The sequence below is a fragment of the Lepisma saccharinum genome, chromosome 9 (genome assembly GCF_977018435.1).
Source record: "Lepisma saccharinum chromosome 9, izLepSacc3.1, whole genome shotgun sequence".
Classification (NCBI taxonomy): Eukaryota; Metazoa; Arthropoda; class Insecta; order Zygentoma; family Lepismatidae; genus Lepisma; species Lepisma saccharinum.
The window spans coordinates 85,963,123-86,035,211 of NC_139237.1; the positions used below are offsets into that span (position 1 = coordinate 85,963,123).

Below are 72,089 nucleotides of genomic sequence, written 5' to 3' on the forward strand. Positions count from 1 at the left end.
TACCTTCCGCCTCCACCGAATAACATAAATGTATGAAGACTTATATTATGTACACCAACCAGAAGCATAAATAAAACACATTTACGTCTTCATATGTTTATTTAATTCCAATTAATGATCACCAGTTGCATGTAAATGTTTGCAAGAAAATTTCCGGAATAAAGTAAATTGTAAAATTAATTAAAAGTTACTTTTCAAGCACCAGTAACTCTAACTCATAGGCGTGCGCATACCCTTTGATTAGAGGAGGGGGGGTGCAAAAGCCTTGGTGAAAGTTCAGCCGGGAAAGAAAAAAACTCATTTTATCTCACTGTTTTATTTTCATTGCATTGACGGGTGTGTATACGTGGTGTATATACAGGGTGTCGCAAAACTCTTTCAACAACGCTTGGGTGCTGGTAGATATCATAAAAACAAGTAACTTTTCCCTATAAAGTTTACCTCGAAAGCGCTTAGTTTCTGCGCTATAAGCGCTTAAAATCTATCCTGTATGTATGCAACCCAACACAACAAACGCTTGCTCTGACATAACTACTACGGGCGCTTGGCAGGGTTGCCACTAGCGTTCCTCGTTAAGAGAAACGACTTGAAAACAACAACTTGGGAGTCTTGCCTGAGCAAAATCCAAAACATTAATGATCCTTGCGATGTTGTAAGACGCATGGGCAGTATTTATAAACTGACCAAGACAAATAATGGGCAGACTGAAATTCAATATTACTCATTCCAAAATATCTCCATAATTGATTGATTGATTTGGTTTATTTTAATTCACTTTTCTGCCATCTTTGGCTAATTGCGAAGATGAGGATGATATGATGAAATAACAAATGACGCCAATGTCTAGGCCAGGATTTAAACCCGAGACACCTGGCGCCTTAGCGAGCTGTGCTAACCACATCACCACGGAGTGTTTCGTGTATCATGCAATATCAACAATGGCAAGGGACGCGTGAGATAGGGGAAATCCACGAACGAACAAATGTAAACATATGTTTGCTCCCTCGTTTCGAACACGCAGACTGTAATGTTATTACAATTTACTTGAAAATTATTCCTATCTGTGCTAGCGTTATTGCTAATCGTGTTCGTCTCATAATGAAATAATTGCAAGGCTCTTTTAATTTAATGATTGATTGATTCATTGATTGATTGATTTGCTTTATTTTACTTCTCTTTTTGTGCCACTTTTGGCTACTTTGAGAAGATGAGGATGAGTGATGATATGCTGGAATTGATGAATGGACACTCACAAACAGCCATGCAGAAGCCGGGATTCGAACCCAAGACCCCTGGCATCGTAGCGCGATGTTCTAACCACTCCGTCACGGGGGCAGGCTTTTAATTTAATGAAAAACGTCGTTTAGACATGTATAAATTCATACATTAAAAGTAGTTCTTATTAAAAACCAAAGCCATTCTTATATCAAGCGATGAACTGTAAAGAACACCTGTATTGTACTGTAACATTTTCGGAGGGCACCAAAATGTCAACTTTTAGTTCACCCTGGAAACAACGTTTTGTAGCAAATGAGCGAGATTTTGACACCTAGATGAACTTCCGGGATAATTCTTGTGAATTTCTATTCTTCTCATTGTACGTCATTTTTCTGCACATTCAGGCAAATAATAAAGAAGAGGACGAAGTATTCAATGACATCTTTATCCAGGTCGGAACTCGTATCCAGAACATTCGGTAGAGAGATAATGTGTTGATCACTAAACGTACTCGGTCACCGAAATGGCTCAAAAATATTCATCTGTCGGAAATTTTTGTTTCTTTTCAGTATAGAGGTTTTCCTGCTTTTTATAACGATCAGATTCGCAATAGCGCTAGTTCACAACTTTCTAATATATAAATTGTAATAACATTACAGTCCTGTGTGTTCGAAACGAGGCAGCAAACACATCATGTTTACATTTGTTCGTTCGTGGATTTCCCCTATCTCACGAGTCCCTTGCAATTGTTGATATTGCATGATACACGAAACACTCCGTGGTGATGTGGTTAGCACAGCTCGCTACAGCGCCAGGTGTCTCGGGTTTAAATCCTGGTGTCATTTGTTATTTCCAGGGTGGTATTTGTAGGGGGGATGTGGGGAATTTCTTCCCCTCTGGGTACTTGTGTCCCCCCTCTGCTTGATAAATTTTATCCATGAGGGGAAATGTTATATGGCATAAAGACATTATTTCATGCTGTCCCTAGACAGTCAGCAGAATTTCCTCACCACTTGAAATTTCTTAAATACCACACTGGTTATTTCATCATATCATCCTCATCTTCGCGATTAGCCAAAGATGGCAGAAAAGTAAAATAAAATAAACCAAATCAATCAATCAATCAATTATGGAGATATTTTAGAATGAGTAATGATGAATTTCAGTCTGCCTATTATTTGTCTTGGTCAGTTTATAAATACTGCCAATGCTTCTTACAACATCGCAAGGATCATTAATGTTTTGGATTTTGCTCAGGCAAGACTCACAAGTTGTTGTTTTCTAGTCGTTTCTCTTAACGATTAACGCTAGTGGCAACCCTGCCACGCGCCCGTGGTAGTTATGTCAGAGCAAGCGTTTGCTGTGTTGGGTTGCATACGTACATGATAGATTTTAAGCGCTTATAGCGCAGAAACTAAGCGCTTTCGAGGTAAACTTTATAGGGAAAAGTTACTTGTTTTTATGATATCTACCAGCACCCAAGCGTTGTTGAAAGAGTTTTGCGACACCCTGTATAATGCGGCAACATAGAGGCACCATAACGAATAAATAAATTGCCTCTGAAATGTACCGCGCTCCTTTTCCTCCAAACAATTGTGTTCATACTGTTTGGTAGCAAGAGTCTGAAGTACTTAATAGTTATAACTTGTCTCTCCGTTAATTTACAAATGCATTTCAGAAAAGAATGAATTGCGAGCGAAGCGAGCGAGAAAATTTTTAGATACAGAGTTTTGCAAACTGAAAACAATATTGATTTAATATGGCCCAAAAAATTTTACAATTTTCTTCATTTAGATCTTAAGGCGCCTAGGGCCAAAACTCCCGCCGCCCTCTAGCTACAGTTCTGAACTTAACAAGACTATAAGTAAAGCAGACAATGCGAGCGAAGCGAGGAAGAAAATTTTACGAAATGTATTTTTATTTGTATAAAATTTAATATCGAGGGGGCCAATTTCCCTTCGTGCCACCCTGCAGGTGCTCTTGGCCGTCTGGAAGAAATAATGCAAGAAAGACGTGTAAAATAATTCCATGTTGAGTATCCTTTTGTCCTGCTACTCTTATATTCTACTAGTCTTGCTTTCTTCTCCCTCAATGTTTTCCTCCCCCCGCCCCCTAGAATAGATTTCAGTCCAAGGTTAGGCATTACCCTCCCCTGTGGTTGAGCCACTGCACCTCCTTCCCCCGTAGTTGATTTGAACTTTAATCGACTTGAAAATACTTTATTTTCTTTAAGAGTATAATATCGTTTAATAACAGCGATGAGATTCCTCTTCACTAAATTTATAGAAGAAAGTATAATGTAGGGACATGGATGTCTGGAAGGGGGAGCAAGGATGGCTACACCTCCCCCTTAGAAATGGAATGTCAAGCTAGAAATATATACTTCACACGTATAATTTGATTTCAGTCATAGTAATTTACATTAATGCGATAATTTCAAATGCAAGTGTTGTTTTTTGAGGAAAAATACCTTGCTTGTCCATCCGTTGAAGAAATCTGAGGACGTCCATGGGGGCACGCCTATGCTGTAACTGAGTTACTTTTTAGAATGAGTAACTGTAACTCTGTAACGCTGTTACTTTTCGAAGCAAGTGTAACTAGTTACTATTTAAAAAGTAAAGCCCCTATCACACGGAACTGGATTTCTAGTAGGAATGCCCTAGTTGGCGCTGAACTAACTTTCTAGGTAACAATCATGGCCGCCTGGCTGACTGCTTGACTGGTTTGGAGGAATAGGACATGTTCTAATTGCTACTTGCTTTCCTCGACTGGATTTTGTGGAACAGCCAATGAGAGCAAAGTTTCGCCATGTGAAGATAAGCTGTGAATGTGCAAAGGAGCGTTTTTGTCTGTGGTTTCCGAGTGTTACTCCAGCAATGTATAACGTATACAGCATGAAAGGCGCGTTGAGTTACACCATCTATGCTGAGTGCACGGTGTTTACATTTGAAACAACTAAAATATTCTTCCATACGTGTACAGTAAACGTTGGTTGTAAAGTATGTATTTAACCAGCGCCATTGTTTTGTACCTAATAACGTTATATACGAAACGTTTTTGCTCTCGGTTGAATAGTTATCGGCTTTTAGAAATGTGAAGTGATACATTGTTTACATCTCAAGCGGCCGCCATTACAACTTTCCTCGTATGGGAACAAAAGTCTAGCGACAAGTACGCTGATAAGTATCGAGTGAGGCGAAAACTAGCAAATTGGTAGCCAGTCCAGTGCCAACTAGGGCATACCTACTGGATATCCAGTTCTGTGTGATGCGGGCTTAACTTTCCAAACACTGAATTTCTCCGATTGTTGGGTGCCTTCGGAAAAGGGTTACTCCTTACAGCCAAGATTATGATTTATAGTTCAAATCACAAACCCCGAGACCTTCTGTAAACAAAACCTACACTCGTCTATTACAATATGCAGATGATATTGTTATATACACTAGTAGTAAAAATATTCAAGAAGGGGCTCAAAAAATTCAAAAATCTCTGGATGAATTATCATCATATCAATGGAATTGAAGTAAATCCAGATAAGTCTTCGGTGGTAGTTTTTAATAAGAAGAGATCTCATTCATGTATATCAATAAATATAAACGGAAAAACTATCAGTCAACAAAGTAGTCATAAATTTTTGGGACTTATATTAGATGAAAAACTTAAATGGAAATCACAAGTAGAACTGGCACAATGTAAGGGATCTCAAGTGTTTAACATAATAAAAATGTTGACAGTTAAGAAAAAGTGGGGTGCTGATCCTAAATTATTACATCAGATCCATAAACAGATGCTAAACTCAAGACTAGAGTATGGTTCCTTTATGTACAATGATGATCTAAGTTGGGCTTTTAACACGCTATCTTCTATCCAATATAGCAGTTTATCCAGGATTTATGGCCTTTGGAAAGGAACTCCAAAACAAGCAACTTTCGTAGAAGTGGGAGATCCACCATACAAACTTAGAGTTAAATATCTTGCGAGCAAATTTTTACTTAAGAAAATTGCCAACACGACATCTCCGATCATACCAAAACTTCAATTGTTAGACTCTTTGATGCTCAACAGACGTACAGCAAAATTTAAATCCAGATTACCTATACTATATTATGCTTATAAGGACATTAATAAATTTCAAGCTAATATTATTCGTTTACCTAATGCACCATGTTTCATGACAGACTACTTCAATATGATATCTCCCATGAGGATTCATTTTCCTGCCTACCCAAGTAGAGTTTTCAGAAAGACAATCCCTACAATTTCAAATAATATATATCAAGACTACATACATTCAAAATTACAATGTGAATTTCACTTATATACAGATGCTTCAAAATCAACGTCTGGAAAAACAGGAGCAGCATTTTATTGTGATAATTCTGCAGAGTTCAAAATTTTTCCTTTGCCATCGTATCTGTCCATTTACACTGCAGAAGCTTTTGCAATACGACAGGCATTGCTTTATATACAAAAGAAGAAGTTAAATTCAGTTCTAATTGCAACCGATTCAGCCTCTGTGCTAAATTCTTTACAGTTTGCATCATGGTCATGTCATACGGAATGGTACATTGTTAACATAAGAATACTCACACTGAAATTAACGAGATTGGGATATGATATCAACTTTATTTGGACACCTGGACATTCTTTAATAGAAGGGAAGAATATAGCAGATACTTTGGCAAAATATGCAGCGAATCAAACAATCCAACGGCCGCTTTCAATAAAGATTCCGTCCGTAGTTTTGGAATCACACACAAGAAAAATACTATTTACTGACTGGCAAAACTTGTGGACAAATACTGGCACTCAATGCGGTAAGGCCTACTATTCTATACAAGAAAGAATTCCAAAGGAATGTTGGTTTAAACAGATTCAACTCTCCCGGAGTTCCCTCACAACTATAATGCGCTGCAGGTTAAATCACACTATCGCCGCAGCTCACCTTTACAAGAAGAATTTAGTGACTTCACCAGTTTGTTTGTGCAATGAATATACTGCAACTCCAAACCACATTATATTTCAATGCAAACTTTATGAAACTTACAGAGAACCATTTTTACAGGAATTGTACAGGAGTGGACATCAAGCGCCACTGACACTGCCTTGTTTACTGACTTCACCTTCGTCCTCGGTAATCCATATTCTTACAAAATATCTTAATAAGTTTAATATAATTCTGTAAAAGTGTAATGAAATTTGGAAACTATTTATTATGAAACGAATAATTGTGAGTAAATATTAAGTGCATACATGTATATAATACCAATTGATAAATTGTTAACTGGTGCATGGATTTTGTCCACAACCAATAAATATTTTATGAAAAAAAAAAAGTAAAATAATCCACACGAAAATCCAGCGTTGTTACAGGATTCATTACGTAAGGTAAAACAATGGCCAATTTGTAGTATGGGACACGCTGCCGCAAATGACGTCTCACTTTAAACCCAATGCTCTTTCTTTTTTTACTTATTGCTTCACCTTTATGGTTAACTCTTTGCACCAGTAATCATTTCCCATAAATTTGGCTTCTTTCTTGCATGTGAATTGAATATATTTTACTTGCACTTTTTTAGACAAAATGATATAACATGGTAATGTATATTTCTAAGGATGATATAGATAGGAGTGTATTTGAAATTTGTTTGTTGATTTTTATGTAAATTGTATCTTATGTAAATAAAATATATAATGGGCATAAACAGCCATATGCATTGCTGTAAGTTGATGATGATGATCAAAACAAGACAAAGAAAGTTCGTAAATTTATTGCGGTTGGAAACTTTGACAAGGATCCTAATAACGATTTTTGTTCCGCCAAATATAGTGCACTTCGTAAAATAACTTGGTGACATGGCAAGGCAAGATAAGTGTGAACATTTTGTAGTAATATGCATTGTAACTTTCAATGAGCTTAGAGATTTGTGTACATAATGATATTTTATAACATTGGTTAATTTCTAAAAATAATCATGTGAACAGCAAGGAAGTAGTGCAACTTAGTAATATTGCCTGACTTATCCTTAGAAAAATAACATGTCGAGTTCTATGCGTGCGGGAAAGTCTCCGTGTTCCCCGAGCTTGTTTTCAAAACACCAGCAAGGACAGCCTTTGAAAAGGGGTGAGAAACAGATTCTACTCAATATTTATGTAACGTTCTGTCAGTGGTATCCTGAGAAACCAGTAAATGAAATGGTTAAGTTCGTGTCCCAGTGCAGTGGTGTGTCAGTGTCTGCAGTTTTAAGGGTTATGAAAGAGAGAATGACCGGGAGAGTAACAATGTATGCGGCTGCATATTCGTCTGATGTTTTTGCGGTCATGAATCAGCTGATGCGGAGTGATCCATCAAATCGCTGAGACCGTTTGTTTCTCTAGGAATTTATCCAGGCTATTTTTTTTTTTTTTTGGCTTTTTTGAAAGCTTTTTTAGCAAGAGCCTGACTTCTCTTCCAGGCAATCTTGTGGGTAATTGTGGGTCTGCTAGCAAATGTTTTCTCATCACGTTTACGATTCTGTAATGCGAGACTGCTAAACAGAATCGTAAACGTGATGAGAAAACATTTGCTAGCAGACCCACAATTACCCACAAGATTGCCTGGAAGAGAAGTCAGGCTCTTGCTAAAAAAGCTTTCAAAAAAGCCAAAAAAATAGCCTGGATAAATTATTGTAACTCTCTAGGAAATGCTGAACCTATAAAACTCGTCTGGAGAAAATTTAATTCTTTAAGATACCCGAAACTAAGCAGGAAACAGACAATTGATGTAACCTGGCAAGATGAATTTCTCTCCATGATTGCGCCTCATTCAGTAAATATAGAATATCAACCTCCTCTGGTTCCACAACAAATTTTTACAAGAGAGTTTCCAGCTGTGACTGTCACAGAATTACATAATATACTACATAGAGTTAAAAATTCAGCACCAGGAATGGATGGAATTCCATACCAAGCTATAAAGAGCTTACCTAAAAGGGGATTTGATATTTTAGTCGCTATATACAATAAAACATATACCGGGGGTAGTATACCTTCAGAATGGAAAACACATGTAGTAATTCCTATATTAAAGTCGAATAAACCACCATCAAATGCCCGTTCCTACAGACCAATAGTTCTAATTTCAGTATTGGAAAAATTATTCGAACGCACGCTACAAAAATGTCTTATGTGGACTTTAGAAAAACAACGATTCTTTACCCCTACGCAAATTGGTTTCAGATTACAACATAGTAGTCAAGATGCCATTGCAATTCTCAACGCTGTAATTCAAAATAACATTGTTATGAATTCCTATTGTTATAGTTTATTTATCGATGTGGAAAAAGCCTATGACACTGTACCACTGATGCAACTTTGTCAATTACTAGAAAGAATAGATATATCTCCTATGATTCCCAGATTAATTTGGAATTTATATGCTGATCGAAAAATTTTTGTCTGGTTTCAAAATTATATCCAGGGGCCTAGATTCACAACTACAGGAATTCCACAAGGAGCTCCACTCAGTCCTATACTATTTAATATATATACACAGTCTCTACACAATGAACAATTGGAGGATTTTGAACTTATTCAGTATGCAGATGATTTCTGTTTTTACAGAATTACTCCACAAACAACACAGGGATTGATAGACATGACACGTTTAATACATAAACTTCAAGCATGGTTTTATGAAGTAGGTTTATCTTTCAACCTTAATAAATCTCAAATTATGATTTTTAATTCTCGTAACCAAAATGTATTTCCTAATAATATTAATCATATTTCTGACATCCCAGTGGTATCTACATGTAAATATTTAGGAATTCATTTCGATCGTAAAAATAATTGGAAACTGCACATAGATTATTTAATAAATAGAGGTAAATCTGTCCTAAACATTCTTCGTGGATTGGCAACTACTAAGTGGGGTAGTCAACCCACAATTATGTTACTATTTTACAGAAACTGCTTTCGCTCCTTATTTGAGTATGCGGTTTTCAGTTACGGTGGTGCGTCCTCAAAACAGTTACAAAAAATTGATGTACTACAACGCAAAGCATTACGAATTTGCTCTGGATTGATGAATTCTAGTCCAAACGTAAGTGTTTATATGGAAAATAGAGAGATGGCTCTATCCCATCGCCGCAAACAATTAACAAATAAATTTCTTTTTCAAACCTGGGAGAATCATAATCACCCATTTAATTTGCTATTTGAAACACAAAAACAGTGGGCATTTATGAATGTTATAGATCCGATCAACCCGAAATTTTATTTTCTTCATTGTTATTGTATGGATCCTGACGCGTACCAAAATTCTTTCACATATCATTCACCTCCAGTATATAAATTAGATTTGCCTCTTTATGCTCAGGCTAACGTCCAATTTTTAGATCATGGTCAGCACGCTCGGTATAGAGAAATATGGCCAGATTTAATTTTCATATATACTGATGGCTCCAAAAAATTTCAGGATGTAGGTTGTGCGTTTTATATTCCTGAAATGAATCAACACGAAATATTTAGGTTACCAGCAGACACTACAATTTTTACAGCAGAATGCTATGCTATTTACCGTGCATTAAATTATTCCATACAAAATAACTATAAAAAAATACTCATTCTAACAGATGCGTTAAGTGTCTTACAGGCACTAACATCATCATATCCTCAACTATGTCGTCAATCTATTTTCATTATATTGATTATACAATTAACTCAACAAGCACAATCCAAAAATATTACTGTTCAGTTTACATATGTCAAGGCACATCACATTAACCAGAGTAATATTATGGCAGATATGTACGCTAAGAGAGCAAGGGATTTACCTCAAATATCTTTCATCAGACTCCCATATACAGATCTATTACCTAGAGTTAAAATTAAAGTAAAAAATCACTGGAAAATTTGGTGCAAGGAACAATTGACGATGGTAGGTCATACATATAGATGGCTAGCGGAATTTGATGCAAGCCAACCATGGTTCCACAGATGTCCTCTTCCAAGACAGGTTATAGTTTTTATTAATAGATTGCGAACTGGTCACGTACGTACACCAGCACATTTAGCCAAAATAGGTATTATACATCAACAAAATTGTACATGTGGTAAAGATAATCCAGATGCCCAACATTTATTTTTGGAGTGAGATCAATTCTCTCAACAACGAAATATATTATATAAAAATCTGATAAGATTAAAAATTCCATTCCCTATATCTTTACTTTCTCTTTTATCTGATTTATCAATACCAATTATTTGGATTTTATATGGATACGCTCGAAAATGTCCCATAGTACAAATACAGAAACATTGGCCACAGTGTTTTGTCTGACAGGGTCAGAAGAAGAAGAAGAAGAAGAAGAAGACCGTTTGTTTACAGAAGATCTCAGGGTTGGTGATTTACACTTTAGTTCGACATTTTTCATGTATACAAATATATGACAACGCAAAATCACCACTAGGGGTGTGCGGGATCCCGAGAAGTTGGGACCGGGATCGGGAAGAAAATTCTGCATTGTAAATGTCTGGAACTTATCGGAAATTGTTAGTTTTTGTACCAGAAACGCAAAATCAATCACTTAAGATGAAAATGACGTGTAAAATTCGAGATTCCCAGAGCTTCGTGAAATTTCGAACATTTCCCGTCCTGAATGTAAGGGATTTAAAAAATTTCCCGTCTCGACCCAAAAAATTCTGTCCCCCACACCCCTAACCACCACCACTACTACACAACTTATTATTTTAATTCCTTCAAGAGAAGGTACAAATTAGGCAGAAAAGGAGGAATTTTGCCTCTTAAAACTGGAAATTGAGGGCTTGTGGCTTAGGTATTGGCAACACTGGTGAAAGTAATATGGCGGGAACATGAAGTAAGGGAAGAATTTACGGTATTCGTAAGTTTTAAGATTTTATAAATAAATTAATGAAGTAAAATAAGATATTATTGCTTGGTAGGAAGTTATTATCTGTTTGATTGGATGTGCTTGATTAACTTTTGACAATTCATAAAGAATTGCGAGACGGTACTATGTAGTTCGTCAACAAGTCCAATCCGAGATTTCTATGTGAACCTATTTCAAATATCAAAAACATCTTGAATGTGTAAATTGTTAATAACTGTAAACCAGCTTCACAGTACATTATTATGTGAAAATTCCGAAGTTGTCTATTTTAAAACGTAACATGGAAACATGTTACGTAACCTGACGTTTCATTTCGTCTCAGCAAATTTATTAACAGGCCCTAGACAGAAGTGAGTGGCGAGATAGGGAGAGTGCAGTCACGTTTAATATACTAACAAATACTCCACACAAGCTAATAGAGAAGTTATTTTGTCTACTTTTACTTTTTTGTGGTGGACGTCGGCCCAAGTTCGAATTGTTTAATTCCGAATTTATCACGGTTCACAGACATTTTTTTCGTGACTCGATTTCTAATTATGTCTGTTAACGCAGAATCTGTTTTCTAACTTGTCCATTCCATATACTCCTATGTGACTCTTTGTTTGCGAGCAACCATGTTGTCTTTGATATATACTGCGGCCCAAGTTCCTTTTGTTCTATTGAGATTTAATCATGTTACGAATGCAATTTTATCATGGATTGATTTAGATTTACTTCTGTTAACACATACTGCGGAGTTTTAGCGATTACTTAAGATTTTGTTCAATATGGCTCTCTTAGCATTAAAATAAAGTCACTAAATGCATTCTACTAAGGTTCCGATTTACTTCTACATTAATTCCCACTAATATACGATATTTACAGTCACTTGTCAATGGAAAATACATTGTCCATGGGAAGTGTGCATGCTTGCGTAAGGTAATTGCTGCCATCAACTTCACACGCGTGGAGTGCAAAGGTGCCATTCGTTGCTAAATGCTTTCACTGTTAGGCAGGTCAAGTTATTAGCATTAATAAAATATCCTTAATCTGTTTGTTGTTAGGTGGCTCAGGTTTAGGGCTCTTAGCACTAAAATTATGCCCCTAAGCACTTTAAATACCTGATCATGTAATATCTGGTCTTGAGCATTAAATACCCTTCAATCCTTGTATGAAAATTTGCGAAACTTGTGTCTGAGTTAACCAGAAACCAAGAGCTTCAGCTCACGCAAGCTGCATTTGAAATCATAATTTCTCTGATAAATAATACCTAGTGAAGATTTTTACACTCCCATGACCGTTTTCACTATTCTAAAATGCTTCCTAGTACTCCTATAAAAGTTGCAAAAAATCATGAATACATTCAAAAACATTTTCGGATGTTAATGCGACTTGCATGCTCAGTGTAGATATGTGGGTATGGTAACAGTTCGTTATATCCGAGACACATTAAAATCAGATATTTTGTGTTTTGCATGGTTTGTACTTACCAATTGTGTATTGCGGAACATAGTTCAAGGTGCCATTATGCTTTTTACACAAAAACAAACATAATTCTTCACCTAGAGAGTAGTTTTTGTTATTCCTTTTTTCGCTTCCGTAACACACAATATGGAGGGCAGAGTTTGACTAGCGTTGTAGGTATGCAGTTTTTCCAACCTTCTTCACCGAAAAATACCTACTATTGTGTTCGTCACGTGTGCAAGTTGTACATTATGCTCGGGTAGCTGACTGATAGTCCCACAAACCATTCACGGTTAGCTCCACGAACCATTTCCAATAAGGTTAGGTTTGGTTAGGTTAGGCAACAAAGGGGGGAGGGGTTGGGAACACTGACAGGGAGTTACATCATGAAACGTATGCAGCATCCGGTTCATGTAGCGAAAGCAATGGCACTTGTGCGTCGGTGAGATATTTCTGTTGAAAAATACATGATTTCCCGGTCAAATAGATTCCACGATGAAAGAAAATACCTTGACGAACGTTGGAAACCTTAGAGAAACTCATTTCCGTCAGTAGTTTCTTCTGTAAAAATGAAGAAATGTGTCTCTGATATAATGAACTGTTACCAATATGCGTACACTTTGACAAGGATATATTGCTTACAGTGTACACCACCTTCCTTTGTCATTGATTTTTTCCAAGACCTTGCATTTTTTGGGGGGGCGGGATGAATTTACATCACCATTAAGCCTCGTTTCCATGATATGAAAAACTCAATATGCTGACCAAGGCAGAAATTTATTTTATTATAAAACAAACTAAACGTAATGTTTCAACCTTCAACATTTGTACTTGGTACATAGTCCGAAGAAGACCTTGCTAGAAGGTTGAAGCGTTACATTTAGTTTATGTTTTATAATAAAATAAATTTCTGCCTTGGTCAGCATATTGAGTTTTTCATGAATTTACAGTGTGTGGAATTACGTATTTGCATTGCTAGTTGCATTTTAATATGTACTGTAACAGATAATAAGGTATACTTCATTTCCAAGGATATTGTGGTGTATGGACCAACTATTGCTGTATGCCTATCTTGTTATGGTACATGTGCTTTTTTTGCTATAGCATGTGAATTCACCAAATGCACTGTAATGAAAATAGACGGCTGGACAGAATTACGCTGTCAGTTTGTATCACATGAATTACAAAGACCAATTCTACAACGAGAACTTTCATTCTCTTAAACACCTACACCCTGTGATCCGTCCTCTGCAATTAGATCTAAATCAGGTTTAATTCATGCTTAGTTCATTGAGTTCACTTTAAGCTTGAACTGAGAAATCCAATAAAGAAAAATACAGGGTCCCCAGTCGCGATGGTGTCTGAATTTTGAAATTCAGTTTTATTTGATTTATTTAACCTTCATGCGGGCGCGCCTTTTTTTAAACACTAGTGGTCGCGGGGCGGTAATCTACCGCCACCTCGTTTTCACGTATTTTACCGGTTATATCTCACCATAAACCTTTGTAATCGGGGATATTTTTAATAGAATCGTGAACACACATATTTAACCATGAGAACATTTATTAAAACTTGATCAATATATAAAATAAAGTGCAATATTCATTGAGGTTTTTAAACTCTCTCACAGCACACAATTTATTTTATCTTACAGCAGGAACTAAAAATATCACTCAGTCTTTTAAGTATTTAGGTAACAAAAGTATTCAACATTGAAAGAAAGTAGTTATTCGTCTCACTAATTTAATCAAGTAACATAATGTTGTACTAGGTATATCAAAATAGGAAGGCATTCATTACACAATCAATAACACTGGGGAACAAAAAAAAGATTTTATTTTGCGGCATAAAGTTTAATAACAGTTTCAGCACACAAAACAGCTGTGATTGCCAATTGTATGATTGGTTCAGTTGAATTGACTCCAGTTATAAAAATAAACGCACAATGGAAAATGTAGGAGGTAAAATTACTCTACGCTTTTCTCGGTAATATCAAAATTTGATAATGGGCTGAAATTCCCATAAGAAGCTTATTTATTTATTTGTAAATTGTTGCTAGGCAACTTATGAAGCATTGCTAGGTAATATATCGGACACTGAACAAACCTTAAGGAAGAATACCAAAACATAAAAATGGTTTTAGGAAAAAATTGAATATGCTGAACATAAGTGGCTCGTGTGTGTGGATTTGAAGATAGTGATTTTTTTTACTAGGACAGCAAAGTGGGTACACAAAGTATGCGTGTTTCCTATGTTTGTGGGATAGTCGTGCTAGAGAAAAGCATTGGGCGATAAAAGTTTGGCCCCCAAGGGAAAATATTAGTGGGGAAAGCTAATATCATTCATGAACCGCTGATAGATAGGGACAAAATCATCCCTCCGCCACTGCATATTAAACTTGGGTTGATAAAACAGTTTGTGAAGGCCTTAGATACAAGTGGTGATTGTTTCAAATATATATGCCACACTTTTCCAGGACTAAGTATTGAAAAATTGAAGGCAGGAATCTTTGACGAACCACCACAAATTCGTACACTTATAAATGATGCCAATTTTATAACTTACACGTCTTACATCGAATCTGAGGCCTGGCTGAGCTTTGTGTCCGTCGTCAAAAACTTTTTGGGGAATCACAGAGCAGAAAAGTACCCCGATATAGTTGGAAATACGTTGAAAAATTTTGATAAATTGGGAGCTGATATGAGTGTGAAGATACATTTTCTACATAGCCACATTGACAGATTCTTTAAGAACCTTGGTGATTTTTTAGTGAAGAACAGGGAGAAATGTTCCATCAAGATATAAGGATAATGGAAGAAAGGTACCAGGGACAGTGGGATCGCCACATGATGGCCGACTACTGTTGGAGCTTACAGAGGGATTGTCCTAAAAAGCAATATAGCAGGAAATCGTATAGAAAACGTTTCACATAGTTTGTTACTTCATGGTGTACATATTTTCTTAATGGTTATGATCATAGGCCTATATAAATTTATTTTTATAATAATGATTGTAATCACAAAAAGAAATATTAAATTGTTGTTGGAAGATAATTTATATGTATGTCTTATATTTCCGCCATTTTGGTTTAGTTGCATTTATTTCATAAATTAGAGCCAATTCAGGAAATATATTATTATATCATTATTCAGCAGCATGAAATTGCCCTAAATTAGCTCTCAAACACTGTGCCGCAAGTTCACTGTTCCCCAGTGTAATAGATGCATATCTCCATAAATTATAAAAAAGGAACAAAAAACAGTCACATGAAAGTAGCGTTATTATAATTTTGTGCTAAGTACATCAAAATAAGTAAAATATTGCACTATTCATCATCTGATTTGGATGAATCATTACTGAGGCAATTAACACATGTTGGTACTGAATGTGATTTACATACACTTTTGTTACAATTACTACAACGTAATTTAGTTATGTTGTTCTTTTTTGAACCGCAAATGTAACAGAAACTTCGTCTGTTTGGATTCACAACCTCATTGCTGGTAGTTCCTTGTTCTCGATACTGGGTTAGAAAAATTTCCAGATCTTTGGGAAGTGTATTCACATTTACTCGTTGCCTCAGGTTTTCTTCCATCAGTTCCAGTGCCAACTCAAAAATATACTGCCGCCGTCTAAAGGATTTCAATGGATTATTCACTAAATATATCCTCATGGAATTTATCCCAGCAATATCGAAGCCTCGGAAGAAAATTACCATTGGCCACCTTTGTGTTCTTTTGGATGTCGTAATCCGCGAACACATCAGATCAACGGTGTCGACCCCTCCTTTTGTGGCGTTATAATCCATTATCTGCACTGGCTTGCCTGTTTCCTCATCTATTTCGTGTCCATCGTGCAATGTTGACAAAACCAAAACTAACTTCTTTTTGGTAGCATACGAGATCAAAGTTGCGACGTCGTTACACCCAAATAAATGATGGCCAGGGACGAGGTTGGGATTTTGTTTCACAAATTCGGGCGGAAGTTCAGCTTTATTGCTTCTCAAAGTCCAAAGGAAAGTCAAGCCAACCGATAACAGATGTTCAGCCAAGGGGTAACTACTAAACCAGTTATCTGTTGTAACGTTACGACTACTTTTTTTCAATGGATCACACAAATTGGTCACTATATCAAATGGCTTGTTGGAGGTTGAGCTGTAGGGGCCAGGTCTCTGGGTTCCACAATAAATCATCATATTATAAGTATAATATGTCTGAGAATCACATACACAATATATTTTCAATCCATACTTTGAGGGCTTATTCGGCATGTACTGTATAAAACTACATCGACCACGAAAAGCCACCAGCATTTCGTCGATGGTTACACTTTCACCAACATTGTAGGCTCTTTGACAATTTGCTACAAAGGCTGTCTGAAAGTCACGTGTAGGAGCTAATTTATCGGTAGCAGATCGCACTTGACGAGAATGTATGTCGTCAAAACGAAGAGATCTTAGCAACATTCGAAACCTGCGTTCACTAAAATTAGCCCGCAAAATAATCAAACCAGTCCCATTTTTTGTGAAAAACTCGGAAATATCTGCGCGGTTTCCACGTTTGACTGCCATCAAGAACAGAGCTCCAAAAACTGCTTTTATTTCTGCTCTTGAGGTGGGCCTGTAATCCCTGTCCCGAAAGCTGGTGCTAGACAGATTTTGCCTTTCAGTCTTTCGTTGAGCAATGTGTATATTAGTGTATTTGACAATGTCATTGATCATTTTTGGAGAAATTAGTGTCAAAAAACATTCGAGCCTTGTTTGACATTTTCTAGCTTCCCCTTTGGGACCCGGAAGAGTTTTTATAATGTTTGCAGACTTAGTTTTAGTGGTTTGTGTGAGAGGTTTGTTTGCCCAAATCGTATCACCATTCTTTCCGATGTAAAATCTCAAACCTGGACTTTCGTCGTCTTCTTCTCCCTCCTCAAGACTCTGGTTGTCGTCTTCCATTGCCTCTTCTAACTCTTCCTCGGTGTCACTGTTGTGGGTACCATATTCAACAAATTGGGGTTCGTAATCAACATCATCAGGGAAGTCCACTTCGTCCTCCTGAACTCCATTAGCTTGATCTTCCTCGTCCAGTTTGAGGAGGATCCTTCGAACATCTTCAGGGTTTGTGAAGCGTGCCCTGAAAAAGTGGAAAAAATAAACACACTTTTTCTAATATGGGGAAAAACATAATTTTACCTACTGTAAGTATATTTGGTATGAAAGGTACTACCTACAATAATTATTGGGTAGGTAGGTCCTAACTATTATACTGTCATTATTTTGTTATAATGAATAATTGGTAATGCTTGGGAGAGAGTCATATAATAAATGAATAATAAAGAAGATGAAAATTATGAGAGAAAAACATGAAATTGACGATAGAACGAATGTAATTTTGGTAAAAAACTCTTGGTGATAGCACATAATAATTGTGATCCTGTTGGGCCCTAGTATGGTGCAAAGCACTGTAAAACTATAGTTTATTATTGCTTATACTCGTACATGCAATAAAACAAGAAAAAAAGCAAAATTGAATACTCACATTTTTTTCGAAAGGTCGGAGAAATTGTCCCAGTACCGGGCGCACGGCGGTAGATTACCGACTACCTCACCCTTCCACCTTTTGATGATGACTGGCACGCGCGATATGCCGATCCGACAAGTGACTTCAGTGCCATATTGCGTAATATAGAGTAAACAGAGAATACAAATACCTCCCGCGCTTCGGGACACTCGTAGGCTGTAGATATTCCTGTTTTTGTGCCGTGGGCGGTAAACTACCGCCTACGCGCCCGCATGAAGGTTAATATTTTGAGTTCGCTTAGACAAATGTTCATTATCTTTTTTTTTAAATTAACAAATACAGTATGTGTGTGTTTCTGTATCACATGCATAAATCATTAATTTTTTTGTTGCATACAGAATTTATATGGGGCCTCCCCCATGGCGCAGTGGTAGCGTCATTGCCTTGTAATCAAGGGGTCCCGAGTTCGATACCCAGTGGAGGCACAAGTGGTTCGGATCCCACTTTAAACTGTAGGTCCAGTCCCGATTAGCCTTACTGTGCACAAAGTGGACTTAAAACAGCAACTCAAACAGAATTTATATGGCATGATTTTACAACAGTAATTATACATCATATTATTTCAATATAATATTTTTGCAAAGTACAACAGTAGTGAAATTGAGGGCCTCTCTGATGGTGTAGTGGTAAAGTTGCCACTTTGTAATCAAGGGTCCTAGGTTCGATACTTGGTGGAGGCGCATATTGGTTAGGATCCTACTTGAAACTGTAGGTCCAGTCACGATTAGCCTTTTCCGTATATAAAGAGGACTTAAAACAAACTTTAGGGTGATACGTGGTTTCTTTTTTGTGTTTCGTGGAACATTTGCAATTTAATATTAAATTGGTTGGTGGTATCCGTGACTTTCCTCACTAAACTCTTTTCCACTTCCACAGTTTGCGGATCTGTAAGGAAAACAGTCTTTGTGTTGGAATCGTGAAGGAAACAGTAGAAGACTGGAACCAACAAGGGTGCGAGTAACATACATGTCCTGTGATGCATCCTCTTCAACTGGAACTAAATCAGGCAAGTCAGCTTTAATTCATGTTTATTTCATTGAGTTGAATTTCAGCTTGAAGTAATGAAGGCCATACAAGGTCTGTACTACCATAAGTGTTATTTCTCTTGTAGTTTATGGTTATTGCAAGCACATAAACACAATATTTGATGTTTGATGAAGGGAGCGTGTGTTCTCCTGAAACGCCACATCAAGAATTGTTTTTTGTGGGCTTGTAAGAACCGTAAACTATGAGAGAAATAATTCTACAATGCAAACAATGTGTACATATACAAAAAAAGACTACACATATGTGTTGTTAACTTTGGTGGTATACCTTCACCTGCTAAGGAGGCAGTGCTCACCGACCTGGAAAGCCTGGGGAAAAAAATGAAGATAATGAACTGTGTGTTGCTTAACGAGAATGAGAAATCCCAAAACACATTTCAATTTTTTTTCCTATGATGTTTCTTGCTTGGAGATACAGTAAAACCTCATTAATATGGACTAATTAACTGAAATAACCTAAAAGAACAGTAGAAAGTGCATTAAAACTCCGTTTATAGCAACAAAACACGTTTATTATGGTGTATTTAAAATGCATAGGCCTAAATACATTATACAATACAGTACAAAGTCTGCGGGAAACAGAATTTCAACTGCGGTTGACTGCCTTTTCTTTCGGAAGTTCTCTCGTTGACTTCTACACACATTTAAAACCTTGCATTCTGCTTTTTTTGGGGGGGGGGGGGCTTTTGCCTGTCCGGCTTATCAAGGTCCGGATTAATGAGGTTTTACTGTACTTTTTACAAGTGTGGTCTAAGAAAATCATGAATCCAGCTAACATAAAAATACACATTTTGAAGCATCTTAAAACATTTTATTTAATAACACAGGGCCGCAAATTTTATTCAATTTAATGTTGTTTTTTGTTTAATAGGTGAACTTTATTATTTGTGCCATGCTCATCACGAATATGAAATTCGTTTTTCTCTATCACGCAAGGTTTTCTTACAAATCAAATTTCAAAATTTGGGCTTTGTCCAATATTGCATACTGTTTTATTATAATTTTTCTTTTCTTCAATCAGAATAAGTAGCTTATCACACTAAACGCATCAACATGTTTATTTTAAAATGAATATACACATACACAAAGGACCCATATAATATAGAAAACGACATATAGCAGTATATAATATACACAGAAGAAAATCATTACACACTACATATTTTTCAGTTCTGTTTAGCACGCTTTCTTCTGTAAGCTTTCCTAACTTTCTTGTGATTTTCTTCTGGCGTTTCTCTGTACAATGCCCAACAGTAGTCAGTCATCATGCTAACCCTCCAATGTCCTTGATACCTTTTCTCCATATCCCTCATGTCCCGATGGAACCGTTCGCCTTGTTCCTCACTTAATTCACCGAGATTTTGTGGAAAATTATCAAGGTGTGAATGCAAAAAATGTAATTTGAAATTCATGTTGCAACCCAGCTCTTGAAATTTAAGTAACATATTCTCAACAACTTTTCTGTAATCAGGACTTTTGTAGTTCCCCAAGAAGTTCAACACTACACTTTTAAATGCTATCCAAGCATCTCTTTCAGCTACAGTCATTGTTTCCTCGAAGTCTTTATCATTCATTAATTTCCTAATGTCTGGTTCAACAAAACAAATTCTTTCACTTTGCCGTAGGACAGGGATGGAAATTTGTTGCATATGAACTGGAAACATTGTCCTTCCTTGTTAAGTACCTTCACAAATTGTTTAATCAGCCCTAATTTGATATGAAGAGGAGGAAGTACAACTTTCTCAGGACTGAATAAATGTTGTTGTACGATGTTCTTTGAACCCGGGTTCAACGTTTTCCGTATTGGCCATTTTTTTCTTTCCCAGTGGTAATATCGTGCCCTACTATCCCACTCACAGATGTAACATGGCATTTTCGTATATCCACATTGTAGTCCAAGTAAAATGCTCAAAACTTTAAGATCACCACACACCAACCGACCATGGTCCTCATATTTAATTTTATTAAGAACAAGTTGCATATTGCTGTAGGTTTCTTTTAGTGACACAGAATGAGCAATATTACATATTCCATTATGTAACAGAACAAATTTTAAACTTGTTTTATTCGAGTCAATGAATAACCTCCAATCAGTTCGAAGACAAGGAAAATTTAACTTAGTCAGCAAACCGGACACATCACAACAAAACACGAACGAGAAAATCTTGTTTCGAGAAATAAGGCACAAATTCTTTTTCTCGGTGTCTGTACCAGCAAAATGTTGTTCCACAAGACAGCAAGTTATTTTCGTTAAGTTTGGAACCAAGAAGCTCAGCTGATTCTTTAGATAAATTTAGGTCTCTAACTAAATCATTGAGTTCGTTTTGAGTGAACGGTATAAGGTCACGAGATCCGTGAGGGGGGTCATAAATGTCATCTTCCATTTCACTTCCTTCCACTGAATCACTTAGTGAACCAGGATCACTTACACACTCAAGACTTGATGGAGGTGTCAGTACAGGCAAGTCTGGACCGTGCAACGCATCTCATTGCAGAGGGAATATTGGGATACACTATCCTCTTCTTGTTTCTAATATTTCGACATACAATTTCACAGGAACAGAAGTAACAATCATTGCTGTGATCCTGAGGCTCCCTCCACACAATGAGTATTGCAAATGTCATACATGGCCGCTTTCCCATGCTCCAGTTTCGTAAAGATTCCACACATGATCTACATACCTTGTGTGGGGCCCACGATCTATCTTGATCTCCTAGTTTCATTTTAAAGTATTCGTAATATGCTCTTCTTACAAAATCTGTAATTTTCTGTGTCTGTACCCAGGGAACACATTCACCGCAGATGTAGCAAAACATATCTGGGCTATTCAGACAACCACGAGATGCCATGGCCACACCATGCAAATTAGGACTTTTGAGAGTTACATATAAAATTAATTTCAAATGATATATCAATGTTTTACATAGTATTATTTTCAGCATTTAGGCAATAAACATATTCATTAATTTAAATAAAACAAAACTTATCTGTATTTAAAGCTTGTTCGTCTTTATTACTTGTAGAATAATTTTGAAACGTATCAGTGACATCTAGCGACAATCACTTCAATTGCACTGAAACGTGCATACCACAACCCACATATAAAAATCGTGAATTGTAAAAAATTCTTGCGTGATGTGAGAAAACTAATGCCAGTTTCAGCATCAGCAAGTTCAAATGCATGTAAAACACCCAAAATTATAAAAACAACAGAACCCATGCGGCCCTGTGTAATTAATACAAGATTGATTAAATTCTTCCACAAGAGTGGGCTTCCTGAAGAAGACTCAACTGGTATCATCGTGAATAACTCTGCAATACATTCTAATATATGATCAATTCTACCATAGCTCTGTAGATTTTAAGTTTCGACTAAACAGTGCAACAAATTTATAATGTCATGTTTATGAATTTGATTTAGAAAACACACTGTGGTCGTTATTTAAATAATGGTAACGGAAATTTACATGAGCAAACTCAAGGTATTAAAAAAATATAATTTTAGAACTGAATTTGAAAATTCAGGTGCCAAGTGAATTTTTTTCGGCACCATGGTGACCGGCATGCTGAATTTTTCTATCCCTTTCCTTACATTTTATTTATATTATAGAGTTGAAGTTTTAAGGGGAAGAGGGACAGTTTCACACCAGTTGTGCATATATTTCACTATCGCCAGAATGGGCACTGTTACTAAAGAAAAGAAACCCTCGGCTGGACAAGAAAGTATGAATTTCTATGTTTCTATGTATTTCACTGTTGCCTATACTGAGTGATTTTTTTAACCTGAATCATTTGAATATCTTGAAAAAAAATCATCCTACAAAAAAATGTTCCAAATAAAAAGTTGATAGTTTGGAGGGGGAAGTTTAGTGGTGCAACAAAAGAACACCCCCTCCCCCTCTTGTAGGTGGGGCAGGGGGCAACTTTGAAATTTCAAATAGAAACCCCTATTTTTTATTACAGATTCGGATTTTACGGAAAAAATACATAAGTTTTGTCTGAAACATTCATTAACACAAACATTATTTTAAAATGAATTATTGTTGTGTGGCAATTCTAACAGCATTAAATCTAACTCTCCTAACCTAACCTTACAAAAACGTAAAATTACTGGCATGTTATCAACGGCAGCATGATATGATAAATAGCACTGTATAAACCCATTCATTACTTCACTGATGCATCTCCGCAAACTAAAAACAGAAAAATGTTCATATTGAAAACATTTTTTAATAAACAATGCAAATTTCCCCCAGTCTCATGGGCTTGGAGGATCACCTTTACTGTAAGTTGTTTTAAGCATGGGAACCCTGATCCAGGTGAATAATTTACAATTGTAGTGTATCATATTAATCGAGAATATGGCACAAAAGGAATTTACAGCAATGACAAATCAACCTTTCAGATATAATTAGTAGTTGATGTAGGTTTTTCATAGGAGAAATTAGCCCTCTGCTATTGTCAACACCTGGTCATGCTCATTTTTTTATGATGATGAAATGTAGCTATTATCTTCCTGTAGTTTACGGTTGTGACGTTTCAGGAGAACAATAACTTGTAATAACCGTAAACTACAGGAAAATAATTCTATAATGCAAGCAATGCTTACATACAAGAAAAACTATTACGAAATGTAGCTAGTTGTTGCATTCTAAAAGCAAATACTACACCCTATTTACAAAACTGATAATGTTTGCTTGATACTATCTACAATTGCATAAAGTTTTTTATTTATTTATTTATTTTTATTTATTTTACCTAAAGTTTCGGATACAGTACTGAATGACCACTTTACACTGAAACAGCAACAGCCGGAAAATAACAATAACAACAACAGAATAGAGTACAAGATGGCGCTGAAAACACTTTTAATTTGTATTACAGTATGCCAATGAATCCTCACAATTTATATTTTGTTTTGCAAACTTTATATTGGTCCAATTTCATTTTTTGAATAATATGATATCATAAATCATAGAGCTATGTTAATAATTAATCAAAAATAGTTTCACTGTATCTAACGTCAATTTTTTTTTTTCAGCATCCCATATTTTTTTCTCACACCTTCGGAGAGTGAAGAAGAACTTCAAATGTTTTCTTTGAAGCACCTTGTGACTTCCTTCTGGCTGTCAAGGTATTGCATAGCATGTGTTCAATAGTTTTCATACTTATTCTCCTAATATATATTTTACATTTGTAGCTGCTGCTTCGTGTAAAACTAGTTCACTAGCGCATAATTGATTTTTTAGACCAGTGTTTTCAGTCATTGTTCAACAATACTATGTTCCTTGCTAGCCTTTTTGAGTTTGTTATTATTGCCTTCGTGTTCAATATCAGCTTTCTTTTAAAACCTGCACAGAACCTGAAGAAGAAATCAGAAGCTTCACATCATGACGTTGTAATTGTGGTTGTGCAGCTTGGTTATTTATTTTATTTTGTGATAAATGGTTCTCTTGGCATAGACCACTAATTTCCAGCATCTCTTAGTTTCTGATTGATCCATAATGACAGATCCTGCGAAGAGGGTCAAAAGCTCAGAATTAATTTTTCCTTCTGTTACTTGTGTGTTTGCTGCTTGTGTTTTTGTTAATTGTACGTATGTGAAATGTAGAATGGACCAGAATGATTTTCTCTAAAGTACCAGTAAATTTTATAAGTGTGAAATTTAGGGTGACTAGATGTCCTGATTTTTACAGGACAGTCCTATTTTATTGAGTGCCATGTACTGTGGTCTGCGATGCTACTTCAAAAACCAAATACGTCCTATTTTTCAACAGCGTGCTGTGAAATGTCCTGCAAAACATCCAGACGAATTGTTTACCTATCTGAAACTGTTAGTGTCTTTGAAATTAATAGTATTGTTAGTTTGCAAACAAATACTTATAGATCTAAACATTTTCACAATCGCTTTGCTCGCGACCTTATTCTTCCTGTAAAGCTTAATTTTATTGCTTAGAAGGAGATATTGCATGCAATCTGTTCATATGATATGATATGCAAGGTACTCAGTGATGACTAAAAGTAGGGACATTTTCAAAATTGAAAATAGCCCAGTTCTGGAGATTTGCATGTTTGATGCATTGATGAGATGATTACTACAGCTACGGCAGGAGACAAATATATTCTCATTATTGATTAATATTTTAATGTTATTTCACAGTATATTTATGTTTTATGGTAGGGAAGTAAGTAAGGAAACACAGACATGAAAAGAAAGAATAAGAATGAAAGAGAGAAATTTAAAAGATATGCAAGAGGAGGAACAAGAAACAGAGAGAAAGGAAATATAGAAGAAAATAAGACCTCTGTGGCGGAGTGGTTGAGTACTAGGATGCCAGGGATCCTGGGTCGAATCCCAACATTGTGAGTGTCCAATCATGAATACAATCATGTCGTCACTCATATTCATTGATGCAATTAGCCAAAAGTGAGAGGAAGGCGACATTAAATAACAAAAATCAAGAAGAATACAGATTAAAGAGAATTGTGTAATATTTCAGGAGACATGTAAGCAGCGTGACTTTTACTTTGCCAAAGACCACTTGCCCCTGTGCTCTTTTAGCTGAAATCACCCCGTACGCATCCATGGATGTCCTGCTTTTCGTTTCAGAAAATCTGGAATTCACCCTAGTGAAATTGATGCATGTATTTGTAGGATTTGATGATGATCAGGGATGGAAAATGTTCAGTAAAAGTTCATTTTTTGTTTTTATGATTGACATTACGATGCTGGCTCATTAGCCAATCGCGTTAAGTAATTGATTTCAGTTCTCGCCACCGAAATTCCCAGTTTTTTTTTCCTTTTCTCTTCGTCTTCATGGTGCTAGAGTGGCCAGGCCACCCTGTAACAGCAAAAACACAAATGTAGTGTTATTGGTTTGGAACTAAACAATCTGAACTTGGGCCATTTTTGGTCCTGCGGGTGAGAATTGTGGAGGTTTCCCTCAATAAAAGGCACTACAGATTTTTCAGGTGAGGCTATAGATGATGTTTGAGGTGTGGCAGATTCCTGTTGGGTGGAGGGTAAATTTGCGTTGTGTGAATCTGGAGTATTGTGGACCAGGATGTTATACAGGGTAGGGAGGCACTTGAAAACAACTCTAGATTCCTTTGAATATATGTTTCTAGCATCAGAATCAGTGTGGAAGACGAAAACATAGGGAGCGTGTGATTTTGTTGAAGTGAGGGTGGTAATGGGTGTTTGATTGAATTGTTTTAAGTCCACTTGATGCACGAAAGGTCATTCGGAACCGGACCAACAGTTTAATTTGGGATCCGAACCACTGTGCCATGTGCCTCCACCCAGTATCAAACCCAGGACTAGGTATTTGCTGTTATGCAGTGATGTGCCACAGACTATACATCAACATGTTTTCCACATATAATCTACAAGTAGATTACATTGCATTGCAGTAGACAGTGTGAACTAAACTAGAGATTAATTCACAACTCTGTTAAAAAGTCTGGATAACACTAACAAGTTCAACTATTTGAGAATATTTGTAATTGTTAATATGTCTATGTGTATGTGGGACATTCAGAATTTAGTCCTTAAATTGAAATGCATTCGTTATTTGCAGTCAGAACCTGAAGTCGCCCATCCGATGTACTAATGCTCTTTGACTTTTGATGAGTTGGTGTGCAAGGGATACAGACAATTAAGAATAGTTTCACTGAGGCCAATGTGAGTATATCATTTTTTTTGTTTTTGTGAAAAAAATAATTTTCATTAATGATACATTGTATTGAATAATAATATTGCAGGTGAGGATATAGATGAGGTTAGAGGTGTGGCAGGTTCCTTTCGGATAGAGGGGTTTTTCACCTGGGGCTTTACATTTGTGAGGGGGGGAGAGGGAGCAGGGGTTATTTGAAAACAATTTTGAGCTTAATTAAGATTAGGCACACACACTATGTAGAATTTTCTGTGAAAAATGCAGGCTTGACCAGGACTTGAACCCGAGTCTCTGACATACAGTGCCATTTCTTTACCACTGAGCTATCGAGCCAGCCTGGCTTTGCCTAATTTTTCGATGCTGATGATTTATCTGTGTGGAATCATCTCTGCAAGTGCTACCGCAGTCTGTTGACGTAGACGTTGCCTGGTTCCTCCCAGCATAGAGGTGTAAATTCATTGAGATAAGTCTCACTCTGTAGATTAACCCTAGACTCTGACATACCCTGAGACCAACAATTTCAATAATTTAATCTAAATGTACCGGGTGGACCATTTAAGTTGACACTGCCAAATATTTCACGAACGAAGAATTTTAGAAAGAAATGTTTCAAATGAAAGTTGATTGAGTTTAAGGGTGAAAGTGTTATCAGTAGGGAACGGATTTTAAGATGCAGCACCTTTTCAAAAATATAGCTGTTTTCGTACCAATTATTTGAGATATGTATTTTAGGACATGGAAATCAAGTAATCTCACCTTTTCGTGAGATTAGCACATTTATACCCTCTTTGATGCTTCAGCACCTTTTCCCTTCCTTTTCTTTCGTGTTTTGTTAAAAAATTAGAGAAAAAATAAATAATTTTCACTCTTCTTGAGCAGCCACATAAAATCCCATAGTCTCATTTTATAGATAGCTCAGTCGTGTTCGATCCCTGGTGGGGGAGAACTGGAATTTTTTACAGCTGTTCAAGCGGCTGCAGTGCCCACCCAGCGTCATATAAAGTGGGTACCTGGAGGAAACTCTGGGGGTAAAGGCAGCCAGGGGCATGGTGCTGATCACATCATCCCCACCTTCGGCCGTGATCAAGAAAGTGTGGGGCCCTAACCCTACACCCCCTATGTGCTTTCATGGTGTGGTGCATAGTGCAGGGGAGCACTTTACTTATTTTTTTTTTTTACTCATTTTGTAGGACAGAACGAGAGTTATAAAATGGTATAATATGATCATTGCAGCCCAAATAGTTCCCAAGATAATGTAGCAAAACCCGCGAGAGAAAAACAACTTCAACAAAACCTATTCGTCAGAACTACAGTTTTCTATCCGGTCCGCGCGCATTATATTTAGAATGCGCAGAAAAAGAGAGCATTGAGTAAAAGCATTTTTTCAGCACATTTTTAAAAACATTTTCAGAACTTTTTTTCCCCCTTTTCCGAACTTAAAATGTATTCCCTAGTTCAGTTTGGGTCTGGGCTCAGCCCAATTATTAACATTCCCATCAACAACTGCATGGTTGAAAGAAGTTTCCCTGCTCTTAAGAGGATTAAGTCACATCTCAGAACCACAGCACCAATCAGGGTGAGGTAATTGGCTGTTATATATACTGAGAAAAGAATCCTTTTTTTAAAAAAAAAAATAAGAGTGGCAGAAGAAACATTTTATGAACACACAACTAAAATTTACTCAAGGAGAGAATAATGGAGTTCCTCTTATACTTGCGTGTAGCCATAGGTACAGGCCATTCGGTTTAGCTTGAGCTCTGGCCTTCAGTTGCGCAGAAGCCTGATGTCAGCACGACGATGCGAGAGTTCCACTGAGAGCAGAGTTGCTAATCACCTTAACAATTACCTACATCCATAATCTGAGTTCAGAGCTTATTGATAGGGGTGTTCGGTATTTGCATTTAATTGCGTTTAGGGTCATTCCACGTCAGTTCAACCAGGCCAGGGAACCCACCATCTCATATTTTTATGAAACTTGGTACATTCAATCCTTCCATCGTGGTAAGAAACCACATAAAATTTTTCGCCTCTAACTCATCTGGTTTCAGAGTTATGGCCTCTCAAACTTTCAGCCAAGTCCCGTTTTCCTTCATTTCCGAAGCACTCATTGAAACCTGCAGTGCTTTACAAAAAAAATTCTATCTCGCTCACACATGATTCAATCCTTTTGAAATTTCACAACAATATTAACCAAACAATAGGCATTTCAGCAAAAATTATGACATCACATGATATCAATATTTTAGTAAAACAAAAAATTAATAAAAAAAAAATAGCGGGATTTTGTTGCCGAAAACATGCCTTGCTAAAATTTCAATTATCATTAAAAGGGAATGAATTAATACCAGCATAAGTATTTTTAAAATTAACCTGGATATGTATTCTAACTTACCCAGCAATAAAAGTTATGGTTATTTTATTCCTTCTATAAATATAATATACTTATGTCTGGTATTTGGATGAAATGGCTTCCGGAGTATTAAAATATTTTGGTTAACTCCAAATCAATCAAATAATGTGTTATAAATTAATCAGTGAAGCAAACTCGAAATTCTATACTTTTGTTTATTCTTTGAGCATTGTTGTCTTATTATTTCCTTGCTTATTTATAAAATAATTTATCCATATATAAGCAAAATATATATGGTTCAAAAAAATCTTTGTTTAATGTTGTGTTCTTTGTAAGCAGCAGTTTGATGATATGTCAACATTACCTGAGAAAGAATAGCAATGAAGATGACAATAATGATGATAATTTATATTATTTTATTAATATGAAATCATCATTGAACAATATCAGTTATTATGGTATCCCCTCCTGCTTCAACATTTGGTGTTTGATGATTTATCCATATACATATTTAAATGTGATTGACCAAAACACAGGTTTAAGAATTACTGAATATTCCATATATTGCCTATATACAGGGTGAGTCATAAGTCACCATACAAATGGTGAAAACGATGAATAATGTTTGTTTTTCCTTTTCAGGCAGGTGAACCAATGAAAAAGAGATGCCACTAACGAAGGAAGAAAGGATTAACATCATTCTGTTGGCTGGGAGTGGTACCACCCATCATGTAGCACGTACATGCAATGCAACCCATAGAACGCAGATAACCCATGACACTTTGGCCAAAGTTCGTCGCCGACAAAAGCAGGCCTGGAAGACCAAAGACAGCAACAAATGAACCTGTCCTTCTGAATTTCTTGATAAGTTTGGCCACGGGTGTCATGGGTTACCTGCGTTCTGTGTGTTGCATTGCATGTACGTGCTACATGACAGGTGGTACCACTCCCAGCCAACAGAATGATGTCAATCCGTTCTTCCTTCGTTAGTGGCATCTCTTTTTCATTGGTTCACCTGCCTGAAAAGGAAAAATAAATATTAGTCACCGTTTTCACCATTTGTATGGAGACTTATGACTCACCCTGTATATTTTTTACCTTTCCATATATGTGCATGCAACATATACAAAAATTTACTTTGTGACACAAGTTGTATACTTTGACACGTTGGATTATCTTTTCCATTGAACTTACAACCTTTTGCCATCCAAATGTATGATTCTTTCCTGCATTGACATCATGCAGATGTCTGAGAAGTGGTATGTCCTTCCAGATGTTGTTCCTGGTGGATCAACAACAGCCAGCACATGGGGAATTGGTACTGCACATATATCTTCATGTCTTGGCCAATAGAATGATGGGGAAGGAGCGTGGGGGTGAAGAAACTTTACAACATCACCTCCTTGATCTTCATCCACTTGAGATACCATTCCAAAATACCACAACTGATCATACTTACAAGCAATGTAACATCCAGGAAAGAGTTCCTGTACGGTTACAATAAAAGATTGAATCCAATCTTTTACAATCCAAGATGAGGCCCAAGGTTACCACTGGACTTCTGAGTCATGTACTGTACATCCTGTGATAGTCTACTGTAAGAACTCTGTTGGGGAAAAGATTGTTTCATCACACTGTATCATATATAATGACCTGAAGCATGATGTGAACATGGTTTACAAAATTCAAAGAATAGTCATGAGATTTCTGAAAGAAATTTTTCACATGTCAAGAAAATACACTATTTTCGTGACAGGAGTGCTGCTTAATACAAAAACAAATATAACTTTCTCAACTTGTGTCTGCATGAAGAGGACTTCCAGCTAGAGGCACAATGGTCAAGCTAGAGGCACAATGGTTATTTTTTGCAACAAGCCATGGCAAATCAGAATGTAATGGGATTGGCGGAACAGCAAAACGCTTGGCACGAAAACAGAGTTTACAGAGACCATTTGAGAGACAGATCACAACAACAGGGGATCTTTACAATTTTTGCAATTTCTGTGTGGAAAAAATTATAAATATTGCATTTCACTTTATTGAGAAAGGTGAAGTAGATTCAACCCATTTGACACTTCAAAACCGGTTTACAGATGTACAAACAGTTCCAGGCAATAGAAGTTTCCACAATTTCAGACCTCTGGATTCTGCAGGCACCATTGTGGGTAGAAGAATCAGTCAAGATGAGACCCCATCTCTCACGTACAGTCTGAAAAACCGCCAATCTTTTATTGTAACCGTACATGAACTCTTTCCTGGATGTTACATTGCTTGTAAGTATGATCAGTTGTGGTATTTTGGAATGGTATCTCAAGTGGATGAAGATCAAGGAGATGTTGTTGTAAAGTTTCTTCACCCCCATGCTCCTTCCCCATCATTCTATTGGCCCAAGACGTGAAGATATATGTGCAGTAACAATTCCCCATGTGCTGGCTGTTGTTGATCCACCAGAAACAACATCTTGATGGCAAAAGGTTCTAAGTTCAATGGACAAGATAATCCAACGTGTCAAAGTATACAACTTGTGTCACAAAGTAAATTTTGTATATGTTGCATGCACATATATGGAAAGGTAAAAAATATATATGGGCAATATATGGAATATCCAGTAATTTTTAAACCTGTGTTTTGGTCAATCACATTTAAATATCTATATGGATAAATCATCAAACACCAAACGTTGAAGCAGGAGGGAATACCATAATAACTGATATTGTTCAATGATGATTTCATATTAATAAAATAATATAAATTATTATCATTATTGTCATCTTCATTGCTATTCTTTCTCAGGTAATGTTGACATATCATCAAACTGCTGCTTACAAAGGACACAACATTAAACAAAGATTTTTTTGAACCATATATATTTTGCTTATATATGGATAAATTATTTTATAAATAAGCAAGGAAATAATAAGACAACAATGCTCAAAGAATAAACAAAAGTATAGAATTTCGAGTTTGCTTCACTGATTAATTTATAACACATTATTTGAATGATTTTGAGTTAACCAAAATATTTTAATACTCCGGAAGCCATTTCATCCAAATACCAGACATAAGTATATTATATTTATAGAAGGAATAAAATAACCATAACTTTTATTGCTGGGTAAGTTAGAATACATATCCAGGTTAATTTTAAAAATACTTATGCTGGTATTAATTCATTCCCTTTTAATGATAATTGAAATTTTAGCAAGGCATGTTTTCGGCAACAAAATCCCGCTATTTTTTTTTATTAATTTTTTGTTTTACTAAAATATTGATATCATGTGATGTCATAATTTTTGCTGAAATGCCTATTGTTTGGTTAATATTGTTGTGAAATTTCAAAAGGATTGAATCATGTGTGAGCGAGATAGAATTTTTTTTGTAAAGCACTGCAGGTTTCAATGAGTGCTTCGGAAATGAAGGAAAACGGGACTTGGCTGAAAGTTTGAGAGGCCATAACTCTGAAACCAGATGAGTTAGAGGCGAAAAATTTTATGTGGTTTCTTACCACGATGGAAGGATTGAATGTACCGAGTTTCATAAAAATCTGAGATGGTGGGTTCCCAAACCTCTTTTTTTTTTGGTTGAAATGATATGGAATGACCCTTTAGTGACAGTTTGAGAAGGTGATGGTTTAAGGAAAAGAATGACAGAGGATTCTTTTTGTCTGTGAAACCCCCATTGATTGAGTCCTCTCGGCAAAAGATGCATCCTCCCTTCCCTCCTCTTCCTCTCCAGGGAGTTGGGAAGGGGTCAGATCGTGTTATCACGTGATGTGACATTTAAAGTGACATGGACGAAATTGACAAGTGTGTTATTCGTAGAACAATTGACGAATTTCTCAATAATGAAGGACAGCTTCCTACTTTAGATTCATAAGTAATTTTTGTAATGAAACAGCATGTAGCCTTTGCCATTTTCATGTCTAGTAGAATTGTAACTCCCGCGAATTGCAACACTGCTCCTACGAGTCACGTGGCATCTTCTGCAGACGGCAAACATTTCCCGCTTTGCACATACCAGAGCTCAGGCTAAACCGAATGCGCTGTAAATATATCCAAATATAGGCTGCAATTTTTAAAAATTAAGTGTGAATCAGTTGAAATCCTTTCGCAATTATTTGTAATCAAAATGTCACATCACCTAAAAAAAATTTTAAAAAAATGAATGACAAAGGCACATCTCCTCCAGCTAATTTTTGTCCATTTGAACACTATGATAGCCCAGGTTTTGAACCCAGTACACATATATTTTTATGTATTGCTACAAAATGTATTATATTGTCAATGCAAATTGAGTCATATATTTATAGTGTACAAAGTATAATAAACGTGCTGAAATATACATGGTGGCCACAAATTAAGGGGGCACATTTTCATCAATTACATTTAACAATGAGAACATAATTATAATATTGGAAACTTTTTATTTTCTGAAGATAGTAACTTAGACATCACAATTACAATTTTATCTGTTTTCCACATAATTATCAATTTGAGCTCTATTTAAATCAATGCAAGCTTGTAGACGTAATTGGCTTTCCTTCTATCTGTTCGTGGCTTACCAGATTTTTAAGGTCTGAAACACCGGTTGCATCAAATAACTTGTTGATTCTTGAGAGAGTGTCACTTTTAAGTGCTAGAGAGATAGAAAGGAAAGATAAACACTATCTCAATTAATACAAAAATTACAGTGTGACAAATGTTGCCCCTTAATTCGTGGTCATCCTGTAGATGAAAACAAAGCTTGAGTGAATATTGATGCTAATAAAGCAAGCTTATCTTCTTATTTCACTGCATGACTTTGTCGTCACTTCTGGCAGTATTATCTATTTTTTCTTCTTTTTCTTCCAGAAACAAAATCGGAGATTTTGGCAGGATCTGAACCAATGGACTACAGCTCACCCAAGAGCTTCAACGTTGACCTTACATCTAAGCTTGGGATCAGCACAACAGAATGTCCATATTGCCAACACACCATTCTCACCAATATATTGAAAGGTAAGCAAAATTTTTAGTATATCTGTTTAAATGTTCAACGTGTAATTAGTTGCTTTTACTATTCATTTATATGAAGACTTGTATTTGAGAAATCAACAATTCAAATCCCATTGTTGGTCATCCTGACGAAGGTTTTTCTGTGGTTTTTCCTTTGTCTGCAAAGGCGAATGCTGGGATGGTACCTTTGGAAATGCCACAGATTCTTTCAGTTTTTTTTAATTGTACTCTCCATCATATTTTAATTTAATAGTACATTTGAATGAATTAACTAAAAACAATGGATAAATATTTTTCATGGTACAGAAATGAACACAAGGTGTCATTACATTGATGATATTAAAATCCCACAAGCTGTTAAACTTAAAAGCATCTTATTTGTAACTATTATTCATAATGTTCACATCAGTCTTCAGGGCAAAAATCAGGTACTTGTTAAGTACTGCTCATATCTATATTTGTTTTCATTTCTAAATGTTTACGTTTGTTCTTTTCATGTTTTTGCTATGTTGATTTTTATGCATGTGTGTGTTCCAAGGTATTGTTCATTCTGCTGTGTGATGCAGTAGTGTCTTTTTGCATTGTATTTTGTTCTTATAAATGCACATGTTCTTGCATGGTGATTTATTTGTGTGTGTGTGTTGCCCGTAGTAGTTGTATGTCTGGTTGTGTTAGCTTTTTATTTGTGTTGTGTCCTGTTATTAGAAATATATGTTTTTGTTTTCCTTTTGTTGATTTTTATTTTCCTCCCTCTCTCTCCTCTTTCCCTCTCTCTGTAACTTTCCCTACATCATTTATTTCACACTCTATCTCTCTTTCATTTATCTTTCTCTCCACTTTTATCTTATCTATTTCCTTCTCTCCCTCTCTATCTTTCTTTCTTTCTCTCTCTCCACGCTGTCTGTGTGTGTGTGTGTGTGTTTGTATGTGTGTTCACATACTCCTGTCCACGGATGGTAGCTGTAGTAGCTGTGTTGTCTGTTTAGTTTAGAGTTGTTTTTGTTTGTTTCCTTCTGCTGGTTCCAGAGGTTCCCAGGATGAAGTGAGTATAGGTGTGTGGTGTGACTGTATTTTGATCCTATTTTATGCATTTTCTTTTGTGTGTGCTGTCTAATGGCCTTAGTGTTTTTGTTTTGTGTTATATCTTATTCTTGGATACCAATGTTTGTTAACTTTGTTGATGTTCTTGTAGATTATTATCCTTGTGAGTCTGTTACCCTTAGAAATTGTTGTGCTGTACAGCTCTATTTCTGCTTTATTTATGTCCTTAGAAATCAATGTTTGATTGTATCTGTGTATGCACGTGTGTTGTGTAGTAGTTGTGCTGTCTAGTATGTTTGTGTTTGTCTTGTGTAGTAGTTGTGCTACCTAGTGTTTTGTGTTTGTCTTCTGTAGTAGTTTTTGTGTGTTCGTGTTTGTTTGTGTAGTAGTTGTACTGTCTAATGTGTTTGTGTATGTATTGTATAGTAGTTGTGCTGTCTAATGTGTTTGTGTTTGTCTTGTGTAGTAATTGTGAAGTGTTTATGTGTTGCGTAGTAGTTGTGGTGTGTTTGTGTTTGTCTTGTGTAGTAGTTGTCGTGTGTTTGTCTTATGTAGTAGTTGTGCTGTCTAATGTGTTTGTGTTTGTCTTGCATAGTAGTTGTGTTGTCTAGTGTGTTTGTGTTTGTCTTGTGTAGTAGTCGTGGTGTGTTTGTTTGTCTTGTGTAGTAGTGTGGTGTGTTTGTGTTTGTCTTGTGTAGTTGTTGTGCTGTCTAGTGTGTTTGTGTGTGTCTTGTGTAGTAATTGTGGTGTGTTTGTTTGTCTTGGTAGTAGTTGTGGTGTGTTTGTGTTTGTCTTGTGTAGTAGTTGTAGTGTGTGTGTGTGTTTGTCTTGTGTAGTACAGGGAGGTTATTGCAGCATGCCACCGCTTCAGCATCGGCCGCTTGCCGGCCCAGTCATGCAACAGGTGCCGGCAAATTGCGTAACAGATAGCCCGTAACAGAAACCGCTTGTTTTGTAATGTTTCCACTTTTCACAATTACAGTTACAATTACAATTGAAATAAGCACGTACCTTGTCGCACGGATGCAGGAAAAGGTGTCCTCCCAAATACAAATATTTCTGGCACCTTATTTCTGACGTCTAATCTTAGATTAGTCATCGCTACTTTATTCTCAGTTGTCGCGACAGCGCCTGCAGCTTATCGGGGGTTGGGTGAGTTGTCAGCCGCGAGATGGCGCTTCATACTGCACGTGTCGGCAGTGATGCCAACCGTAGGGACATGTCCCTACGCATAGGGACTTTTCACTAAATTTCGCCCGCGTAGGAACGTAGGGACAGATTTTGCCAAATGAGGGAAAACGTAGGTACTTTTTTCAATCTTGGTAAATTACATTTTATGAATTAGTTTATCTGGATACTTTAGCGAGGAGGAGAAAAAAGAACTAACTAACAGATCTCCATCAGAATTTTGGAACATGTTATCGGTTACCAAAAACTTTCAAGGCAAGTTCCTTTTTGAAAACATTTCCACTCTCGCGAAAATAGTGCTAACATTGCCGCATTCTAACGCGGAAACGGAAAGAATATTTTCAATGTTAAGTGATACAAAAACAAAAAAGGGAAATAAAATGGGACCAAAATTGTTAAAGAATGCAGGAAATACAGCATCACCAACCAACATCTATCTCTTCACAGCAGCAGCATGTATGACTTCAAATAACATAATCAACAGTAAACGACTCAACGTTATTCATTAGGGGTGTGCTGGATTCTTTACTTTAAAAAGTCGTTAATTCTCGACGTTTTCTGCCTTGTAAGTTTCTGGAACTTATCGAAAGTTGTAAGTTTTTATTCTAGAAATGCAAAAACAATCACTTAAAGTGAAAATGACTTGTAAAATTCGAGATTTCCAGTGCTTCGGGAAATTTCGAACATTTCCCGTCCAGAAAATTTTCCGACTTGGTCGGGAAATTGCAAATTTTTCAGTCCCGAATGTCGGGATTTAAAAAAATTACCGTCCCGATCCCGTCCCGACCCAAAACATTCTGTCCAGCACACCCCTATTATTCATTAAGGCAAGAATTTACAATACCGGACCCTTCTGTAATTTCTATGCTACGTCTTATACTCACGAAATAATTATTCGTGATTATTTATCTCAAGTTAACATGTTGGGGTGAGGGGGAAAAAATGTTCATTAACGTGTAGAAGTTGTAAAATAAGCTTTTCAATTCTCGCAATGATTCTCCGTATACAAGTATGGTAGCCATATTTGTTGATATGAACAAATTAAAATTAGTTACGCTGTCTACAGCGTTGCCACACTGTTGATTTCATACTTGGAGAGCATGGATCGTGTAAGAATGGCGGAAGAGAACAGTAAAAAAGTTGTTAATGTTGTACAGATTGTTAGGTGGAGTGTGCAGGAGGATGGCTGTGGGCTAATTAATAAACTTATGGATTTCAGTATATTGCCCAAAGAACGTGCTTACATGTGACAGCGACAATCACGATGTAGAAGAACTGATTTGATTACAGGTAAATTTGGCAACAGTACATCAATCATAAAATTGCAGGATACGAAAATGGCCTTCGATGATGAACGTTTGCCGTTAAAGTGCTACGAAAATAATATTTTTTATCGGTTCGTAATCACAATTACCGCAAAACCATTCAGGAATAGCCCCACTGACCATTCTCGGTAAGTTTAGGTTAAGTTAGGTTAGGCAAACATAGTTAAAATTTGGGCTCGAAAAAAACATGCACGGGTAGCCCAACAAACCATTGACGGATAGCCCCACGAACCATTCAGGTACGGTTAGGTTAGGTTAGGATAGGCAAACATAGTTAAAATTTGGGGTCGTAGTAATATCAGGAATGTATATTTCGTTTTTTAAGTATTGGAAACACAAAATCTTCCGGTAAATAATAAGCAATCGTGCTGATCGCGGACCACTCAATGTCACGTATTTTGCAATTTCTACACGTGACCCCCCAAATTTTAACTTCAAATTCGTGATTAGGAGGCCTCAATTAGTGAGTATGCGAAATATTACAAAAAATCGGGGAGAGGTCCTGTATTGTAAATTCGCTCCTTCATTAATTGTGGAAGCACCGAGCAGAAAGATTTGGTAAGTAAATGTGTATATTTTATGTTCTGTTTGCATGCTCATGAGGTGTTTTTTTTTTAGTCACTTTACTTGGCGTAGGGACATTTGGTCAGTTGTAGGGACATTTTGACTACGTCTGTAGGGACATTGCCGAAAAATGGTTAGCAACACTGTCAGCTACCAGACAGTGAGTCTACGCTCATTCATGTTCACTTCTGTTCGCGTTTATCAGTACGCGTTTTGTTTATACTGTGTTATTGAGTTGGTGTGCTAGTGCTTTATTGTGTGTTAATTGTTATTCATTCATTACTTATGTCGTTAAACAAATATAGTCTTGAACATAGAGTTTTTATGTACGATAATTACGTGAAAACGAATTCTTGCAGAAAAGTGGTCAGGGATTACGATAGACAGGATCTCTTGAACCTAAGAAACGTGTTGTATTGCTGTTGAAGGAAGTCATTTTCAACATCTCTTATAACACAGGAGGTTAGTGATCATCATTATTATTACTTTTAAATATCATTTTACGCTTTCGGTTTGCTTTATGCGCCGGGATGCTGTCTTCCCTTTCTGTCAACTGAGGATAAAGTAGCGATGTCTAATCTAAGATTAGATGTCAGAAATAAGGTGCCGGAAATATTTGTATTTGGGAGGACACCTTTTCCTGCATCCGTGCGACAAGGTACGTGCTTATTTCAATTGTAATTGTAACTGTAATTGTGAAAAGTGGAAACATTACAAAACAAGCGGTTTCTGTTACGGGCTATCTGTTACGCAATTTGCCGGCACCTGTTGCATGACTGGGCCGGCAAGCGGCCGATGCTGAAGCGGTGGCATGCTGCAATAACCTCCCTGTAGTTGTGCTGTCTAGTGTGTTTGTGTTTGTCTTGTGTAGTAGTTGTAGTGTGTGTGTTTGTCTTGTGTAGTAGTTGTAGTGTGTTTGTGTTTGTCTTGTGTAGTAGTTGTGCTGTCTGTGTGTTTGTGTCTCGTGTAGTAGTTGTGGTGTGTTTGTTTGTCTAGTGTAGTACTTGCCATGTGTTTGTGTTTCTTATGTAGTAGTTGTGCTGTCTAATGTGTTTGTGTTTGTCTTGCATAGTAGTTGTGTTTGTCTTGTGTAGTAGTCGTAGTGTGTTTGTTTGTCTATTGTAGTGGTTGTCATTTGTTTGTGTTTCTTATGTAGTAGTTGTGCTGTCTAATGTGTTTGTGTTTGTCTTGTGTAGTAGTTGTGGTGTGTTTTTTTGTTTGCCTTGAGTAGTAGTTGTGCTGACTAGTGTGTTTGTTTTATGTAGTAGTTGTGGTGTATTTGTGTTTGCCTTGTGTAGTAGTTATGGTGTGTTTGTCTTGTGTAGTAGTTGTGCTGTCTAGTGTTTTTGTGTTTGTCTTTTGTAGTAGTTGTGCTGTCTAGTATGTGTGTTTTTCATGTGTAGTACTCGTGGTGTGTTTGTTTGTCTAGTGTAGTGGTTGTCATTTGTTTGTGTTTCTTATGTAGTAGTTGTGCTGTCTAATGTGTTTGTGTTTGCCTTGTGTAGTTGTTGTGTGTTTATGTTTGTCTTCTGTAGTAGTTGTGGTGTGTTTGTGTTGTCTAGTGTGTTTGTGTTAGTCTTGTGTAGTAGTCGTAGTGTGTTTCTTTGTCTTGTTTAATAGCTGTGGTGTGTTTGTGTTTGTCTTGTGTAGTAGTTGTCATGTCTCTGTGTTTGTCTTATGTAGTAGTTGTGGTGTCTAGTGTGTTTGTGTTTGTCGTGTGTAGTAGTTGTACTGTCTAGTGTGTTTGTTTTTGTTAGTGGTCCTGGTGTGTTTGTGTTTGTCTTGTGTAGTAGTTATGGTGTGTTTGTCATTTTTTTGTGGAGTAGTTGTGGTGTGTTTGTGTTTGTCTTGTCTAGTAGTTGTGGTATGTTTCTGTTTGTCTTGTGTAGTAGTAGTGCTGTCTAATGTGTTTGTATATGTCTTGTGTAGTAGTTGTGGTGTGTTTGTGTTTGTCCTTGTTAAGTAGTTGTGGTGTGGTTGTTTTTGTCCTTGTTAAGTAGTTGTGGTATCTTTGTGTTTGTTTTGTGTAGTTGTGCTGTTTAATGTGTTTGTGTTTGACTTGTCTAGTAGTTGTGGTGTGTTTGTCTTCTGTAGTGGTTGTGGTGTGTGTGTGTGTGTGTGTGTGTGTGTTTGTCTTATGTAGTAGTTGTCGTGTGCTTGTCTTGTGTAGTAGTTGCAGTGTGTTTGTGTTTGTCTTGTTTGTAGTAGTTGCGGTCTGTTTGTTTGTCTTGTGTAGTAGTTGTACTGTCTTGTGTGTTTGTGTTTGCCTTTTGTAGTAGTTGTGCTGTCTAATGTGTTCACATTTGTATTGCGTAGTAGTTGTGCTGTCTAGTGTGCTTATGTGTTTCTTGTGTAGTAGTTGTCGTGTCTTTGTGTCTGTCTTATGTAGTAGTTGTGTAGTCTACTGTGTTTGTCTTGTGTAGTAGTAGCGGTGGGTGTGTATGTGTTAGTATCTAGTGTGTTTATGTTTTAGTAGTTTTAGTGTTTAGTAGTTATGCTGTCTGGTGTGTTTGTGTCTGTTTTGTTTTGTCTCTTTTCCTTATAAATAATGTATTTCATAATTTCTGCATTTTGTGTGCAATCTGTTGATATATTTATAATGTGTTTGCGGCTCAAATGTTACATTTTTTGTTGTTGTCACATGTTGAATATTGTATCATTTAATGCTTGTTTCCATTACATATTTATTCTCACGATTTCATGTTTGATTTTTCATATTTCTTCTATATTTTTGTTTATGAGGTACTTGTTATGTAAAGAAGTATATTAAAGTTAATATATTAACTGTTTCTTTGTGTCTTCTGTTGTAATTGTGCTGTCTAGCATGCATGTGTCTGTCTTGTGTAGTAGTTGCGGTGTCTAGTGTGTTTGTGTTTGTCTTGTGTAGTAATCGTGGTGTGTTTGTTTGTCTTGTGTAGTAGTTGTGGTGTGTTTCTCTTGTGTAGTAGTTGTGCTGTCTAGTGTGTTTGTGTGTCTCTTGTGTCGTAGTCGTGGTGTGTTTGTTTGTCTTGGTAGTAGTTGTGGTGTGTTTGTGTTTGTCTTGTGTAATAGTTGTAGTGTGTGTGTGTTTGTCTTGTGTAGTAGTTGTGCTGTCTAGTATATTTGTGTTTGTCTTGTGTTGCAGTTGTGCTGTTTTTGTGTTTGTGTGTGTTTTGTGTAGTAGTTATAGTGTGTTTGTCTTGTGTAGTAGTTGTGCTGTCTAGTGTGTTTGTGTAGTAGTCGTGGTGTGTTTGTTTGGCTAGTGTAGTAGTTGTCATGTGTTTGTGTTTCTTGTGTAGTAGTTGTACTGTCTTGTGTGTTTGTGTTTGCCTTTTGTAGTAGTTGTGCTGTCTAATGTGTTCACATTTGTATTGCGTAGTAGTTGTGCTGTCTAGTGTGCTTATGTGTTTCTTGTGTAGTAGTTGTCGTGTCTTTGTGTCTGTCTTATGTAGTAGTTGTGTAGTCTACTGTGTTTGCCTTGTGTAGTAGTAGCGGCGGGTGTGTATGTGTTAGTATCTAGTGTGTTTATGTTTTAGTAGTTTTAGTGTTTAGTAGTTATGCTGTCTGGTGTGTTTGTGTCTGTTTTGTTTTGTCTCTTTTCATTATAAATAATGTATTTCATAATTTCTGCGTTTTGTGTGCGATCTGTTGATATATTTATAATGTGTTTCAGCTCAAATGTTACATTTTTTGTTGTTGTCACATGTTGAATATTGTATCATTTAATGCTTGTTTCCATTACATATTTATTCTCACGATTTCATGTTTGATTTTTCATATTTCTTCTATATTTTTTGTTTATGAGGTACTTGTTATGTAAAGAAGTATATTAAAGTTAATATATTAACTGTTTCTTTGTGTCTTCTGTAGTAATTGTGCTGTCTAGCATGCATGTGTCTGTCTTGTGTAGTAGTTGTGGTGTCTAGTGTGTTTGTGTTTGTCTTGTGTAGTAGTCGTGGTGTGTTTGTTTGTCTTGTGTAGTAGTTGTGGTGTGTTTCTCTTGTGTAGTAGTTGTGCTGTCTAGTGTGTTTGTGTGTCTCTTGTGTCGTAGTTGTGGTGTGTTTGTGTTTGTCTTGTGTAGTAGTTGTAGTGTGTGTGTGTTTGTCTTGTGTAGTAATTGTGCTGTCTAGTGTGTTTGTGTTTGTCTTGTGTAGCAGTTGTGCTGTTTTTGTGTTTGTGTGTGTTTTGTGTAGTAGTTATAGTGTGTTTGTCTTGTGTAGTAGTTGTGCTGTCTAGTGTGTTTGTGTAGTAGTTGTGGTGTGTTTGTGTGTCTTGTGTAGTTGTTGTGATGTGTTGTGTAGTAGTTGTGGTGTGTGTGTTTGTCTTGTGTTGTAGTTGCGATGTCTAGTGTTTTTGTGTTTGTTTTGTGTAGTACTTGTGCTGTGTAGTGTATTTGAGTTTGTCTTGTGTAGTAGTTGTGATGTGTTTTTGTTTGTCTTGTGTAGTAGTTGTCATGTCTCTGTGTTTGTCTTATGTAGTAGTTGTGGTGTCTAGTGTGTTTGTGTTTGTCGTGTGTAGTAGTTGTACTGTCTAGTGTGTTTGTTTTTGTTAGTGGTCCTGGTGTGTTTGTGTTTGTCTTGTGTAGTAGTTATGGTGTGTTTGTCATTTTTTTGTGGAGTAGTTGTGGTGTGTTTGTGTTTGTCTTGTCTAGTAGTTGTGGTATGTTTCTGTTTGTCTTGTGTAGTAGTAGTGCTGTCTAATGTGTTTGTATATGTCTTGTGTAGTAGTTGTGGTGTGTTTGTGTTTGTCCTTGTTAAGTAGTTGTGGTGTGGTTGTTTTTGTCCTTGTTAAGTAGTTGTGGTATCTTTGTGTTTGTTTTGTGTAGTTGTGCTGTTTAATGTGTTTGTGTTTGACTTGTCTAGTAGTTGTGGTGTGTTTGTCTTCCGTAGTGGTTGTGGTGTGTGTGTGTGTGTGTGTGTGTGTGTTTGTCTTATGTAGTAGTTGTCGTGTGCTTGTCTTGTGTAGTAGTTGCAGTGTGTTTGTGTTTGTCTTGTTTGTAGTAGTTGCGGTCTGTTTGTTTGTCTTGTGTAGTAGTTGTACTGTCTTGTGTGTTTGTGTTTGCCTTTTGTAGTAGTTGTGCTGTCTAATGTGTTCACATTTGTATTGCGTAGTAGTTGTGCTGTCTAGTGTGCTTATGTGTTTCTTGTGTAGTAGTTGTCGTGTCTTTGTGTCTGTCTTATGTAGTAGTTGTGTAGTCTACTGTGTTTGTCTTGTGTAGTAGTAGCGGTGGGTGTGTATGTGTTAGTATCTAGTGTGTTTATGTTTTAGTAGTTTTAGTGTTTAGTAGTTATGCTGTCTGGTGTGTTTCTGTTTTGTTTTGTCTCTTTTCCTTATAAATAATGTATTTCATAATTTCTGCATTTTGTGTGCAATCTGTTGATATATTTATAATGTGTTTGCGGCTCAAATGTTACATTTTTTGTTGTTGTCACATGTTGAATATTGTATCATTTAATGCTTGTTTCCATTACATATTTATTCTCACGATTTCATGTTTGATTTTTCATATTTCTTCTATATTTTTGTTTATGAGGTACTTGTTATGTAAAGAAGTATATTAAAGTTAATATATTAACTGTTTCTTTGTGTCTTCTGTTGTAATTGTGCTGTCTAGCATGCATGTGTCTGTCTTGTGTAGTAGTTGCGGTGTCTAGTGTGTTTGTGTTTGTCTTGTGTAGTAATCGTGGTGTGTTTGTTTGTCTTGTGTAGTAGTTGTGGTGTGTTTCTCTTGTGTAGTAGTTGTGCTGTCTAGTGTGTTTGTGTGTCTCTTGTGTCGTAGTCATGGTGTGTTTGTTTGTCTTGGTAGTAGTTGTGGTGTGTTTGTGTTTGTCTTGTGTAATAGTTGTAGTGTGTGTGTGTTTGTCTTGTGTAGTAGTTGTGCTGTCTAGTGTGTTTGAGTTTGTCTTGTGTTGCAGTTGTGCTGTTTTTGTGTTTGTGTGTGTTTTGTGTAGTAGTTATAGTGTGTTTGTCTTGTGTAGTAGTTGTGCTGTCTAGTGTGTTTGTGTAGTAGTCGTGGTGTGTTTGTTTGGCTAGTGTAGTAGTTGTCATGTGTTTGTGTTTCTTGTGTAGTAGTTGTACTGTCTTGTGTGTTTGTGTTTGCCTTTTGTAGTAGTTGTGCTGTCTAATGTGTTCACATTTGTATTGCGTAGTAGTTGTGCTGTCTAGTGTGCTTATGTGTTTCTTGTGTAGTAGTTGTCGTGTCTTTGTGTCTGTCTTATGTAGTAGTTGTGTAGTCTACTGTGTTTGCCTTGTGTAGTAGTAGCGGCGGGTGTGTATGTGTTAGTATCTAGTGTGTTTATGTTTTAGTAGTTTTAGTGTTTAGTAGTTATGCTGTCTGGTGTGTTTGTGTCTGTTTTGTTTTGTCTCTTTTCATTATAAATAATGTATTTCATAATTTCTGCGTTTTGTGTGCGATCTGTTGATATATTTATAATGTGTTTCAGCTCAAATGTTACATTTTTTGTTGTTGTCACATGTTGAATATTGTATCATTTAATGCTTGTTTCCATTACATATTTATTCTCACGATTTCATGTTTGATTTTTCATATTTCTTCTATATTTTTTGTTTATGAGGTACTTGTTATGTAAAGAAGTATATTAAAGTTAATATATTAACTGTTTCTTTGTGTCTTCTGTAGTAATTGTGCTGTCTAGCATGCATGTGTCTGTCTTGTGTAGTAGTTGTGGTGTCTAGTGTGTTTGTGTTTGTCTTGTGTAGTAGTCGTGGTGTGTTTGTTTGTCTTGTGTAGTAGTTGTGGTGTGTTTCTCTTGTGTAGTAGTTGTGCTGTCTAGTGTGTTTGTGTGTCTCTTGTGTCGTAGTTGTGGTGTGTTTGTGTTTGTCTTGTGTAGTAGTTGTAGTGTGTGTGTGTTTGTCTTGTGTAGTAATTGTGCTGTCTAGTGTGTTTGTGTTTGTCTTGTGTAGCAGTTGTGCTGTTTTTGTGTTTGTGTGTGTTTTGTGTAGTAGTTATAGTGTGTTTGTCTTGTGTAGTAGTTGTGCTGTCTAGTGTGTTTGTGTAGTAGTCGTGGTGTGTTTGTTTGGCTAGTGTAGTAGTTTTCATGTGTTTGTGTTTCTTATGTAGTAGTTGTGCTGTCTAATGTGTTTGTGTTTGCCTTGTGTGGTAGTTATGGTGTGTTTGTCTTGTGTAGTAGTTATGGTGTGTTTGTCTTGTGTAGTAGTTGTAGTGTGTTTGTCTTTGTTTCATATAGTAGTTGTGCTGTCTAGTATGTTTGTCTTGTGTAATAGTTGTGATGTCTAGTGTGTTTGTCTTGTTTAGTAGTTGTAGTGTGTTTGTGTTTGTCTTGTTTAGTAGTTGTGCTGTCTATTTTGTTTCTGTGTGTCTTGTGTAGTACTTGTGGTGTGTTTGTCTTGTGTAGTAATTGTGCTGTCTAGTGTGTTTGTGTGTGTGTCTTGTGTAGTAGTCGTGGTGTGTTTGTTTGTCTAGTGTAGTAGTTGTCATGTGTTTGTCTTAGGTAGTAGTTGTGCTGCCTAATGTGTTTGCCTTTGTCTTGCATAGTAGTTGGGGTGTGTTTGTCTTGTGTAGTAGTTGTGCGATTTATGTGTTTGTGTTTTTCTTGTGTAGTAGTTGTGCTGTCTGGTGTAGTAGTTGTGCTGTCTGGTGTGTTTGTGTTTCCCTTGGGTAGTAGTTTTTGTCTAGTTGTTTGTGTTTGTATTGTATTGTGTTGTATTTGTGATATGTTTGTGTTTGTGTAGTGTACTAGTTGTGCTGTCTAGTGTGTTTATGTTTGTCTTGTGTAGTAGTTGTGGTGTGTTTGTCTTGTGTAGTAGTTGTGCTGTCTTGTGTGTTTGTGTTTGTCTTATGTAGTAGTTGTAGTGTGCTTGTTTTGTGTAGTAGTTGTCGTGTGCTTGTCTTGTGTGTTTAGGTTTGTCTTGTATAGTAGTTGTGTTGTGTTTGTTTTCTGTAGTAGTTGTCATGTGTTTGTTTTTGTCTTATGTAGTAGTTGTCATGTGTTTGTGTTTCCCTTGAGTAGTAGTTTTTGTCTAGTTGTTTGTGTTTGTATTTTGTTGTGTTGTAGTTGTGATATGTTTGTGTTTGTGTAGTGTACTAGTTGTGCTGTCTAGTGTGTTCATGTTTGTTTTACGTAGTAGTTTTGCTGTCTAATGTGTTTGTTTGTCTTGCGTAGTAGTTGTGCAGTATAGTGTGTTTGTGTTTATCTTGTGTAGTAGTTGCAGTGTGTTTGTGTTTGTCTTGTTTGTAGTGGTTGTGCTGTGTTGTGTGTTTGTATTTGTCTTGTGTAGTAGTTGTGCTGTCTAATGTGTTTGTGTGTTTGTCTTGTGTAGTAGTTGTGCTGTCTAGTGTGTTTATGTTTGTCTTGTGTACTAGTTGTGGTGGATGTGTGTGTGTGTGTGTGTGTGTGTGTTAGTATATAGTGTGTTTGTATAGTAGTTGTGCTGTCTAGTGTGTTTGTGTTTGTCTTGTGTAGTAGTTGTAGTGTTTTTGTGTTTGTCTTGTTTAGTAGTTGTGCTGTCTAGTGTGTTTCTGTGTGTCTTGTGTATTAGTTGTAGTGTGTTTGTGTTTGTAATGTGTAGTAGTTGTTCTGTGTAGTGTGTTTGTATTTGTCTTGTGTAGTAGTTGTGCTGTCTAGTGTGCTTATGTGTGTCTTGTGTAGTAGTTGTGGTGTCTTTGTGTCAGTCTTATGTAGTAGTTGTGTAGTCTACTGTGGTTGTCTTGTGTAGTAGTAGTGGTGGGTGTGTATGTGTATCTGTTTGGTTTTGTCTCTTTTCCTTATAAATAATGTATTTCATAATTTCTGTGTTTTGTGTGTGATCTGTTGATATATTTATAATGTGTTTGCGGCTCAAATGTTACATTTTTTGTTGTTGTCACATGTTGAATATTGTATCATTTTGTTATGCTTGTTTCCATACATATTTATTCTCACGATTTCACGTTTGATTTTTCATATTTCTTCTTTATTTTTGTTTATGATTTACTTGTTATGTAAAGAAGTATGTTAAAGTTAATATATTAACTGTTTCTTTGTGTCTTCTGTAGTAATTGTGCTGTCTAGCATGCATGTGTCTGTCTTGTGTAGTAGTTGTGGTGTCTAGTGTGTTTGTGTTGTATTTGAGCAGTCTAGTGTGTTTGTCTTGTGTGATAGTGGTGATATATTTGTATTTGTTTTGTGTAGTAGTTGTGCTGACTAGTGTGTTTGTGTTTGTCTTGTGTAGTAGTTGTGGTGTGTTTGTGTTTGTCTTGAGTAGTAGTTGTGCTGAATGGTGTGTTTGTTTTATGTAGTAGTTGTTGTGTATTTGCCTTTTGTAGTAGTTATGGTGTGTTTGTCTTGTGTAGTAGTTGTGTTGTCTAGTATGTTTGTTTGTTTTATGTAGTAGTAGTGGTGTGTTTGTGTTTGTCTTGTGTAGTAGTTGTGGTGTGTTTGTCTTGTGTAGTAGTTGTGCTGTCTAATGTGTTTGTCTTATGTAGTAGTTGTGCTGTCTAGTGTTTTTGTGTTTGTCTTTTGTAGTACGTGTGCTGTCTAGTGTGTATGTGTTTGTCTTATGTAGTTGTTGTGCTGTTTAATGTGTTAGTGTTTGTCTTGTGTAGTTGTTGTTGTGTGTTTGTATTTGTTTTGTGTAGTAGTTGTGCTGTCTAGTATGTTTGTTTGTTTTATGTAGTAGTCGTGGTGTGTGTCTTGTGTAGTAGTTGTGCTGTCTAATGTGTTTGTGTTTGTCTTGTGTATGTCTAATGTATTTGTGTTTGTCTTGTCTAGTGTGTTTGTCTTGTGTATTAGTTGTGTTCTGTTTTTGTTTTGTGGTGGTTGTTCTTTTTAATGTGTTTGTATTTGTCTTGTGTAGTAGTTGTACTGTCTAGTGTGTTTTTGTTTGCCTTATGTAGTAGTTGTGCTGACTAGTGTGTTTTTGTTTGTCTTGTGTAGTAGTTGTGTTGTCTAATGTGTTTGTCTTGTCTAGTAGTGTGCTGTGTACTGTATTTTTTTGTCTTTTATAGTAGTTGTGCTGTCTAGTGTGTTTGTGTTTGTCTTGTGTATCAGTTGTGCTTTGTGTTTGTCTTTTGTAGTAGTTGTCCTGTTTAATGTGTTTGTATTTGTCTTGTGTAGTAGTTGTGCTGTCTAGCATGTTTATGTTTGTCTTGTGTAGCAGTTGTGGTGATTTTGTGTTGGTCTTGTGTAGTAGTTATGGTGTGTTTGTGTTTGTCGTGTGTGGTTGTTGTGGTGTCTAGTGTGTGTGTGTGTGTGTGTCTGTTCTGTGTAGTAGTTTTACTGTCTATTGAGTGTGTGTCTGTTTTGTTTTATCCTTTGTCGTTAGAAATATTGATTTCCTTAATGTCTGTGTGTTTTGTGTGCAATTTGGTGTTATTTATTTTTGTCTATAATAATGAGTTTGTGTGTCAAATGTTACATTTTAGGTTGTACTCACATGTGAAATGTTGTATCATTTTGTTATGTTCGTTTCCGTTATGTATTTATTTTAATGAGTTAACGTTTCATTACCGATGTTTTTTTATATATTTTTGTTTATCAGTTATTTGTTATGTTAAGAAGTATGTTAAAGTTAATATATTGACTGTTTCTTACCCTGAAGTTAAGATATAAATATTATCTAGTTCTTTTTGCAATATTTTAATTTTTATATAATATGATGGTTGAAAGTTTCTCTTCTCTTTTTGCAGAATGGCAGGATTAACATTCTAGTTGCAAGCCCCTTAAAGATGTGTGCCTACCGTGGATGTTGTGAAAGCAAGTTGAACATTAACGTTTGCAGACATTGCGACGAAACTGATAATATATTTGACTGTCAAGCACTGCATGCAGGAGTGAAATGTAAGTAATTACGCGAATGGTTGTGTTTGTATTGTCCAATGTATTTGAAATATGTATTAGTTTATGAGTTTTAACACCGTGTGCAATATACGTACATACAAATGTAATATACATCCTTCATGATAGTGTAGTTGAAAATGCTATCTTGCAGTTGCCTTCCAGTTTTTTGCCCTGCACTATAGCCTCTTAATGAGTTATGGTAGCTCAGTCGTTAGGGCATCTGACTATCATGCGAGAGACCCAGGTGCAGAGAGAACTGGAATTTTTTGAACCCTTTCAAGTGGCTCTAGCACCCACCCAGTGCATACCTGGGGAAACTGTGGGGAGTAAACGCAGGCAGGTGCGTGGTGCTGATTACACCCCCACCATTGGTTGTGATCAAGAAAGTGTGGTGCCTTAACTGCAGATCCCCAATATGCCTTCATGGCATGCTGTTCAGCACAGAGGAGCACTTTACTTTACTGTAGCCAGGGTTGTTAAAGGTTTAGGAATTTGAAATAAAATCAATTCCAGTCCAGGAGAGAAAGTCGGTAGTCTTAGATGGGTTCTGGACCGAAAATAACCTTTTTATCTGTAGAGCATTTCAATTAGATCGAGGAACCTTTTTTCAAGATCAATTTAAATACGGTGGGAATAAGTGTTAGGTAGGAAAAAAAAATAGTTCATTGAAAAAAATAGTTCAAGTCAACAACTTGACAAAGTATGAAGAAAGCTTTTTGTTTTGAATGCTTCCACACCAGTGTATCCATATACATTGAGGTGAGTGCTAATTGGTCGTTATTCATTGCCTAGTGCCTTTCTAACACTAGTCTAAAGGTGAATTTGTACTTGCCAGTGATTGGGATCAGACCTGCGATTCTACTATAAACCCAGTAGATTAGTTGATAAAGGCACGGCTGTATCTTTAGCCACCGGCAAAGCAAACGTTTTCAAATTTTCCTCTCAAATCTAGGTATTATCAAGAGTTTAATAGACTTACGCAGCCACAAAACTATTGAGAATATCTAAACAGTAAAATTAGAGTTTTTCCGAAAGGAGAGGACAATTTGGAAACATCTGCCCTGGAGGCGGCCAATGGTTCAGCAGATCCTTAACCCATAGAGTTTACAGTTGAATCACAGGTCTGTTGTAGGTACAATCCCCACCATTGGCAAAAAGAAATGTGTTCACCTGATGTTGAGACAAGAGGTGTTCTCTTGAAGCGTAGTGTTAGAATCATCAATGTTTGGTGCATTAATAAACATATGCTAATTTGCAAATGCAGGCAGTTCACAATCTCACCCCCCATGGAGAGACTGTTGTAAGTTGGAGATCTTGATGCTGGTACCTACTCCCCGATGGCACAGTGGTATCATCCTTGCCTTGTAACCAAGGGGTCCCGGGTTCGATAGCCGGATTTTCCCTAAGCAAACCTCGGCCCCTCCAGCAACCCTCGATATTAAAGATATTGTTGATAAGTTTCAGTTTTGTGGACCCCATTGTAATTTTGTTACAAATCATCCCATATAAATAAAGTATTTACCAGAAAATGTAACTGAACTGAAACCGTAACCGTGCTTTTTACAAAAGAAAGCTAAAAGATGAAGAAAAAATCAAATTGTTCCGAGTGTGGGATTCGATCGATGAATGTGCCGGGAGCGCTTCGACAAATTCCCGAGTTGCTTATGCCAGTGTAGATAGTGTAGATGTAGATAGCAGGAGTTACCCCAAGGGAACCTCTGCTCATCGAGGCAGTTGTTTATTTCTAATGACCTACCAAAATTAAAGATGTCGTGAATAAGTTTAATTTTTGTGAATTCCATTGTAAAATTGTTACAAATCATTCCATATAAATGAATACATTCACCTAAAATGTACTTTTACAAAAGATAAGCCAAACGTCGAAATACAGTTTTTTGGGGGGTGGTATTCGAATCTACTACTTGTTTTATAGAGCTAGTTGTAAAATTGTTAAAGATCATTCACATAACTATTTACCAAGAAAAAAAGTAACTGAAATTGTGCATTTTGTAAACGAAAGCCACATATAGTAAAAACTGTATTAAAAATTTAAAAAATGAAATAAAAAAACGTTCCGAGGGAGAGATTCGACCAGTGATTGTGCCGTACGCGCATCGGCCAATTCCAGAGGTGCTTACGCCAGGATTGACGTAGATAGATGGAGTTACCCAAAGTGAACCTCGGCTATTTGAGGCTCGCTAGCAGTTGTTTTGCCGACCGAAATTAAAGACATCATGAATATTTTGCATATTCCATTGTGAAATTTTTAAAACTCCTTCCATATAAATTATATATATACCAGAAAATGTAAATGAGACTGCCATTTTTGTGAGCAAAAGCCAAAATATTGCAGAAAAAAAAGTGTTCTGAGGTTGTTATTCAATCGATCAAAGTGCCGTGAGCGCATCTTAAAATTCCCGAGACTTACTTCAGGGTTGACGTAGATAACCGGATTTTCCCGAAGCAAACCTTGGTTGGCCCTTCCAGCAACCTGCCGATATTAAAGATATCGTTGATAATAGTTTTTCTTGTATGTACGCATTGCTTGCATTATAGAATTATTTTCTTGTAGTTTACGGTTATTACAAGCATAAGAAAACAGTTTTTCTTTGTGACGTTTCACATTTGTGAAAACAATGATGAATTTGAATTGCCTGATGTTATTTTGGATTCATAATTTAAAAAGTCTCAAATAAAAATACAACAGACTGCTTTTTTCACAGTTAAGTTGCTATATTACAACAATGTAACATTGACAACATTCATTATATAACGGATTCTTTTTGTTTAAAAATTACTAACCATTGTTATAACTGTATCTTTAGTCAAAATGAAAATAAATGTCTGATGAAAGGAGCGTGTGTTCTCCTGAAACGTCACAAAGAAAAACTGTTTTCTTATGCTTGTAATAACCGTAAACTACAAGAAAATAATTCTATCGTTGATAAGTTTCAGTTTTTTGGACCACATTGTAATATTGTTACAAATCATTCCATATAAGTTAAATATTTACCAGATATTGTAACTGAAACTGTGGTTTTTACAAAAGAAAACCAAAAGACTGAAAAAGAAAGAAAGAAAGAAAAAAAAAAAGATAAAATTGAACGAAAGCCAAATATATGTAGAAAAAACCGTATTAAAAATTACAAAAATGAAATAAAGAAACGTTCCGATGGCGAGATTCGATCAGTGATTGTGCCGTCCACCTAATAAATTTCCCGAGGAAATAGGTATTGTGGGTTTTCACCACCATTTCAGGGCTTTGTGCTTTCTGTGTCATGGTATACAGTGTGTGCACCTCTGTATGATGTGTTCACGTGAATTTAATTTTATCTTGTACAGTATAGTCAAGCATGCAAGAAATATGGATTTATATAGAGGAACTCCTTCAATTCTCGGACACGTGTGAGGTGTATTGACTTAAATAACCTTAAAGAAATAATTTACAGAATAATGTTAGGAGTATTTTGTAGATATCAGAATCACTTTTGGTAAAAGTACATTATACACTATTGAGAAGAGGGAGAGACTTTGTATGCATAACTCGGTAGAGGCAAAATGACTTCGGATCTCACTAATGTTTTCCAGCAGATTCGGGTGCATTTCTTTAAGTTCTGACTCTGTCAGTCGAGGGATTTTCTTTATTTCTCTCATTAGGAGAGCGTCTGTAGATTTGTTTGTTTTTCTTTGCCTCCCACCTCCAAATTTGTGCTTTGGAATGACAGTCGGAGGCAGTCCTCTGGTGGCTGCCAGTACCTTCATTATGGTTGATTTTGCACGACCTGTTTGTTTACATATAGTCTTTATGGGGATGTTTTTTACTTCGCCATGCAATAATGCTGGCTTTTTCCACACTACTACAGTACTTTCCCGGCATATCACAAATACACCTGTACAGTAGGAAAATATCCAACACAAAGTGCACCACACGAAAACACAGCAATTTATCACACACACTACAGCAGAAAGTCACCCTTCCTGTGTCAACTAACAATACAAAATAAAATGGTCGCTTACCAGACGTATCTGTTGCCAGATACAAACAATTCCGTGTTCGAAACAAAACAACACTAGATACAAGGCTACAAAGTTATAGACTGCTTAGTATGGCAGATTTCACATAAGGTCCGAAGTCATTTTGCTGCGGGTGTACATTACATTGAGGAGAGGGAGAGATTTTATACATGCCATTGAGGAGATGTAGGGACCTAATGTAAATAATTCAGTAATGATATTGTAGGGAGTAACTTTACATACACCATTCAGGAGAGGAAAGGACTTTATATACATAATTCAGTGCAAATATTAGAGAGAGGGGCTTTTTATACATAATTCAGTACAGATATTAAAGCAAGGTACAGAATTCTATAGATATTTGAGGGAGGGACTTTTTATAGAGAATTCAGCAGAGGTTTTAGAGTGACCACACTTTGAGGAGGAGGGACTTTTATGGAAAATTCAGTAGATATATTATGGCATAAGCAGGAACTTTTTATACGTAATTCAGTACAGATATTGGGAGGGGCTTTTTATAAAGAATTCTGTACAGATTTTAGAGCAAGGGACTTTTTATACAGAATTTTATAGAGATATTAGGAGGAGGGATTTTTTTTATACAGAATTCAGGAGAGGTTTTAGAGTAACCACACCTTGAGGAGGAGGAACTTTTTATATGTAATTGATAGAGGCACATATTTTTGTTAAATAAAAAAGCAAAATTTCGGTACAAAAACGGAGTCAATTTCGGGTTCAAAAGCGGTAAATAAAATGAAATATCAGTGTTATAGCGATGAAAAATTGGATGAAAAGTGGTATATAAAAAGACATTTTGGTTTTAAAATTGTGAATATAATCCTAAATTTGATTTAAAAACTACACTTATTCCACAGAATTAACATTTCACTTCTAATAGCACAATTATGTAGTTATAAGAGTATTAAGTTTATTTCTGTGTAAAGGACTCCATTTTTGCTTCTCCAATATTAACAGCAGAATTAATCAATTTTCCGGGAATTGCATAACTCACAGGATACTTCAGACTTCAGAAAGTGTCGCGTCGGTATATAAATGGTAAATTTCGTGTTTGAGTTAATTTCGCTTTTTGCAGTTCATTTCGCATTATTTCGTGACAAAACATGGTCACAAAATGCATCTCACACCTTTCAAAAACATGAAAAATTAACACTACAATGTGTTTTTTCAAATTTCGTTTTTTCGTCAAAAACTAAATATGCATGCCCCTAGTAATTGAGTACAGATATTAGAGGGAGGAGCATTTTATAAAGAATTCTGTAGAGATTTTAGAGCGACCATACCTCGAGGTGGAGGGACTTTTTATAGAAAATTCAGTAGAAATATTATAGCATAGCCAGGGACTTCTGATACAGAATTCAGCAGAGGTTTTAGAGTGACCACACCTTAAGGAGGAGGGACTTTTATGGAAAATTCATTAGAGATTTTAGAGAGGGATTTTTTATGCAGAATTCTGTAGAGATATTAGAGGAAGGGACTTTTTATACAGAATTCTTTTAATTTGAAGGTGACACATTTATTTGAGATAAAATGACCAAACGGTATTTTCAGATGACTGAATACTGTACCGTGCAAGACCCAATCTCAAAGTGGCTAGCGGGGAAGCGACCAATGCAGCAGCCAGTAGAATGAGGTTTGGTGCCACCGCTGTTTTCTGGATAGTCTGCTGCATATTCTCTGCTCCCCACTTCCCTTGCCTGCAGTAAGAGTAGATAAGACCTATAGTTTGTAAATCTATATCTTTGTGTTGCAAAAATATAGTTAAATTGAATGAATCACTCATATTCTTTACCTGGTTGATGTACATGTAATAATTGTTTCTACAGGTGTTAGATTGGATACATGGAATAAACAGCCTGGAATCAACAGATGTTATGCCCATGTCCTGTGATGCATTTTCTGGAACGGAACTAAATTGGGCAAGTCATATTTTGATGTTTCTTCCATTCATTTGAAATCGGGGCTGTGATGGCCAATATTGTATATAAACATCAGATAGCGAGTAGGTTCTGATATTTTTTTTCATAATCTCTTTTGGAAAACAATTGCAATACTCAGAAGTACAAAGAAATAATTATTGTACACAATGAAGTTTGGGATGTTTTGACAAAATTCTCAAATTTCAGAGGATGTCCAGAAATTATGCGTGCTGTACAAATGCAGAAGACTTTTCAAATTCAGCTCATAAATTTATTGTACTTTTTAACCTATCCTATGATTATCAAGTTTTCTGCAAACGTTATAATATTGTAAAGTTACTAATTGTCATTTTTTTTATGCCCATCTCTCTCTCTCTACCCTAGTGTCTTCATATTGGTAGAGAGGATGGGCATAAACAAAAACAAATCTCTACCTTAGATGAAGAGGAATTTGTATTTGAACAAGACCATGTTAAAAATATTTCCCCTTCTCAATTCCAATTTACAATTGTCATTTTATTATGTGTACAACGATAGATAACTAATCATGAATTTCTTTCTTCCAGGTATAGGAGATGTAAAATCCAAGGAGGATTCTTCAAGAGAGAAGGCTATTTCTCACCACTTTAATTGATGGCCACAATGATGATCTAAGAAAGGTTGTTATGGAACCTCTTAACTGTGTAAATGTTACTTACTAATGTAAAACTATTCAGACACTTGGCAACTATGTACTTTGAATTAAACTTGAGCCACTTAGGTCCAAATACATAGTTGCCACTGACATGGAGTCTCACTTGCATCAAACGTAACCAATGTATTACTGTTGTGTATAATAGCCAGGTTATTAATAAAGACACATCTTAAATCTTTTAAATGTTTTATTTTCATATCCTTGCAACGGATACTCTTTTTATTAATTTTTAAAAGCATGTTTTAGAAAAATTATAAATTATAACACACACAATTTTTCATTCATAAATTGTGCTAAAATAAAAAATTCAGTACCACCCAATAAAATTCCCCATTTAAACACAGTAACTAACTATAGTTTTTCTTGTATGTACGCATTGCTTGCATTATAGAATTATTTTCCTGTAGTTTACGGTTATTACAAACATAAGAAAACAGTTTTTCGTTGTGATGTTTCAGGAGAACACATGCTCCCTTCATCAGACATTTATTTTCATTTTGACTCAAGATTCAGTTATATAATGGATGTTGTCAATGTTACATTGTTGTAATATAGCAACTTGACTGTGAAAAGCAGCAGTCTGTTTTATTTTTATTTAAGATAAAAAAAATTGTGTGCATTCCATTCCACAAGAGATTCTCACATAAAATTGCAAAAATTTTTAGAAGATTTAATTTCAAAATTGTTTTTAGATCACCAAGAAGTTTGGAATGTACATTTAATGAATTCAAAATGAGAAACTCTCTACCAGACGTGGAAACCACAGGAATATATAATATAAGTTGTTCATGTTCAAAGGATTATGTAGGACAAACAGCAAGAAAAATGGCAATAAGGTGGCATCATCAAAGAGAAGCATTTGATTAAAAAGAGAAGGGTTTTGAAAAGATTGGCGGAAAAATAGAGTTGAATGTCTGGGAAGCTTCATTTATTGCACAAGAACACTGGAATAAATTAAGTAATGAAAATGGTAACAGATCCAGTATGGAGTTTCTTTTTCACAAATGGAGTAAGCCACCATCTTTAAAATTTAATGTAACAGAAAACATCAAGAGACTTTGTGGAAACAATGATGAATTTGAATTACCTGATGATATTTGAGATTCATAATTTTAAACAGACTGCTTCTTTTCACAGTTAAGTTGCTACAGGGAGGTTATTTCAGTCGTTCACCGCCAGCGTGTCGGCCGTTCGGCAGGCTCTTCATGCAACAGGTCCCGGCAAATTGCGTTCAGGAAGTCCGTAACAGAAACCGCTTGTTTTGTAATGTTTCCACTTTTCACAATTACAGTTACAATTACAATTGAAATAAGCACGTACCTTGTCGCAAGGATGCTGGAAAAGGTGTCCTCCCAAATACAAATATTTCTGGCACCTTATTTCTGACAGAAAATCTTAGATTAGACATCGCTACTTTATCGTCAGTTGTCAGAAAGGGAAGACAGCATCCCGGCGCATAAAGCAAACCGAAAGCGTAAAATGATATTTAAAAGTAATAATGATGATCACTAACCTCCTGTGTTATAAGAGATGTTGAAAATGACTTCCTTCAACAGCAATACAACACGTTTCTTAGGTTCAAGAGATCCTGTGTCTCGTAATTGCCTGACCACTTTTCTGCAAGAATTCGTTTTCACGTAATTATCGTACATAAAAACTCTATGTTCAAGACTATATTTGTTTAACGACATAAGTAATGAATGAATAACAATTAACACACAATAAAGCACTGGCCACGAGTAAGCACATTACAATAACACAGTATAAGCAACACGCGTACTGATAAATGAACAGAAGTGATCATGAATGTACACTGACGTCTGGTAGCCGACAGTGTTGCTAACAATTTTTCGGCAATGTCCCTACAGACGTAGTCAAAATGTCCCTACAACTGACCAAATGTCCCTACGCCAAGTAAAGTGACTAAAAAAGAAAACACCTCATGAGCATGCAAACAGAAGATAAAATATACACATTTACGTACCAAATCTTTCTGCTCGGTGCTTCCACAATTAATGAAGGAGCGAATTTCCAATACATGACCCCTCCCCGATTTTTGTAATATTTTGCATACTCACTAATTGAGGCCTCCTAATCACGAATTTGAAGTTAAAATTTGGGGGGTCACGTGTAGAAATTGCAAAATAAGTGAAATTGAGTGGTCCGCGATCGGCACGATTGCTCATTATTTACCGGAAGATTTTGTGTTTCCAATACTTAAAAAACGAAATATACATTCCTGATATTACTACGACCCCAAATTTTAACTATGTTTGCCTATCCTAACCTAACCTAACCGTACCTGAATGGTTCGTGGGGCTATCCGTCAATGGTTTGTTGGGCTACCCGTGCATGTTTTTTTCGAGCCCAAATTTTAACTATGTTTGCCTAACCTAACTTAACCTAAACTTACCGAGAATGGTCAGTGGGGCTATTCCTGAATGGTTTTGCGGTAATTGTGATTACGAACCGATAAAAAATATTATTTTCGTAGCACTTTAACGGCAAACGTTCATCATCGAAGACGCTATTTTCGTATCCTGCAATTTTATGATTGATGTACTGTTGCCAAATTTACCTGTAATCAAATCAGTTCTTCTACATCGTGATTGTCGCTGTCACATGTAAGCACGTTCTTTGGGCAATATACTGAAATCCATAAGTTTATTAATTAGCCCACAGCCATCCTCCTGCACACTCCACCTAACAATCTGTACAACATTAACAACTTTTTTACTGTTCTCTTCCACCATTCTTACACGATCCATGCTCTCCAAGTATGAAATCAACAGAAATTTGTAGACAGCGTAACTAATTGTAATTTGTTCATATCAACAAATATGGCTACCATACTTGTATACAGAGAATCATTACGAGAATTGAAAAGCTTATTTTACAACTTCTACACGTTAATGAACATTTTTTCCCCCTCACCCCAACATGTTAACTTGAGATAAGTCATCACGAATAATTATTTTATGAGTATAAGACGTAGCATAGAAATTACAGACTGGTCCGGTATTGTAAATTCTTGCCTTAATGAATAATAGGGGTGTGTGGGACAGAATGTTTTGGGTCGGGACGGTAATTTTTTTAAATCCCGACATTCGGGACTGAAAAATTTGCAATTTCCCGACCAAGTCGGAAAATTTTCTGGACGGGAAATGTTCGAAATTTCCCGAAGCACTGGAAATCTCGAATTTTACAAGTCATTTTCACTTTAAGTGATTGTTTTTGCATTTCTAGAATAAAAACTTACAACTTTCGATAAGTTCCAGAAACTTACAAGGCAGAAAACGTCGAGAATTAACGACTTTTTAAAGTAAAGAATCCAGCACACCCCTAATGAATAACGTTGAGTCGTTTACTGTTGATTATGTTATTTGAAGTCATACATGCTGCTGCTGTGAAGAGATAGATGTTGGTAGGTGATGCTGTATTTCCTGCAGTCTTTAACAATTTTGGTCCCATTTTATTTCACTTTTTTGTTTTTGTATCACTTAACATTGAAAATATTCTTTCCGTTTCCGCGTTAGAATGCGCCAATGTTAGCACTATTTTCGCGAGAGTGGAAATGTTTTCAAAAAGGAACTTGCCTTGAAAGTTTTTGGTAACCGATAACATGTTCCAAAATTCTGATGGAGATTTGTTAGTTAGTTCTTTTTTCTCCTCCTCGCTAAAGTATCCAGATAAACTAATTCATAAAATGTAATTTACCAAGATTGAAAAAAGTACCTACGTTTTCCCTCATTTGGCAAAATCTGTCCCTACGTTCCTACGCGGGCGAAATTTAGTGAAAAGTCCCTATGCGGAGGGACATGTCCCTACGGTTGGCATCACTGCCGACACGTGCAGTATGAAGCGCCCTCTCGCGGCTGACAACTCACCCAACCCCCGATAAGCTGCAGGCGCTGTCGCGACAACTGAGGATAAAGCAGCGATGACTAATCTAAGATTAGATGTCAGAAATAAGGTGCCAGAAATATTTGTAATTGCGAGGGCACCTTTTTCTGCAATCCTTGCGACAAGTTAAGTGCTTATTTCAATTGTAATTGTAACTGTAATTGTGAAAAGTGGAAACATTAGAAAACAAGCGGTTTCTGTTACGGACTTCCTGTAATGCAATTTGCCGGGACCTGTTGCATGAAGAGTCCGCCGAACGGCCGACACGCTGGCGGTGAACGACTGAAATAACCTCCCTGTATATTACAACAATGTAACATTGACAAGATCCAGTATATAACTGATTCTTTTTGTTTTAAAAAATTGCTAACCATTCTTATAACTATTTTTAGTCAAAATGAAAATAAATGTAACCGTTTTTTATGCTTGTAATAACCGTAAACTACAGGAAAATAATAGTAACTAACTAACTTCCTTATCTGTTTCCATCCACCAAATCTTTGTGCTTTGCCTTCTTATTCTTCTTCTTACATTCATTCTACTGCATCTCTCAATTGTATTGGCCACTTCCAAAGCAGTATCCTTCTCACTAACCTATATAAACAAAACATCATATTAAAATAATTTCTAAATACTAAACAGCCTTCAAATTGCACTATTCTAAAAATTTTCAACAATCTATCATTGCTTTCCTTATAATTCACCTATTTATCCTACAATGAATAAGAAGTTAACCTACAAATAAAACCATTTTTTCACCAAATGGAAAACTAGTTTTACTACAAATTACTCACTAATTATTCTTTAAAATCACACATTGATACTACAGACAATTTGTATGTCAAAGTTAATCAACTTCTCTGCCCTTCTAATAACATTATTTATAACAACCACTTTTTTACTTCCAATTTGTGATTCAGAAAATTAGCCTCAATAAAAAAATATTTTAAATTTCTTCCCTGAAACAAGTCCACATTTCTGTGAAGGTCAAAATTACCCAGATTGATTTTTTTTTACTTATTCCCCTTGAAAACTTACTAAATTAACTTCGAGCACAGGTAAAAATGTATACATTCTGCCTCAAAATAATTGTTGTTGTAGAAGGAACTTTAATTATTTTGTAAAAAATAGTACATAGCAGTGATGCCTTCCAGCAACTATACAGAATTTCACTTCTCCCACCATCCCTGCAGGGAATCATTGAAAATATGTAATGTACATGCCACACCTTTGAAAGAAATTTGGACCTTCAAATGTTACTTTTGACTCATTCTTGCTTGTGCAATTTAAATTTTTAAAAAAGATGTAGTAGTTTAGACTTTATAAATCTATCTCACAATAATAATGCAGAAACATATTACTTTTTCAAACTTGGCTTGTTAATTTGAGTATGTCATGATTACAAAGATTACACATATTTGTCTTTTTTAGTTTTCAGAATATAAATGTGGCAGTTAAAATTTCAACCAATCGTACACTAACGGTTAATTGTGTGGACACCAAACTTAAAGCATTTTTCAATAAAAATTCTGTCCACGAACAATTTCTTCACATAGTAATGACTTTACAATATGAAATATTCAATGTTTGCTAAACATTTCATCTTTAACAAAGATACCTTTGTGGTAGGGCAAGGAATTGCATATATATTTTCCCCATGTGAAAAGTGTACCGCAAGCAGCATCTAGATTCAGCCAATGTGGTCGAACTGAAGATTTTTTTTTATTTACACCCGATTATATGTATTTTGGTTTCAAACGGCTTGGTGAAGCAACACAGGGAAGAGGCAGCAAAATTGACAAATACAAAAACCACTGGCAATTCCATCACCTCACCACAACATACCATATTTACATATGTTTTGGATGAGGAAAAACAACAAGAAATGGCTTTCTTAGTTGCAGGCCATAAAGCTGTTGCTATGTGGACCAACAGGAAAATATAATCTTGTGTATACGATGAGTCACCAAAACCCCTTCACTGTTTTTGGCATCCCAAAGCTTTCACTTTTGTAACCACCTTCTTTATTTGTTAGTAGAAGAAACCAACATCAAAATTACATCATAGATTTGCAGCAGTCTGGGTTATTTTCTATTATTTCTCATTAAACAAATTCCATTGATACATCCTGTGTGATGGGAGGTGCATGCTCAAATTCTGCCAAAACAGCAGTTTTTCTTTGTATCAGAATGTTTTGCAACACCAAGTAAAAAATAATAGGAAATGGCCCTTAAAACATTTACATGTGTCTTTGAAATTATAATTAATTATTTGCTCAAGAAACTCAACCTCGTAATTTGTATTTGCACCTGCTCATATACAGGGTGACCTGTAATTAGATGTATTCCCTGAAAGGGGTTAAAGTAGAGGCAATTTGCAATAAATTTGACCATATGATACCCCGTCCGAAAATTAGAAGTTTTCGAGATAATTGAATTTCTATTGTTTTTTTCTGTTAAATGACAATTTTCCACATAAAAATACGAATTGAGAAAAAACAGCTCATTGTATGGCACATATTTCAGCATTTTCTGATAGCTAACAAATAAGTGGTTCATTGGAAAAAGGTTTGTCCCAAATAACAAGCACATGTAAGTAACGGGTGGGTCTAAACTTACAATTGGTGATAAAAAAATCCAATCTTAGTTTACTTGGAAACATATTAATAACAAAAATGGTATGACACGAAGCGTACAAATTACTTAACCTTTAGTCCGTCCACGTAATACAGATGTTACCAAAAAAGTATGTCCCTTGTAGAAACTGTAGTAACACATATGTTACTAACAGCTTTAGGTACAATTATCGAGGGTTTGCCACACTTATATTTGTATATTGAGGTTGAAACACTGACAGTTCGTTCGGGAACATGTGTTTACGAAAATTCCAAATCCCCCCCCCTGCCTTTCTCGGAATATGTCACGTGTTTGGGCTCACCCAAACACGTGTTGGCTCGACACTTGACAGGCACAATGAATGCTTGGTATTCACGATGCTGTTTTCCTCCAAGCTTCCAACGCTGTGATTTAGTACTGATAAGGCACACATTCTTCTTTGTGTTTAGACCTGGGGATCCAGCTGAAGTAGTGGCAGGGGGGGTAGGGCAAAGAGAGAGGGGATTGGATGAGGTTTGCAGTGTCAGCTTTCTGTCGATTCTATGTTAGAAATGCGATGAAGCTTGACGATAGCCAGAGGCCAGAAGCATGAGTCTAAAGGGTGCGTCTATCCAGAAGTATAGACAAAACAAACGATTGCAAAGGCTCCCTTCCCTCCTCTGTTAGGAAAGGCCTCAATATAAACAGTTCATATCATTGGCTAAAATTTGCTAGAGTTTTACGTTTTTGCCTTATTATTCAAATTGTATTGCACCCACGAACACGAATCAAGTTTCATTCTGTTGCGGAAGGTCCATTCTTTTTAAAAAAAAAAGCAAAAGTTCCGGTTTTCTCCCCAAAGTAGCTGGAGTAGAGGGGGCAAACTCCACATTTTCATTGAAATTTGGGGGATGCAGCCCCCGCCCGTAACCCCCCCGTGGTTGGGGCATCCAAATTTTACATGGTTGCATGCACCGATGTATTACCTGCAAAACAAAAGTTATCCGAAGTAGATTGGTCCCATAATGCCAGAGTTATTACGATTTTTCTCCATTATGTATACGAATTCAAATTTCTCGCTCAAAGCCACGGCGACACTGGGCTTACTTTCGTCAGACCGCGGGGCGTACTAAGGGTTAAAATACTTCCTTGTGCCATCAGCTATCCAACAAGGTACAAATGTTGCCAACATTCATTACAGGTCACCCTCTATACGTGTTATGCGCAGTGACATGGTGACAACATGTATGGTTTCATGTGAGCTCTTCAAATTATCCCATGCATAATAGGCACCAGAGTTTTTGGAGGAAAAAATTTTGGAAAACGTACACATTAGACACGAGTAAATATGGTAATAATGTTTAACCTAGGGAAAGGAACTTAACTTGACTAAGACAAATTAATCTTAAAAAAAAGTACTCTGCAGATGTAAGCAACCAAACTAACTTTTGCAATCCAGATTTCCGTAAAGGGATCTTTCTAATGAGACCAAAAAACAAAACACGACATGGACCACAAATTAGATGCACTAGAAAAACACAGATGGAAAATTCCCTACAAAATTGTAACCGATAAGCAGTGATGTGCCGTAGACTATAAGTTTACGTCTACATGCATTGTCTACACGTAATCTACGCGTAGATTACATTGGGTTGTAGTTTACATAGACTACGTAGACAATCTAAAGTGCATAAAAATTAATTTTCAAGGCTTTCATGAAGGGGAAAAGTGACATTTTCAACTATATTGGTTCCTAACGAAATGAAAAAATCCTATTTACAACAAAATTTCTCTTCTCTTCTATCATCAACTATGGAAGAAAATAAATAGTATGCAAAAAACAACAACAGATGGCAGTCGTGAGGCAAGAGTGGTCTTTTTCCCATAAAACACTAGAATATTTCTTATATTAGGTTTCTTCCTAGGTGAGAAATTGTTCGAATTTGGAAGAAAGAGTATGAAAAGTTTTCTTCACACATCAGCAACTGATACGCAGTATAATTTTGTTTTACTTCCACGGCGCCCTTTGCTAAGTTATCACCTTTCGCCATGTTGTTTACATAGATTACGTAATCTATGTGTATAAAATAGTCTACGTGTAGAATGTAGACTATCGTTGTTTACGCGTAGACGCACATCACTGCCGATAAGATAAAACAGAAACAGGGATTAACAACATTACAAAAGAACTGGATCAAGACCAGGAGGTGCATATACATGTTGCATTAAACAGAACACCTATCTTCCCCTTCACGATATATGATATCCAACTGGGATCAGTATGAGGAGGAACTTTCTTCACAAGGATATTAGCACATGTTAACGTGCAATACACACAAACTGTCCAACTAGGAACACTCACGGAATGTAGTTATTAAACTAGCAATAAAAATGTATGTGGTAAGGTAAAAGTAAAGTTCACCATGCCAAGATGGCAGATTTAGGAGATGTGGGGTAGGGCTCCACACATTCTCAATATCAACCATTTTGGAAGTGATGTGATCAGCACCAGGCTTTGCCCCAAGGTATCCATAAATTGGAGGCTGGGTGAGCTCGAGAGTCACTTTGTGCAGGGACAAGGCCAAGAAAATTCTGTATATACACCTAACCCCAGGAACTGAACCTAAGTCTCCCACTTGGCAGTCAGACACCCTACTGACACAACCACCAAGTAATGATTAATTCATTTTGAAAAGTGCCACTTTTAATCATATTCATAAACAGGGTATCTACCAAAGTTCTTTACCTTTTCATAATATTTATTTAATCAGTCTCTTGATTTCTTGTTTTCTGTTACATCAAGAGACTTTGTGAAAACAATGATGATTTTGAATTACCTGATGATATTTGGGATTCATAATTTTAAAATAAATCTCAAATAAAAATAAAAGACTGCTATTTTCACAGTTAAGTTGCTATATTACAACAATGTAACATTGACAACATTCATTATATAACCGATTCTTTTTGTTAAAAAAATTACTAACCATTTTTATAACTGTATCTTTAGTCAAAATGAAAATAAATGTCTGATGAAAGGAGTGTGTGTTCTCCTGAAACGTCACAAAGAAAAACTGTTTTCTTATGCTTGTAATAACCGTAAACTACAGGAAAATAATTCCTGGTTTACAAGGTTACAAGCTGATGTTTTCTGTATTTCAACATTGCATGTTACCGCCTCTCACCACACACACAAATATATTAATATAAAGTGTCTGTGTGATTGCAAAAATTCTAAGTCAATTCAATTAAATGGTATATATGTATATTTAATTTAAGGCGCGGTTGCTATTTCACATACTCAGGCTCCAAATACATCTACAAACACAAGTCACAAATGTTACGGGATTTACTAATCAATGAAATATTGTTATTCTGATTCCATTCAAATTAAGCAGTATATACACACACAGACTCGAAATACATCTACAAATACAAGTCACAAACGTTAGAGGATATACAAGTCTATGGAAAATTGTTAATTATATAGGAATTGCAAACTCAAATTTACTTAATCAACTTCAATATATCTTACATTGCAATAATCTTCTGTGTGTCAGATAGGGCACTAACAAAGTAAACGGATTGAGATAATTATTTTTATTTTCCACACAGGTTTCTTTCTCTTCCTCGAAAAAAATGACAGTTAAACTGTGAAATACTTCCCTCGGGGCATTCATAAATATATATAAATTCAAAGGGAATTGGATTAATAAAAGTTGCAATTTTTCATGTCTACAGACAAAAATTCAAGCAGAAATCACGCATAATTCCTGGAATTAAGGAATTCCCGATGAGTAACCACCCTCCTCCAGTATCTCCACTATTCCAGCTCACACCCTTACCACACCAAGAAAGCCATCCCATTTTCCCTAGCTCTCAGAAGCCAACGCCTCAACTCATCCCCCTCATCCCGCCAAAACTACAACCAACGCCTGCACCTTTAATACAGGCAAAATTACCGTTTTGTATATTTTAACTTTTAGTTTCTTAGATATTAAACGAGAAGACAAAAGTTTATGAAGAGAGAAGTAATATGCATTTCCTGAATTAAGCCTACTTTTTCTTTCCTCTTTAATTTAATTTTCATTTGTTAATATTACTCTTAATTACTTGAATTTGGAACCTGGTTCAAACGAGTTGTTATCAATAATTAGATTTTGATTATTACCTAAAACTTGGTTTTGGCCAGTAAGCACATATTTAGTTTTCTCTTTGCTAACTTCCAAACCTATCTCTTTAGCAGTTTTGAAAAATATTTTAGCATTATTCTTAATTGTATTTATATCATCCCCTAATAAGTCTAAATCATCTGCATGTCTTAACAACTGAGTCACACCGTTTAATTTCAGTCCTTCGTTAGTTTCTTTTACCTTCCTAACAGCATATTCTAAGGCAAAATTAAAGAGCAATGGAAATAATGCATCTCCTTGTTTTAACCCATCATAAATTGTAAATTTGTCAGACACATTAATACCACACGAATTTTACTTTCTGTTTCACTGGTGCACACTTTTATCATACTAACAAGCTTCTTAGGTATTCCAAACTCGACTAATACATTATATAATTTATATCTCTTTTGACCAAATCATATGCTTTTTTGATAACAATGAATAGCTGATGGACACTTTCATTCTACCTCCACCTCCACCCTCATTAACAAACAACTCACAAGAGCCAGCTCTCACAACAGCACTAAACAACCCACAATCAACCCTCCAGCTCTGATCACCCAATACCACCCTCCACTTCCTCCTTCCCATCTTGCACAGTAATCCTGACACCAGGGATATCTTTCAGAATAAAAGCAGGTTCGTCTTCCATTGACCTCAAGAACATCTTGGTCCATAACACCACCCCTTCCACACCACTCCCCCAGCTCACAGGTGCAACAAACCCAGGTGCAAAACCTGTCCCATACTCATCACCTCCCCCACCTTCCAGATCCCCACTGCTGCAGGTGAATTCACCCTTCACCCGAAGGGCACCTGGCACTCATCCAACCTCATCGGCAAAATCTGTGGCAACTTCTACCTGGGCGAAATCTCCAACCCCTTGAACATTACGATCAACAACAATCATTCCTCCATTGCCACTGGTCCTACACACAGGGCGAGAACCCAGAGACTCAACTCAAGACTCAAACCCATGCCGTCCCACAGTCAGAGTCCAAAGCACAGCACCTTAGATTGCACACTTAATAATTCACCAAATACAATTCATAAGGAAAAAGGTATTCGTTTGTGGACATTTAAATGAACATTTTCTAAAAGATTGCCCTGAGCAAAACCTGTTGACACTAACCTTATCATATAATATTAACAATAAAAAACCAACAAGAATAACAGCAAATTCCGAAACTGAAATTGACAAACTTCTCACAAATGTCGATCAGGGTGACATTTTGTGTAATATTACAAATGGTCTCTCTGACCATGACAAATCGTGCACGTAAAAACTAAACATGTTACCAAATAACCTATTGTGCATGAAAATAGGATCTATGGTCAACGAAATTTGCAGTGTGTGAAACACTTAACAAATACTTCACCGAATTAGGAGATAGTTTAGTATAATAATAATAAATAATGTGAAAAACTCATTGGAACTTTTGTGTAAATCTAAACCACGCACTCTAGAAAGCATGTTTCTAACACCAACCAGAACAAATGAAACATCCAAATAAATTGGGAATTAAAAAGACTCAAAGGCTGTAGGAGATAATTTTCCAGTCAAAGCAATAAAAGAAATCAAGGAGTTGTTAGCACCTGTTTAATGATTGGACAGTGAATGGTATCTTTCCTACTAAGTTAAAAATAGTAAAAGTCAACCTAATATTTAAAAATGCAAGTAAAAATTTGGTTCAAAATTACAGACCAATTTCATTATAATCTGTACTAAGCAAAATTACTAAAAGTAGTCTTCTAGTTCCGTAAAAAATGCAACTTACTATCAAAAGAACAACATGGATTTATTGAAAACAAAAACACAGCAAGTGCAACACGTTCATTAATTGAATCCATCCTGCTAGGTATAAACGATAAAAAAATTGTTCTGGGAATATTTTATGATTTGACAAAGGCTTTTGATTTGGTAAACTGTTAGATATTAATTTCTAAAATGGAACATAAAGGGTAACGTGCTTGAAATTATAAAATCATACTCATCAAACAGAATGCAATGTGTTGAAATTAGCAATGAAAGAGAAGGAAATACAAATTCACTCTGAAGACATTAAGTAAGGAGTTTCCCAAGGATCAATATTAGGTCCACTACTTTTCCTTTTGATCATGAATAATTTACCATGAAATATACAGAATACCAAGATTTTGTTGTGTGAGAGAATACTAGCGCAATAGTAAAGGCCAACACTGGATGGAACAAGTAAAGGCCAACAATGGAACAAGTAAAGGCCAACAATGGAACAAGTAAAGGCTAACAATGGAACAAATGAAAACTTGCTTTAACAATAATAAATTACTATTGAATGATCAGAAAACAAATTACCTGCTTTTTCACACTAAACAAAACAGTAAAATTATAAAGATGAAATAAAAATAGTCATCTTCAAGGAAAATTAGTTGGTGATAGTTTGGGAGTAACTATAAATCAAAATCTACATGAGTCAAACCACGTAAAAATACTTGAGAAAAAACTAAATTCCAAATATTTGCACTAAGGATATGAAAACAAACACTTAACACAAATCCACTAATTAAGGTATATTATGCAGTTTCATTCACTAATAAATTATGCAATAGAATTTTGCAGGAACTTGCCAGCAAATTTAGAAGCATTCAGAAAACAAAAGCAAGCCATTAGGATTATAGCAGGAATAATAACTAGGGAATCGTGAAAAAATTTGTTTAAGAAATACAAAATATTATCCCTTCCTACACTGTACATATATCAAATGGCGAGAATATATGCAAGAAAGACTATTACTCCACAAAGTTCAATAGAACATACATATAACACCCATAATATACAGCTTCTAAAGCCAAATCTTTAAATAACCACGGAAAAGTAAAGTGCTCCCCTGTGCTTTGCACCTAAGGTTACCAGACGTACGGATTTTCCCAGACATGCCCTACATTGTAGCCTTATGTCCGGCATCCGGGAGAAATTTGAAAAATATCATAAATGTCCTACATTTTGCATTTTTCGCTGAAAATTTCTACGTAGTATATCTCCTGTGTGTGCCTAATCTTCAATAATAATACCAACTCTTAACAATTTGTAGGATCATTTGTTGGTGTTTGGCTAGTCGTAAAACAGCTGCTTTGTAAGGTACAGCAGAAGTAGGGGATTTTTCTTGATAAAAATGAGTAGTAAAATACTCTTCAGCAATGCGCACGCCATGCTGAATCAATTAAAAGAACAGGCATAGTAGCATCGAAAGTGAGCGAAGAGAATTCAGTGTAACCAGAGGCAGACTAGGATTCTCTCAAGAGTCCAATTTCAGCACAAAATCTTGGTTTATGATTTTTCATGTAAATGTATAGCCAATACTTAGGCACATGTGGCGTGCGTCTGTTGACAATATTTCGACCTTCTAGCATTGCCATACATGTCCCAAAAATGGTACTTTTCACTCAACCCATAAAATTGCCAATAAAAATCCATCAAACGTTGCACACGACCAATATTGGTCGCAAATGACAGATTGACATAGTTTTCTGTATGGAGAAAACTGATAATTTTAAGCATTGAAAAATATCTCAATGGGTGAGACTTTATAATGCAGAAAACCCGGTGTAAATATCTCTTACGTTTTTCATGATATACATTTTCAAAGTTTGGGTTGTGCAACTTTTGAAACACTCTGTATAAGAAGCTGAGCATCAGGGTATTCAAAACATCGCTACATCATTCGAGAAAACATGAAATGGGGTGTTGGGGGTCAAAGAGTAAGAAATTATTACTGACTCTGTGGAATGTTCACAACGGTGATTTAAAAAAAAAAAAAAAAAACTTACGCTGTACTGCAACTTGAACTTAGAATCATCAAAATTTCGTACATATTACAGCATAAGATCACAGTCGCCAGGGGATTTTTTTAAGCTGTGGTATAAGGGGTGTGGAGTTAGGGTCCCACACTTTCTTGATCATGGCTGAAAGTGGGCCCTGGCTGCCTTTAACCCCCAGAGCTTCCTCCAGGTACCAACTTTAAACAACGCTGGGCGAGTGCCAGAGTCACTTGACAGCCATTCTTTTGTAACGGACGTGACACGTACACAACGTAAAAGTATTAAAAAATACACTAATTAAGATTTGTATCCATTTTAATTATTGAGAAAGGTTGTACTCACTGAAATGTACAGTCACAAAAATTGTCATGCCAAATACTTAACTGTATTTGATTTTATCTGATATGAAAGAGGTGTAACGGACGTGACGTGTAAAACACCCTGTAATGAACATAGGGTTGGGTTTTCCATAGTTTCTGTTAATTGGACAGACAAATTAACTGGTAAATATTTGTTATAGTAATGTTAATATATGCTCTTTTAAGACTATAAAGTATGACCTGTTAAAAGTTTTGATGTCTTATTGAAAAATGTTTAACTTTGTAACGGACGTGACAACGGATTTGTAACGGACGTGACAAAAAAGTGCATCATTTATAATGACAGTTTTTATTTGAAAAAAACACTAATATTATGTAATACAACCTTGTACATAATAATAATATAGTTATACATAGTTGCAAAAGTTTAATACTACAATTCTAGTGAATTAACATTAATTAACATAAAAGAAACAGGTCTGGGAAAGAGATTAGGCTACATTCTGCTAGTTATGGACTAATTCTGATTTAATAAGCAGGTTGAGTAACAAAAAAGACATTACACCTTTGTGGACACTAGGTCTATAGACTATTTATGTTTTTCTCAGCACAGGTCGTAAATTATCACTTTTCTAAAATCTTAATTCTGCTTGAAAATTGGTACATAATTCTGTCTCCAACTTTCTTTATTTGTGGTTCAGGCAGTATTTTGATTATATCCTTGAAAAGGATAATTTTGTCACCTTCATCACTGATTTTGAAAACTTTGCCTCGATTGTCATATGTTTTTAAGAAAGTTACATTAACATCACCATCTTTCACATTGCTTTGGCAAACAGCCACATAGCGACATTCATTTTTTTTTATGACTAGTGAGTTTGACCAGCACATAAACTCCTGGAAAGATTTTATCATGAGAAAAAGAATCACTGTATTGTAAAATAGTCAGATTAGTTTCATTGTCATACTCCATTTCATTGTCCAAGTCATTATTTCCAAAGCTTTCTTCACTGTCAGATTCGTCACTGTATACATCACTGTATCTTCAACGGTTTGGCAGTTTTTTACTACTTTTTTCACACTCATCAGGCTTCAAAATATACACTTTTGTCATCAGGTCACCACTAGTTTTACCAATGAGGATGTTTTTGTTGTCATATGCCTGGAAATGGTGCATTGAATTGATAACAGTTATTTCAACCTTCTTAGTAGGACTGTTAGGTAATGCATTTTTTATTCTCTTTACTGCTTTGCCATTTGTTCTTGGACTTTTGTATGAACCGAGCTCACTCTGACCACCATTTTGATTCACCTTCTTTCTTGCTCTATACAACCGCTGTCGTTCTTTATCTTTCTGCCTTTTTTCAGCTAACAGTTTTTTATCTTTGGTCAATTCATTTTTTCCTTCTCTCTTACTTTCCTCTTCCTCAATTTATCTTTCTCCAAATAAGCCTTCCATTGCTCTTGATTCTTTTTTCTCTCTTCTATACATTTAGCCATTCTTGTCTTGTTGGGAGTGGGAGCCATAATCTGAAACAAAACAATAAATTTAGAGCCAAATAAC

At 36.1% G+C, this 72,089-nt stretch overlaps 1 long non-coding RNA gene across 1 annotated transcript; it reads left to right on the forward strand.

Annotated features, from left to right (window-relative positions):
• The first annotated feature begins 11,062 nt into the window (after window positions 1–11,062).
• LOC145992807 (uncharacterized) lies at window positions 11,063–55,042 on the forward strand. Its single transcript, XR_014442217.1, has 7 exons — window positions 11,063–11,102; window positions 19,004–19,133; window positions 24,216–24,308; window positions 26,755–26,858; window positions 34,051–34,197; window positions 48,940–49,090; window positions 54,949–55,042. It is a non-coding gene; the product is annotated as an uncharacterized LOC145992807 (long non-coding RNA).
• Window positions 55,043–72,089: the final 17,047 nt, after the last annotated feature.